The sequence below is a fragment of the Chiloscyllium punctatum genome, chromosome 20 (genome assembly GCF_047496795.1).
Source record: "Chiloscyllium punctatum isolate Juve2018m chromosome 20, sChiPun1.3, whole genome shotgun sequence".
NCBI classification, from domain to species: domain Eukaryota; kingdom Metazoa; phylum Chordata; class Chondrichthyes; order Orectolobiformes; family Hemiscylliidae; genus Chiloscyllium; species Chiloscyllium punctatum.
The window spans coordinates 36,277,113-36,349,201 of record NC_092758.1 but is presented as its reverse complement, the minus strand read 5'-3'; the positions used below and the strand labels follow the sequence as shown (position 1 = coordinate 36,349,201).

At 40.8% G+C, this 72,089-nt stretch overlaps 1 protein-coding gene and 1 long non-coding RNA gene across 3 annotated transcripts; one reads left to right on the top strand and one right to left on the bottom strand.

Moving 5' to 3' along the window:
• Positions 1-2,664: 2,664 nt before the first annotated feature.
• On the top strand, positions 2,665-4,380 carry neurog1 (neurogenin 1). Its single transcript, XM_072590691.1, has 2 exons — positions 2,665-2,804; positions 2,974-4,380. Coding segments are annotated over exons 1-2 (696 nt in total). The 5' UTR covers positions 2,665-2,802; the 3' UTR covers positions 3,668-4,380.
• A 16,846-nt stretch (positions 4,381-21,226) lies between these two features.
• On the bottom strand, positions 21,227-48,619 carry LOC140492039 (uncharacterized). 2 transcript variants are annotated; one of them, XR_011963476.1, is made up of 3 exons: positions 48,559-48,619; positions 25,109-25,262; positions 21,227-22,258 (listed from the first exon to the last, which is right to left on the bottom strand). It is a non-coding gene; the product is annotated as an uncharacterized lncRNA (long non-coding RNA). The 2 variants fall into 2 exon arrangements; XR_011963477.1 differs by lacking the exon at positions 48,559-48,619 and adding an exon at positions 48,399-48,452.
• Positions 48,620-72,089: the final 23,470 nt, after the last annotated feature.

Below are 72,089 nucleotides of genomic sequence, written 5' to 3'. Positions count from 1 at the left end.
AGTTCACTTCTATCTTAAATGGATAGGCAGTAGCAATTCTGCTTTCTGGGTCGGAAGGTTTTGAGCACACAGCATGCAATTTTCGCAGAGGTAAATTTTCGCACTTACAGTGCATCACTGAGAACATGCTGCACTGTCCAAGGTGCTGTCTTTCAAATACAATGTTAACCGGAGCCGTGGTTTGCCTTCTTATGTGAACATGAAGTATCCCATCATACTAAATTGAAGAGGAACAGAACTCTCCTACGTCCATGCCAATATTCATATATATGTTAACTGTCTGATCATTGTCATATTTTTCTGTTCGAGAAAGTACTGTGCACACATTGGTCGCAAATATTTGCGGGTGACCTGAAGTGTTGTATGGTAATTTATAAATTAAAATTTTATTAACTTTAAATCTCGATCTGGAGTACAGAACCCTGAATCTGATATTATCAGACCCAATAGCTGATCATAGACCCCAGGGTAACCTTTCCTAACTCAAACGCTGAAGTAATTGCTGGAAGGTAGCACTTAGTCCCCCTTCTTCTGCCGTACGACTTCTTTTTGGCGTTCCGGATCAACAAACCAACTCTTACGTTAAAAAATGTTTCCATATTGCAATTTAATTCACAGAGTGTCTCTAGCAACGTCGTAGACAGGTCTCTGTAAAGCTGCCGTCTTTGTGCTTGTCGATAGTGATCGGGCAGGGTTGTGGGAAAATAAACATTGAAGTCCCATTCACACGGCATGGTTATCCGACAGGTGCACTAGTTTATCCAGGCTGCATACACCATTTGAATTCATCATATGCAAATGCGTGACTGGCCAATGTGAAGTTGCAGGTTGAGACAATACTGCGCGTAACGTCAGATTTCTTCCCCCTCCTTATGTAATCCGGAGGCGTGCTCTCCCACCCTGAAAGAAAAATCGTCGCGTTTGACCATTTGGTTTGAAGTACCTGCCAGAAGTTGGAGTGGGGTTCTAAAAATTCTGTGTTGAAATTTTCTGATTGCTAGTAGGAATTTCTAAGCTTTGGTTTCAAATGCATTACAAGCGGGCCCTTCAGTACACGATGTTAAAATGTAGACCTACTGTTGCCTTCAAAAAAAAACAAAAGCGTGGTTCTATTCAGCGGACCAAAGTTTACCTTTCAGCTCAGCATCAGACTGCTGTGACTGAATAAATCACCGCTCATGTAGACCAAGGGCTGGTATGTTCAAGTCAGTCCAGTCAAACATTTCCGCGAACATATATTTGCTTTGTTTGATTTGATCCTTAATTGTGCAAGAAGCGGTTGGTTTTAAGCTTAACCGCTGACTACAGTTCTGCCACAACTGAAACCACTGAAAAGTTGCCCAAGAATCTCCTAGCCTATAAAAAAAATGCTACTATCGAACCGCGATCATTTATATTATCCTTCCTTAATAACTATCCACAAAACTGACCACTGTCTCCGGAATGGATGTCATTATCATCATGGTTGGGAGTAAGTCTCAATGAATCCCAAATCTTATGCTCGTCATGTTCTTCCCCTGAACTATTACAGGGGCAACGGGGCGAATCGCGCCAATATTACGGACGTACATCTTTTGAAAAATGTCTTTAGGAACAGTTATTGATCTAGACCATCTCACAAGATCACGAAATCTTGTTCGCGCTGCTCTTGAGTTTTATGAAGTAAGTTTGTTATAGGAAAGCTTCTAATCCACTTTATTTTTTTAAAGGGCATAGGCTATTAGAGTTGACGTGTCAGAAGCTTATAAGCATCTGGTGTAATCTATGTAATACACTGCATTTAAACGGGAAAGCACGCAAACATGAACATCCTGCCAACTGTTCCCAAGTAATGTAAGCAGCAGTGACAGAGCTCAGCTGCGGGAGTGAGTCGGACAGCTCACCTTTTGAACAATACATAATACCCTTGAAGTAAATCAACTCAAAACGGTCTAAAAGTGCGGAGATAACTCTCCCTTCCAATAAGTGTTTAACAATCAATATTGCTGCAGTGATGACAAACTCTGGAGCAGAATTAGATCTGAAGCAAATTGTTAAATGAAAGGTTCGGACGAGGGATGAATTTTCTTATTTACTGCGACTAACTTCGAGATTGAAGTGCACCCAGCGGTGAATATAATTGCAGCCGCGTGTCAATGGAAAATGCACACACTTTTTGTTGTTGTATTCTGTCAGGTTTGATAGCGCTGGAAGGTGGTGTGCTGCCTCTCTCTCTCTCTCTCTCTCACTCCCTCTGTGTGTGGTGGAGGTTGTAAGCCGAAGGAGCGTGCCTGACCTGCGGGGTTAATCAGGGCTCTCGGTGCCGGACTAATGAACCTCACCCGGGGAGCGTGGCGGCCGTGCAGCCGCTCATTCCTATTGGCCCATTTCGCGTGCCAGGGATCCCAATTGTTGCTGGCATTGGTCGGTGAGACGGTGGAATAATGAAAGACACGCTGCCGGAGACGCCGCCAGTGAGGGGGAGGGCGTGGGGTGGGGGGGGGGGGGGTGGATGTTGGGGATGGGTGACAAAGCCTGTGTTCATCAGAGGGAGTGTGGCACGGGCAGCTCTGATCAATTCATTCTTCCTCTCCCCCCACCCCCCAACCCCCAACCTCCCGAGGGACGGGGTGATTGTTTCAGAGCGTATATAAACCGTTTATTGAGTCGTGTGCCAAACTCGCTGCTCACACGAGCTTATTGCACCAAGATCAGTAGAAAACAACTGAAGTCGCGTGTCCTCGGGAGAAATCCCAACAGCAGGAGGAACCTCAGAAAATTCGCTGGATTTTACATCTTCACTTGCTGTCCGCTCTGCCTCTAATGTAAGCACTGCAGCATCTTTAATCGTGCTGCATTTTGTTCCCTTTCCCCCCCTATTTTTGTGTTGGGCTGTTGAGGTGTCAGTTAAAAGAACTGTAAAGCATTTTTTTAAAAAAAGCTGAAACTCGATTGCTCCTGGAACGTTTCATTTCTCTCTCTCTCTCCCATCAGGATGGATTGCACCTATTCTGACTGTGACCAGAGCGACCTCTCCTTCCCACTAACAGATGAAGAGGACAGACTGAGTTTCCTAACTGCGTCACCTCCATCTTCAGTTAGTACCCCATCTGGCGAGCTCCTCCTGCCTAATCCGTCTCCCCGCTCTAACCTGGAGAGGTCAGAGGACCCGCGAGACAAGAAGCGCAAACCCAGAGGCCGCTCGAAAGCAAAGCCCCAGAGCGGCCAGCACCTAGTAAAACGAAGCCGGAGGACCAAAGCCAACGACCGAGAGAGGAACAGGATGCACAACCTGAACTCCGCCCTGGATGACCTCCGCAGTGTCCTGCCAACCTTCCCCGACGATGCCAAGCTGACCAAGATAGAAACCCTGCGATTCGCCCATAATTACATCTGGGCTCTGTCTGAAACCCTCAGACTGGCCGATCAGTGTATGGACTGCAGCCGCAAGCCAGTGATGCTGCCCGGCTACCTGAAAAACATCGACCCACCCAGCCCAAGCAGCGATGAGGGATCCTGGGTGACCACAGCATCCCCATCATCTGCAACCACTTGCACTTCCAGTCCAGCCAGTCCCTCCACCTCCGACGACTATGCATATAAAAGACCTTCGGACAGCATCTTCTCATTCCGCACTATCCAAAAAGAGTTTCTCAATGAAGTGACCTGTTTCAATGAATACCATTGAGGGGAACGAAACCGAAACCCATAAGTGACTGTTCACATTTTTGCCTTAAGACTGCACGAACTTTTTTAAAAACCAGTTTTCAGTCAGTGATGGCCAGTAGAATATTCTTTTATACATATATATATATATAAATATATACTAGTAGTTCTTATAGTAGAAAATCAACGCAAAAAGAACATTTTGTCAATTTGCTGTTTCTTTCAAACGCTGGGGTTACAAGTGATAACGATTAGCAGCGCTCTAAAGAGTTGTCAGCTCTTTCAAACCGTCTTAAGCTTTTTCTCTCTGTGCACTTTTCTGATTTCCACAAAAGCTTTCTTTGTCTGTCATCACAGAATAGACATCAGCCTCTATTTAATGCGATTTAGGATTAAAAGAGAGAGAGAGATTTGCTTCTGCAGACGAGGTGAAAAGTCAGCTTTACAATTTGTAAAGTCCTAATGAAGAAAAATGAGCGTGGAAATTTAGTTTGAACGCCCTGACAATAGGATGAAAGAAACAGAGAAAGGAGACAAGAAGCGGGGTTCATGCATTATGGATCCCGACCTCCGGCGCTGTTCTTAGAGTCTCGGTCATTGGACATGGGTTTCAGACCAAGCTGGGCACAGTGCCCATGTGTTATTTATTCAAGGAGAAGCATTCATATGAAGATGTATTTTTTGTACATAAAGAGTTTATTCTAATATGTGTTCTTACCAGGTTAATGTTTTGGTTCTTTATACACTATGTAAATAAAAAAAATTTAACGTTTTTAAAAATGATTTCATGCCTGATTCTTTCAGAGGTGTTCCATCGAGAGTTATTCTGTGAGTTGAAATATTAAAATAAGATTTTCAGAATAAAATCTGCACAAATACTTCATTTTTCAAAATATCTTCATCTGAACATTAAGTAAACACTGGTACCTCCTTCTGTATTTGCGAACTGCATTATAGAATATTGATTGAACTATCAATGACCCTTGGGCAACAATGATTTTTTTTTAAAAGTTACTTTGAGATCCAAACCTAAAGTTGACCAAGATAGTTGAAAGGGGACCCGAATTGTGCGCGTGGATTTTCCTTCTCTGTTTTAAAACTTATAATCATTACAACTTCGTCATTGTCAATGGGAAAACACGGATGAGATCAGTCTTTCAAAAGGCATCAGGAAATGAAAAGAAACGCCCACTCCAAGCTGTCATCTAAAGAGAATGTATACAAATTTTGAGGCAGGCAATCACACGAGAGACCACTTGACTGTCAATGGCTGCTCAAGGGACCAGTGAAGAGTGGCATCGTTGTCTTGGTGGAAGGCAAGAGCTAAACACAAGAGCAGCAAACTTCACAAAAACAAAAGAAATAAAACCCGAGGGCAAATAGAAACATAAACTGGATGAAAAGATTTTTTTAAAAAATCTTTAGTTTTTGCAGCTGTCTTAGAACAGCGCACTGGACTTTATTTCCCTTAAGGCATTTTCTATACTAACGTTTTCTAGAATAATGAATATATTAAGCGCTGAAGCGGTGATTCCTTTCATAAGCTCGAGTTTATGTGATTAAGCCAATAGCCTGCATACACACTGCCGATGGCCCCCGGGGATGGGCTGCTATTCTCGGGGTGCCTCTTTTAGCTTATACTTAAGATCAAGCCAGGTGGTTCGGACAATCCTGTTGTATATGCACGTGTCTCGGATAGAACAGGGGCTTTAGCCGCCTCGGGAGGATAAAAAAAATCCTCCAATTCCAATAACACTGCATCATCCATCTCAATTGGGGAAGGGCTGACAGCACAACATCGCCAAGGGGGACAGGATAAATAAAACAACCACGTGGATGGATCCCTGCGAGTTAAATCCATATCACAGATCCAGAACAAAACAAATCCCACTGAGTCGGTAAACTGCACTTTTTAAAATCAAAAGCATCCCGCTTCGTGTAATAACATGAATGAATTTTGACTGGACAACCTGTAACCATTTCGTTTTAAGCTAGGTTTTTTCCCCCCCAGTGTGTGCATATGTTTGAATGCAACCGCAATAGTTACTTCGAACCGACGCGGAAGATGACATCCCAGAGTTTTTCGGTCAGAGATTAATATGTTCATTCGGGTGTATTTTAGCGTATGCAAACTAAGGAAGCCTGAATATTTGCATTTTTTGAAAGGGACTTAGATATTTGATTTATTGGCCGGCAGTATGATTCTATATTGATCTTATTCAGCTGGAGAGGTCAATTGAGCATTAGTTTGAACGAAACGCTTCATTTTCGATGTTCTTTGACCTTGCTGATGACAAGCAGCGTCGATGTGGTGCATGATGATGCGGCTCCTGGATTGATCTAAAACACGGTGTTTGGGACGTTCACAGATGTCTTTGTATCACTCAATTCGCGCACACAGTCTACTTGTCGGACATTGTTATGATGTAGGCAGATTCCATAGTTTGGTGAAGCAATTAATTCTTCACTGATTTGCGGTGAGACGCAGCTAAGCAGAAATTCAAAATAAACATGAATGCAAAAGAAAATTTGACAAAATAACATTTTAAATGTGTTTTTGAAAAGTCCAATATAAATATGAGAAGAGTTAATATAGGTGCTGGTACTTGAACAATGGGAACTAACCGAAACGGTTCAAGACCTCCTGAATTGCGCAGATATGTGGCCCAAAGTTCTGCTCCCAGGCCTTTGAACCAGCAGATATAGATTTTAACGATCGTTTTCGCACTCCAAACAAAGCATGATCTGAGGTCCACCTTTCTTCCAACGATATTGGAAATAGTGACTGACATCATCATTAGTTCATGGTCCTGATGGTTTTCATGTACCTCATCGAAGTGGTCAGTGCTCGTGTACGAAAGTGGACAATCCACATTTTTAAGATTTATTCACTTGGATGGGAAGGTGATGGGGGCAGACAACGGGTCAGAATATTCGTGACCTCACCGAGTTTCCAGCAGGGGTCACTGGATAGCAGTGGGAAGCCCGGCCAGAAGTCGATTCCTCTCTGAGTAACTTGGGGAGATACATGGCGCACTTGGAATTTACGGCTCAACAACCCAATCAGTCATGCGTGAGGAGGTAAGCATGTTTCATATTTCTCACCGTCCAGATACTTATTCACACAGGGAAACAAGGTTAATATATTGGTAATGGCAACTGTCTCTTATACTCACCACTTACTACATTTAGCTAACACTGAATGTACGTGCCATGAAATGCAATCTTAAGTTTTAAATATTGGAACAGAACCAGAAATTGCTGGAGACGGTCTGGCAGCATCTGTGGAGAGAAGAACAAAGTTTCCAAACCAGGACACTTCTTCTGAACCGTTTGAAACTTTCACTCTGTTTCTCTCTACAGATGCTGCCAGACCTACTGAGTTTCTGTTTCCGTTTCAGAATTTCAGCATCCGCAGTTCTTCATCTATGATTAAATATTGACGCTGCTGTAACTTTTGGCATATTCGTTGTTCTAACGGTTTCAATGGGTGTTTTAATGCACAATCTGAATATGTTAAAAAAAACAAAGTGGAAGACTAAGGTTCATTTGATCAAACGTTATAATTGAATGTTGCATGGAAAGGTATTTCATTGGTTTTCACATTCTTCATCAAAAATAACGATCAAAAAAGGTGCACACAGTCAACAAGTCATTCTGGACCTGAGTATTGAAGAATCCCCAGGGGGGAGGAATGTTGGTTTTGAAGAAAACACTGCGGTAGAATGAAATGCAATGCTGGACGTTGGAGAAATGCCCTACTTCATTGAGCAATGAACATTTCCGATCGAGTCCCTGCACCTGCCCGCCTGGACCTGATCTTTTGTCTCCGGCAGCCTCCAGGGTCTGAAATTAAAGTCCTGTCCTTCTAGGAGCAAGGTCAACTAAAGGCACAGGGATCCCCAGGGATAAGAGGGACCCGGCCTCTTCAAACCGTCAAAAACAAAAGCGTGAAAAAACTGAGGATCGCATCAAACACTCACCGAATTTTTTTTCAAATCGCAAAGTGGATTTTCTTGCTAACGATGATGTCCCGGGTTTATTATAAACAGACTACTTTTGTCTGTTAGTTCATTTGATTTAATTATAAAAGTATATATATTTCATTTTATGACATATACTACAAAAGTTGTGTTCTCTCTGCAGTTATCTGTAATGCATGTAAACTTCAACATTCAGGAGACCTAACTACGAGCAGATGTAAAGTCATAAATGCCGATGATAATCGCTGAGATGCAATATATTTCTTTAGCAAAGATTTCATGCATTAGACTTTTGATTAAATTACAAACTTTTATTATGTTCTCTGCTTCAAGGTACTTAAGTTCCTGCATTTTAAGACAACATATTTCAATTATCTATTCGGTGATTCAGTAAAATCAATAAAATGTATCGAACAAGTTGGAACTATTTGCTCCTGAATATTGGCTCTCATCTTTCTGTCCCCAGCGCTTTCTGTTTTTTTTTTAACCACGTGTATAAGATATACTTATGTGATTGTAGACACATTTAAATTAGAGATTATGAATATGTGTAGCACGGGTGTGACGATGAAACAAAGTCTCATGATGCCTGACTGGTAAATAATGAATGGTTGATATCAGTTGAGACAGAAGTGAGGACGTTAAAATTCATCTCAATATCCACTGACCAAACCGAGTGAAAAAGTCAGGAGTTCTGTTGGTGATTACTTCCTGTGTTGGAAAGTCAGTGGTTGCAGAATAGCAGGTGATAACAATGCAGGACCGAACTCAACGTATAAGGTAACACATTTATAAGTCCACAATTGTTCCCACTTGGATCTTCCCCATCCCACATTCGCACTGGCGAGCTGAAGGCAAAGTGGCATGGGAAATGTTGAATTAGAATACGTGCGTTCTTATCCCTTTTAAAACTTTTGTTTGTAATCCACGATTTACAAAGGAAAACAAAATCTAATTGGACCATCTGACCATTACGCTCTGCAAAGCTACTTGAACAGTCATTTTCCTTTGCAGCAAAGTGGGCTCATCCTCTGAACCCCACTGAAGACAGCTGCGCTTCACAACCCATCTCCTAGTTCAGAGAGGAAATCTTTCACCTCCAAATGTCTTTAGTTGCAGAAACACTTTTGCCCTCTAACCCCCTCACTAGTTCAGAGGGATTCTTCCTGATTGAAGCTCTCCTTATTGCTGGGTCTATAGTTTGAACCTGACAATGCAGCTATTGCTCTGGAAACAGATTTTTGCTGCAGGCGGGAATTCTTGATCGAGTGCATGACCAAAAAGCCATGAAAATGCTTCCAGAGCAAATCAACAATGTCAAGTATGAGTTGCAACTGAGACTAGCCGTGAAATGTCATTGAAAACTGGAGTTACCACAACTTGACAGCCAAATCTTTAGAGGCAGCACATCTCCGAAATCACCGATTTTCCATCCGATTGAAATAGAAATGTAGATATTTGCATATAGTGCTTCGCTTGACTACAATTCTGATAGGCTATGATTTCTGCTATCCTCCTTCCTCAAGGTAATATCGAGATATTACACTGCTTTATGCCTTAGCAATTACTTCGAAATAGTGTCTTGAAGCAAGAAAAGCACTTAATGGGAAAGCAAGTCTCTTTGGCAGCACCGTTCCATGCTACATTGAAGTTCCAAACCAGATCAGGGGTCTGCAACTCGGCTGACTGAGCGGCACACCGATCTTTTCCATCTTATTTAGCTCCCGTTTTAGGAATTTGCAACGGCGCGGTAACAAGGGTCCTGCTTCTTTCGAATTATTTCACAACCGCATACTGAAATAAAGAAAGACCAGCTTTGTAGAGGACTCGTCTGTATTTAGCCGTGTATGCAATTCAATGCACCGAGCAGCTGAATGATCTTTCTTTGTCGGTTCATTTCATCATTGCATTAATCAATACAAAATTTGGGTTAACTGTCATTCAGAAATATACATATTGCTCATATTCAGCGATCAACGAATCTGATTTTTCTTATATTTTAATGAATTTTAAAATCTGAATTTTGACACGTTCAATTAAAAGTAATTAATTTCAGGGACTTGACGAAGCTGAAATGCTTTGCTGAACAGAAAATGCAGAAGTGTTAAGAAAACAAACTCCATTATTCTTCAAGAAAAACGTGATAAACCCTAAGGCAAATTTAAGATTTGGGTACAGTTAAAAATCACACAACACCAGGTTATAGTCCGACAGATTTACTTGGAAGTACAAGCTTTTGGAGCGCTGCTCCTTCGTCAGGTAGCTAGTGGGGCAGAATTATAGGACACAGAATTTATAACAAAAGGTCATAGCCTCATATAACTGAGCGATATACTGAACAAACCTAGATTGCTGTTAAGTCTTTCATCTGTAGGCAGTCAATCCATGTGACATTTTATAAGTTCCTACTTTGGAAATAAAATCAGTTTAATTCTTACCTCACGACTTTAGTGCATTGCCTGAGATGAAATGTCACTTTTTTTTATAAAACCTTAAGTTATCTCGGGAATGTGACTTAAAATAAGTTCTGGGATTTACATATTAATGAATCAAAACCTGTAACCCAATTTAAAAGATGAAAGACCTAGCAGTAATCTAGGTTTGTTCAATATATCGCATCAGTTATATGACACTATTACCTTTTGCTATAAATTCTGTGCCCTATGATCCTGTTCTACGAGCTACCTGATAAAGGAGTCGCACTCCAAAAGCTTGTACTTCCAAATAAACCTGTTGAACTATAACCTGGTGTTGTGTGATTTTTAACTTTTCCCACCACAGTCCAACACCGGCATCTCCATATCAAGATTTGGGTAGCAATAGCTATTCCTGGGATGTAAATGCATGATGTTCCTTTGATTCTGGACACTCTGTTTTTTCTCTTAAAGTACACCTATGTTTTTACTCATATTAAATTTTCATTGTCTTTCATATTTAGAACAAAGAATAAGGAAAATTTACTGCCCAGGAACAGGTTCTTTGGCCCTTCAAACCTGACCTGATCCAAATCCACTGCCTAAACCCATCACCCAATTCCTAAGTATCTGTATCCCTCTGCTCTCCACTTATCATGCATCTGTCCAGACATATCTTAAATGGATCTACCATGCCTGCCTCTACTATCTCTGCTGGCAATGTGTTCCAGGCACCTACCACCCTCGGTGTAAAGTACTTGCCACGTGTATCGCCCTTAAACTTTTCACCTCTCACCTTGAACACTTCACCTCTCACTATTGAATCCCTCAGCCTGGGAAAAAGCTTATCACTATCTACTCTGTCTTTGCCCTTCATGATTTTGTAAACTTCAATCAGGTCCCCCCTCAATCTTCTTTTTTCTGATGAAAACAATCCTAACTTACTCAACCTCTCTTCATAGCTAACACCTTCCATACCAGGCAACATCCTCATAAACCTTCTCTGCACCCTCTCCAAAGTGTCCACATCCTTTTGGTAATGTGGCGACCAGAACTGTACATAGTATTCTAAATGCAGCCAAACCAAAGTCTTGTACAATTTTAACATGTTAGAAGGCTTTTTTTCTGCTTTTTTAAAAGGAGCCTCCTGATCCCTACTGTAGATATGTACTTAGATATTGGGAATGAGACATGAACCCATGATGTTTTGTTGTACAAATCAGAGTAAAGGACAATGCCTACAACTACGTTGAATCAGAGTATGTACTTTGGCATATAAATAATCTTTTCATCATTATATGATAACCATTTTTAGGTAAATGCTGGTTTCATCTACAAATGCTCTATTGCATGTTAATGTGAAGAATCTCCTGCTGTGATTTCAGACCTATTGTAGGTAAATATTTTCTGGCAACATTTTGTACCCAATCATGATACATTTTTAAATTTTAAAAAAACTTAGGTTGAAACATTTTCACAGTGCATCAAATTTCTTAATTAACTGTAGAAGGTGCAAAAATGGTCCATTTGGAACTTCTTTAATGGTCTAAGCCCTTACCATTCAGTCACAAGACTGAGTGGTACAAAACTGAGGTGGTTTTAAATTATTTCAGTGTAACTGATGCCAAATGCCTTGTTCTTCCACCATTGACAGAATGTGGAAGTAACAGTTTGTACTATGAAATGCCATTGAGGCCATTGATGCAAATGGGAATTCACTCAGTAATTGGCATTGACACACCTGTCAGTCCAACTCATTCATGCTGAATGCTGGAGCATGCTGGAGAATGAGGATGTCCCATGAATTCAAGGGCAGGTTCAATTTAATTTGAGCCAAGGAACACTTCTTGGTGTAATGTACAGACCATCAGTTTGTGGGAAGGATGTAAAGAAATAAATCTATGAGGAAAATACAGATAAGTGTGAACATCAAAGATTAGTTATAATGGAGGATTTAAATGACTCAAACATAGATTGCAATAGTGATAGTATAAAGGGCAGTGATGGGCAGGTGTAACTCAATTATGTTCAGCAGAATTTCCTATAGCAGTGTGTGGCCATTCCAAGACTTTGCTGGATCTAGTTCATGGGAATGAGGTGAGCCAAGTAGAACAAGTGTCAGTGGGAGAGTATTTAGGGGATAGGGTCAATGTATATGTTTTAGGATGTTGCTGGAAACTGACAATGAACAATCTAGATTAAAAATACCAACCTGTGGACAGCTGACTTCAGTGGAGTAAGAATGAAATGAGCCACATAAATTGGCATTAAAATTTGGCAGGAGAAACAGTAGCTGAGTAATGAACTACTGTCAAAACTACTGGATTGGAAACAGACAAGTATATTCCCTCAAAGGTTGGGCAAACAAATTCAGAGCTCCTGGGATGACAAAGGAAACAAGAAATTGTTAAAGGAGTCACTTATAACAGGTGTCAGGTAGAAAATACAATTGTGAACCAAACAGGTACAGAATGTTCAGAAGGGGGCGAAAAAGCAAATCAGAGAATCAAAGAGCGGTTATGAAAAAAAACTGTGTTATGGTAAATGGAAATCCCAATGTCATCTGTAGACACATGGGCAGTAAATTTATGGTAAAAGGGGGAGTTGAGCTGATTAAGGACAAAAAATAGGGTTTACAAACTTTCTGAGCTCATTCTAAGGAAATAGGTTCTCTTTGTACTACTGCTACATGAGTTAGTATCTATTTTTATTTTTACAATGCCCTTTTTTCTGTGGATTCCTTAGGCATTTCTACAACTGAAATAAATTTTCCATTCAACTTGCAGCAATTGTTTTTTGTATGAGCAGTGTTATTACAATGGAAGTATGCATTTTTTTATTTTATGATTTTGGCTCCTGCCTTTGTCCTTTCTTACTTTTGCATCCTTCTGCCTGCCTCTTCTAGCTTCAGATTTCCTATCCACCCAAGTTCCTTGTGGATTGCCATATGAGCATTTCACATCATGCAAGATATCTTAGGTTATGCCAGAACTGTCACCTCTCTGATCTTTGATATTTGACTCACATCTCAGTTGGGTAATACACTTGCAGGAATGCTATTTCTGAATCTTCAATAATCATAATTTGCCCCAATGTTCTCAAATTTTGTCTGTAATTTTAGTGAACAAAACTATTGATGTTTTCCTTTGCAAGTTCTATGAATGTTTGATAAGGTTTCTTCTCTTAATCCTAAGCCTTAATTGATAAGCTTCAGGGACACACCCATTAACATTGACAATTATGTTCTTACCGTTGTTCTTCTGACAAACTAATGTACAGTATACATTCATAGCTGTACCTGTCAAAACACTTTTTAACATGAAGGTCCAAACATCTTTTGACACTTTATCTATCCAGCTACTCTCTCAAATTAAATGAATTATCTTTCAGCTTTATCCTCAGTAAATTTAGGCACTGACCATAGATTCTTAGGTAAGCCTCTGAGTGGAATCAAAATTATCCTCCATGCTATTACTTCTTCTTTCCTTCTTTATTCTGAACCTTTCTATGGAAAACTAATGTTGTTTAATTTCCCTATTCCTTTGTAGTACAATCTTTTAAAATTTTATATGATTTTCTATTAGCCTCCTTTCCTTTCTTCACTTTTTATTTGTTTTTGCCTTAATCCTTTCTTTCTTTCTCTTTTGTTGTTACTCAAAATTTCTTGTTTCTAACTGTATCCAGCTAATTCCAGCTGTGACATCTCAATTTCAGATTTCTCTTCCAATTCCAAATACTGGATCATTACTCGAAGCAGCTCTTCCTTATTAGATCTTCCCTTTATTCCATTAATCTGTTTACATTCTCAGTTTATCCTTCATGAAAGCTTTCAAATAATCCACTAATGTATCTTCTATTCTTAGAAAACACTTGACAACATTCAAAAACATTTTTAAAATCTGTGCAACAAACTTCATCAAAACACAGCCACCTTCACTTATGCATTTCTTGAATTAAATGAATTCACATTCCAGATGAGCCCTCACTTGTTATGAGCCCAGCTGACATTATTATTGGACAGGTCAGGTCTTGATAGATCATATTTTTTAAAAACTTCCTCAGTCTACTATTGAAACATAAGCATATCAGGATGTAATTTGGTTTTAACAATGAAACAGAAGTTTATCACAGAAAAGAAATTTTAAGAAATCCAAACCATTCAACCAAACTATTCAAACATGATGCATGTTAAAATGTTTTAAAATACATTGTAAAACAAAGTCCCATTAAGTTCCAACACAATCACTTCAATGACAATCAAAATCCAGTGAAATGCATTCCATATGCTTTCCTTTATCAGTCAGAGTATTGAGTACAGGGGTTGGGAGGTCATGTTGGAATTTTGCATGCAATTCTGGTCTCCTTCCTATCAGAAAGACGTTGTGAAACTTGAAAGGGTTCAGAAAAGATCTCCAGGGATGTTGCTAGGGTTGGAGGATTTGAGCTATAAGGAGAGAATGAACAGGCTGGGGCTGTTTTCCCTGTAGCGTCGGAGGCTGAGGAGTGACCTTATCAAGGTTTACAAAATTATGAGGGGCATGGATAGGGTAAATAGGCAAAGTCTTTTCCCTGGAGTCGGGGAGTCCAGAACTAGAGGGCGTAGGTTTAGGGCAAGAGTGGAAAGCTATAAAAGAGACCTAAGGGGCAACTTTTTCACACAGAGGGTGGTATGTGTATGGAATGAGCTGCCAGAGGATGTGATGGAGGCTGGTACATTTAAGAGGATTTGGATGGGTTTATGAATAGGAAGGGTTTGGAGGGATATAGGCATGGTGCTGGCAGGTGGGACTAGATTGGATTGGTATATCTGGTCGGCATGAACGAGTTGGTCCGAAGGGTCTATTTCCATGCTGTATGTCTCTATGACTCTCTATCTAAAATGCAGGTTTGACTTTGCTGATTTCCATTCAGTTTTTGTCCTGTGAACTGTTAAGCCTTTTCAATGAAATATCACACAATAGAATCATGGGACACAGGAGCAGAGGAGGCCATTTAGCTGATCAAGTTAGCTCCACCATTCAATGAGATCATGGTTGATCTGATAATCCTTAACTCCATTTTCCTACCTTTCTCCTTTAATGATTAATTCCCTTACTATATAAAAACCTGTCAATCTCAGCCTTGAATTCAATTAACACCCAGTCTCAACAGCCTCTGCAGTAAAGAATTTCAGAGATTCACAACCCCCTGAGAGAAGAAATTCTTCTTTATCTCTGTCTTAAATGTGCAACCCCTTATTCTGAGATTATGTCATCTGGATCTAGACTCTCCGACAAAGAGAAATAATCTCCCTGCATCCAGGTTTTTCTGCTCCTTCTAGAATTTTACCCTTTATACTGCCCCAGTATTTGGTCAACTAAAATGACTCAGATCACAGTTTTCTACATGGAACAAATATGAGTTAATTTGAAAAAAGCCTGCACAGATTTGTTAAGGGAAAATGAACTACTAAAAGATGTCCAATTCAATCCCACAAATAAAATTGTGAGAAAAGATTTAACTCATGGAATAAATGGGACTGTAACAATATGGATACAAACTTAGTTGAGTATAGGAAACAGATTGTAGTGGCTAATGGGTATTTTTCAGGTGAGTAAATGTTTTGTAGTTGAGCTCCCCAGGTCTCAGTACTTGGATCCTTGGTTTTCATAATATATCTTGCTGCTGTTTCAAAGGAGACAGTTTCAAAGTTTGTTGCAGAAGATACAAAACTTGGAAGTGTTTAAATTGTGAGGAGTACAGTGTAGAACTTCAAAAGAGCATTGACAAGCTGGTGGAGAAGGAGGCTAGATGACAAGTGAAGCTCTACATAGAAACCTGTGATCTGATGCATTTCAGTTGAATGAACATTGACACTGTATAAAATAAAAGGTACTATTCTAGAAGATATGCAGGAGCAGAGAACCTGAATGTGTATGTGTATAAGTCATTAAACATTGCAGGACAAGTAGAGAGAGCTGCTAATAAAGCATACAATACTCTAGGATGGTTCTTGTGGTATAGTGGTAGAGTCTCTATCTCTGGTCCAGAACACCTGGATTCAAGTCCCATCTCATCTAAAGGTGTGCAGTAACATCTGAACAGAGTCAAAAAGTGTGGCACTGGAAAAGCACAGCAGGCCTGACAGCATCCAAGCAGCAGGAGAGTCGATGTTTCTGGCATAAGCCCTTCATCAGGAACATCTGAATAAGTTGATCAAAAATGTCTACAGAACATAGGTTAAGAGGACAAGAGCATGGAGGTTATGCTGAACTTATTTTGGATATTAGTTAGGCCTCAGCTAGAACATTTAGTGCAGATCTGGGTGTGACATTTTAAGAAGGATGTGAATGCATTGGAGACAGCATGGAAAGGAGGATGAGAAAAGATTGAAGAAGTTGGAACAATTTTCTACTGATAGGATGAGGTTAACAGGAGATCTGATAGATGTTTTCAAAATCATGAGGGATCTAGATAGGATAAATTTTGAGAAACTGTGCCAACTTGTAAGAGGATTGAGAACCAGGAGGCATAAATATAAATTTTTTTCCAAAAAGAAAAACAAATGTGAGGTGAGAAAAAGTTTACATGCAGTGAGTGGTTAGTTTCTGGACTGCACTGCCTGGAAGTATGATAGAGGAAGTCTTAGTCTAGAGGGTATTAGATCATTATTCAGTAAAACAAAATGTGTAAAGTTATGGGAATAAGGCATGAGACTGGCACAAAATTAAAATGCTCGGAGGGATGCTGCAGACATGATAGGCTGAATAGCCTTCTTCTGCATCAATTCTGTAATTCTGTAGGAAGCAAATTGAAATCAACATAGGTTAAGTATTAATTAACAAATAACTGATACAGTAAAGTAAAGTTGCATACGTACATAATATATACAGAAAACATAACCTTAAAGGAAATTAGCCCATGGGTATACACTCACTTTTTTTTATTTATTTGTTCCCAGCTGGTGGTCAGCATTGGCTCAGCCAGAATTTATGGCCCTACCCTTAAGAAGCTGGTGGTGGGCCACTCATGAACTGCTGCAGCCCATGGGTTGTAGGTAGAGCCACAGGGATAGTCAGAAAGGAATTCTGGAATTCCACTCAGTGCCAATGAAGGAACACCAATATATTTCCAAGAAAGGATGGCCTGTGTGGCGTGGAAGTGAATTTGCAAGTTTTGGCCTGAACGTCCATTTGATGCCCGTAACCTTTTTAGATGTTAGAAGTTGCAGTTTAAAATGCTGCTACAGAAGTCTTGGTGAATTCCTGCAGTGTATCTTGTACATGGTTCATAAAGCTGGCATTGTCTTTTGTTACTGAAGGGAATGAACATTGAAGGTGTCAGATCAGGTACTAATTAAACAAATTGTTTTGTCCTGTTGGACCTCAAGTGTCTTTAAAACTGTATCCATTCAGACAAATGGAGAGCATTCCATCATCCTGCTGACTTGTATCTCATAGATAGTTGATAGGCTCAGGGAGACAGAAGGTGAGTTACTCACATTGAAATTTCCACCTTCTGATTTGCTCTGTAGGCACAGTATTTATATGGCTCAACCAGTTCAGTTTCTGGTCATTTTTTCATATAAGATCTAAAGGGATCCCTGAGATCTAATAGAATAAGGGAACAAGTGAATATATTAGATTTAATTGGGTGTAAATTGGTTATCTAAGTATGGGGAGCTAGTACTCAGTGGAATGTGAGTGTGGTTAACTGAAATAAAGTTCTCATTAAAATGTGTACATGGACTTTGTTTAAATATGGTTATCTTATGTTCGATAACAATAGGAGCAACGGATGATTAAGTGAAAACGTAAAGTTTTGGTGTATGACTACCCAATTCTGTTTTCTGAAAATGAGCCTTATTACCAGTGGAAGAACAAAATTTCACTGTTGACTTTGGTCATTTCTTTACCAAAGAAGAAGAAACATATCATGGTCTTTGCATTCCAATCACTATATAAAGAAGAAGAAGAAGTAACTTTTATTTTTCAGAAGAGGAACTTGATAATTTCAACACAGATGAATGTTTGGACAGAATCTTTCATGGATACTTTCATGGATAAATTTTCTCAAAAAGATAACTTTTTGACTGCTTAGAACATAGAACATAGAACATTACAACGCAGTACAGGCTCTTTGGCCCTCGATGTTGTGCTGACCTGTGAAACCAATCTGAAGCCCATCTAACCTACACTATTCCATTATCATCCAATTGTTTATGCAATGACCATTTAAATGCCCTTAAAGTTGGCGAGTCTACTACTGTTACAGCAGGGTGTTCCACTCCCTTACTACTCACTGAGTAAAGTATCTGACCTATTATCTATCACCCTTCAATTTAAAGCGATGTCTCCCTGTGTTAGCCATCACCATCTGAGGAAAAAGGCTCTCGCTGTCCAACCTATCTAATCCTCTGATCATCTTGCTTATGAGGTCTGGTGAGATTTTGACAAATTTAGAAAGATTGAAGATAGTACCATGGAAGAGTACATATTGAAATTCTGTTGATTGTATGTAACACTACAAAAAAAATTTGGAAATTCTACAGTCTGAGATGACATTTAAGTGATTGGACTCTGCAAAAATATCAAGTGTGGTCAAACTTCTAGTGTTCAAATTTTGATTAGATTCCCTATGGTGTGAAAACAGGCCCTTCAGCCCAACAAGTCCACAGTGACCCTCCAAAGAGTAACCCACCCAGACTCATTTCCCCCTGTCTAATGTACCTAACACAATGGGCAATTTAGCATGGCCAATTCACCTGACCTGCACATCTTTTGGAATATGGGAGGAAACCGGAGCACCAGAAGGAAACCCATGCAGACATGGGGAGAATGTGCAAACTCCACACAGACAATAGCCCAAGGCAGGAACCAAAACCAGGTCCCTGGCACTATGAGGCAGCGGTCCTAACCACTGAGCCACTGTGCCATTCTTGACAGGAGTAAAATTTGTGAATAAACATACCGCTAGAACAAATGTGGAGAGCACTAAAAAAAGGAGAAAATTATTCCTATCCAGCAGCATTCATAACACAAAGAGGATAATCAGTGATACACAAGAAAATGGTTGGTACAATGTTAACAAATCAGCAATACCACCTAGATTCAGGTTAAAAGTGAGAATATAAATGGAGAATGGTAACTACTAGAAATGAGAACAAAGATGTCATAGATAATTTTGTGAAGTGAAAAGAATTTGGGATTTGTAATAAGAAAATAAACTCCATATGTGTTCAGGGAGTAGTCAATCAATATTTCAATTGCAATTCAAAGTACTATCATACCATGACTTGTCCCAAATGGTATATTAAAGTATTTTAACTCAAACATGAAATATAAAGTTCTGGGGAACAAGTAGAGATACAGATCAAAAAGACGGTATTTTGTTGGTCACAAGATGTTTCAACCCAGTGATGAATATACTGTGTTATGAAGATGTAGAAGTATACTGTACCTTTAAGAAAGTAAAGGACTTAGAGAGGCATACAGAGTGCTGGAGAAGTTATATTGTAACATTTGGTACAGCAGCTCAAGTAACTGGTTGCCTAGATGCAAAAACAAATTCAAATTTGGCCAATCAGTTTAAATTAAACCCCAAAGTGCCACCCCCCAATCAAGTTTGAATTGAGTATATTGACAATATTAAAAACCAATGAAACAATTCAATGCTTTGAGATATAAGACCAGGAAAAATTGAACAGTAGGAGGAGAACTGCCAAGCCACCGACAAATGCAGACTGCCCGGACAATAGTTCTCTTAAAGGTACCTTTATCGATCAGTGACCTGTGAAACATCATCCGTAAGAAGAAGAAAAGAAAACAGAGGAAGATCCAAACAGAAGATTCGACAGCTGGCTGGTTTTGAAATTTGAATTTTTGATAAATCTTAATCTGGCAGATCATTCCACACACACACCACCCTCTGCCTAAAAAGTTGCCTCTTAGGTCCCTTTTAAATCTTTCCTCTCTCACCCTAAACCTATGTCCTCTGTTCAAAACCTAGTTCTGGACTCCCCCACTCCAAGGAAAAAACCTTGACTATTGCCAGCATTTGGTCCCTATCTCTCTAAAACTTTCCAATGAAAACATTATTATAAATGGGCTTCAAGCAGAATTTGTAATTGGAAGTCAGGCTTCCGGGCTTTTAAGTACATTGCTTTGGAAATCAGGCAGAATAATTCAAGTATCACTTTGCATCAACAATCTTATTTTGAAAAAGTTAGCTCCATTGCTAAGTAGTTAAAACAGGGCCTCACAAAAAAAAAATGCAGTGGCATCTAAAACTAAAATGAAGGAATTATAAAATCTAATTCCACAAGTGAATTGGCTGGGGACCCAAACAAGTCCAGGTGCTAGTTTTGAAGTATTAGAACTGAGTGCAACTGTGAAAAATCCCAAGATAGAAGATATATGTGAGCACAATGTTGAAAAATTTTTAAAATATTTTTAAATTTTCTCTATCTGGGAGAAGCCAGGAAAATAAAACCTTTTATATTTAGCGATGGCTCTAATGGAAGTCCCTGTGATGGATTCTTGAATGCAGGATTATCTATAACTTTTAATCTGGGAAAGTGGGGTGGGTAGTGGCGGGCATGGTGGTAAATGCTCCCTTAGCTTGTGAAGCTGAAAAAAGTCAGAAGAGTTTTTTAAAAATTCTCTTGTGTAATTTGGACATCACTAGCTGCCCAGCATTTATTGCCTATTCCTAGTTGCCCTTGCAAAGGTGATGGTGAGCTGCCTTCTTGAACCACTGAAGTCTATGTGCTGTAGGTAGACACAGAATGCCACTTAGGAAGGGAATCGTAGGATTTTAATACAGCAATAATGAAGGAATGACAATATATTTTGAAGTCAGGAAGGTGAGTGAATTGGAGGAGAACTTGCAGGAGGTGATGTTCCCTTTACTGAAATAAGTTTTAAAAAACCTTTAATGACAGAAACTCTCACTTTGGGTGAGGTTGTAGATATCATGGTTTTTCTCTCAAATACACCAGAAGAAATTCTAAAACGTGATTTGGCAGTGATACCATAGAAGTACCATATCAACATTAAGTCACTAACATATACTCAATAACATACAATAACATACACTGATTGAGATGTGAGACTGAAAAAGAACTGAAGATTTATATTTCAGCTTTGAAATAGACACTGGAGAAAAGAAAGTCACCAAACTGTAATGGGTAGACAGCAGTAATCAGCTACGTGATTTGTTTTATTCAGGAAGGAACAAGTTCTAAGAAACTATTAGACATAGTGGATTAAAGATGCTTAGAACGTTAATGTGGAAAAAAACAAAACACAAGGATAGGATGTCAATTTGTAAAATTTGTTTTGCTTGTTTTTTTTTGTTTGTACAGGTGTATTTAAAAAAAGACAATAACTGAATCTTGGTGTGACTGCAATAAGCTGAGAGCCCATATAGGCCGAATCAATGATGAAAGGCTATTTATCATTGGCTTTGGAGAATTTCCATTACGTTTGGGATCATACCACAAAACATTACATGAAAGGATGAGAAAAATAAAGGCAGGTTAAATCCAAAGAATTCAGGAGTATATTTTATGTTTTGATTCCTAAATTGTGTGAGAAATAACAACTCATTTTTGTCTAGATCAAGCACCATGCATAATTAGTTGCACAATGTGTTGCTTCTGATCAGTTGAGTTGTTTGCTTTTTGCAAATGCTTGTTTTATTATGCTTCGCCTGTCAGTTGAGCTGTTTTGTTAGCCACTTATGTTTGTGTACTCTTCCACATTCTGGATTAGGCAAGTTCTCAAAGTTTGAAACATTCCCACTCAGATTATTACATTCTTTCCATTCCTGTTTCCTGATTAAGATTTTGGAACTTGTATTGTTTGAAAATGCGAAAAGATACCTAATGGCAATCAAAAACTATTAGTGATAATGATTTGTTGCATAAATAGGAGATTATATTTCTTCTGAACGAGTTAATTTGAGGTATTTCTTAAACATACCACTTGCGCCAAGTGCTGAACTATGTGGCAGATGTTAGTTAGATGTAATGGTTTTGTTGTTTTCATTGCTCTTCACTGCTATCATTACTGGATATTCAAGGATTAAACCAATCTGTTTTCCTATAAACATAAACACAATTCTGTCAGTCATCCTCAGTCCAAAACTTGAAGTTTCCAACATGTGATCCTGGTTTGTGTGAGTTAGTTGATCCATCCAGCATTATGGAAATGTACTGAAATTTGTCTCTGCGATCTAGAGTGTAGAGACAAAATAACAAGCAGGTTCATGTTACTGATCTGTATTCAATAATGTGAATTTAAAAGCATGCAGTTGACCATTAGGGAATGATAGGATGTGTCAAATACTTGTTCATAAATTCTAAACTGGATCTTTTTAGAAAAGCACAATGATATCTACAAGAGATTTTAATCTACATATTGACTAGAAAAGTTAGGTTGGTAAATGTGACCCAAATGAAGAGTTCATGGAATGTTTTCAGGATAGTTCTCAGAACAAGACGCTTTGGAGCCAGAGAGCAGGCACCTGACATTGTGCAATGAGATAAGATTAATTAAAGCTCTCATAGTGAATGCATTCCTGGGAGCAGGGACCATAACATGATTGGATTTTACTTCAGATTGAGATAGAGAAGATTGGGTGTGATACTTTTTCAAACTTGCACAGGTACATTAATGGGGGCCCTGTGAAAGACAGGTAAAGTGGAAGCTAAGTTAGATTAAAGGATAGGTCAATAGAGACACAGTAGCTGACATCATTAAACCCATTTAGTTGAGCAAAGACATGTGGCAGGGCAGAACATTGAACAGAAAATAATAAACAAAAAAAGAAATAAAAGGAGGAAAACATTAGAGTACAAAAGAAAATATAAACTGGTATAAGGCTTATTATGGGCATAATCTCATAGGGATCTGAGTGAAGTGGCCTATCACAAGATGTGTGACTGAACTGGACAAGTCCTGCAAAGCCCGTCTTGTAGTTGTGATCATTCCACTCCATCTTTTATCCGTTATAAAAACAAATGGCCATGTTGGGAACTGGTTGTGGTTAAACCTCAGTTCCGTCAAAGAGGGTAGGGATGGGAGGGTGGTCAGTCAGGGGTCCTATTACTATCAATCACAGGCATGGTCGGTACACAGTGCAGGGACTTTGCCATAATCAGCCATCAGTTTGGGACGCTTACAGTCAGGGAAACTGTCCAATTGCAGTCTGCAGAGTGGGCAGTGCTCAGTTCTGTAGGCCCAGCAGTCAGGAGAATCATGTACTATTAGTTGTGGAGCTGAACAGACAGTGGTCAGAGGTCAAGTCAAGTCATGTGGCAGCATTGTGATTCAGTGGTTAGCACTGCTGCCTCACAGCACCAGGGACCCGAGTTTGATTGCACCCTCAGATGAGTGGAGTTTGCATATTCTTCCCATGCCTACATGGGTTTCCTCTGGGTACTCTGATTTCCTCCCACAGTCCAAAGATGTACAGGTTAAGTGGATTGACCATGCTAAACTGTCTATTGTGTCAAGAGATGTATAGGTGTCACCATGAGAAATGTAGGGCTATGGGGATAGGGTTGGGAGAAAGTCTGGGTGGGATGCACTTTGGAGGGTTGGTGAAACTTAATGGGCTGAATGGCCTGCATCCTCATTGTAGGGATTCATAGAATCATTTAATCATAGAATCCCTACAGTATGGAAACAGGCCATTTGGCCCAACAAGTCTATACTGACCCTCCAAAGAGGATCCTAACCAGACCTATTGCCCTACAATATTACTCTATGTTTCCCCTCACTAATGCACCTAACTTAGACATCCCTGAACACTATGGGCAATTTAGCATGGCCAATTCACCTGACCTGCACATCTTTGGACTGTGGGAGAAAACAGGAGCACCCGAAGGAAACCCATGCAGACACAGGGAGAATGTGCAAACTCCACACAGATAGTCGCTTGAGGTTGGAATCAAACTCAGCTCTCTGGTGCTGTCAGGTAACAGTGCTAACCACAGAGCCACCATGCCGCCCATCTATGGCATCTAAAGAATGCTTTTTGAAGATGGTCAGAGATTGGGTCAACTATAATTCAGTCGATTGTTAAGTAGGTTTCAGAGGGGGCTTGTAGAGATAGCAGGGAGTTCACTGCTAGAATGGGTGAGGGAGTTAAGACTTGGTTTTGGAAAGTTCGGGTTAACACAGTGACAGAGGAATCTTGAGCTGAATGGGAGGCATGCAGAAGAGCATCGGAAGGTGTGGTGGGCTATGGAAGGGGGCCTTAGCGGCAATGATCGCCACCATGGTCTCTACAGGGGGAGAATAGGGGAACAGTGCAGGTGCTATTAAGGTGTAATACTAGGATTCAGGAGCAGGAGACAGTTGTATGTGAAGGGTCTTCATGGTGGAAGAATGGGTTGAAATGAGCTATCAAGGGAGTGCAACATAATAAGAGACAAGAGGCCTTTGGTCGTGGGTGGGGAGTGCCTGGTGACGAGATGGAGCCCAGTGCTGACAGTGAGCTGCCATCCCCACCATTACTTTAGATGCAAAGTGGTAACAATAGCAGGGACAACATCCCGGTTAGACAGAAAAAGAATCAGACTGGTATGTGAAAGCACAGGATTTACTTTTGTTTGCTGGACTCTGAGATATTGTAGCAAATGCATGAAAGTAAGATGTTGGTCAAAGGAAACTCGCTGTGTGCCATTGGTGATTGCAAATTTAAAGAGATCTCAATAATGTGGAAATTAGTTGCAATGATGTTCCAACAGGCCAACGCTAACTGAAGAGGAACAACAATTTGAAGAAAACTTCCAAATGTCCTGTGTGAGCCACTCAACTTCACCATCGTCTATCATGTGAATGTAACAATGGTCTGTCATTGAATGCAATGAGGTGTTGAGGAACAAGTGCATCCAAGCTAGCTGATGTGTTGGAATATGCAGGCAGATTACACCCACATCTTCATAACATCCCTTCTCAATGATATAGTGGTCTCTCAGCCAATACACCACTTTTACCAAGTTGCTGCACAGGCTGAGCCTGAAGATAGCTGGACAAAAAGAGACTTTCCCCATTATCTGGCTGTAGAATGTCTCACCTGATGGTGAAGTGTGCTCAGCCCTCATCTGCAGGGTTTGCCACTAAAGACTGTTCCAAGGTGTAAGAAACTCTTTTGCTCCTTCTGTTCCAAATTTCCACTTAGACCAATGGGCTCAGCTACTGGTGGCAAGTTGCTTTCTGTGTCTTGCTACCTAAAAGGTAAAGACAGATTCAAAAGAAGCAGGACTGGCAGCAGTGCTAGGAGCAGCATCCAGCAAGTTCAGGAGAATGAGGAGCATCCAGCCCAGGGAGCAGTCACAACTACAGGGCTCCTCAGGTTACATGGAGTGAGCAGGAGTACCAGACATTTTTGGCCTAGAGTCTATTTCTTGGAGATAAGAGAGGTGTAGTGCCAATGTAGGCTTTGTATGTTCCAGAATACTGTGATGGAGCTGTGTTAACTGTTGGAGCAAGGTTTGAGCTTTGTAGGAGTCAGGGATTGTTACCCGCTCCCCGTGACTGTGAAGTTCATTACCACTCTGAACATCTGTGTGTCTGGCTCAGTCCAGGAACTGACAGATGACCTCTGTTGGATCTCTCAGTTATATACACACACAAATACATCATGACAGGGACCAACACCATTTTTTGCAATGCTGTACAAGTTCATTTCACTCGCCAATGGCAAGGTCAGTGCTGCAGCCCAAATGTAGGATTTGTGAACCAAACTGGGTTACTCCAGGTGCAGGATGCTGTTGATCATATCCACATGGCACTAAAAGGATCCTATCAAAAATTGGTGGAACACATCAACAAGAGTGATTTCCACTTGATCAATGTGTAGGTTACCTGTGATCACTGTACCCACTATCTGGAAATGTGCACCTACAGCAGCTGCCACGACTCCTAATTTCTTGTGCACTCTTGCCTACTTAGTGATTTTGAAGGCATGGGTTACTTGTAATGCTGGTTCCAGGAGAATAAGGGATACACATGGTGCCCTTGCACAACTCCCTAACTGATACAAAGTTCCCATTTAATGCCATCCATGCTTCAAATCCTTTTTTGTTGCATTGTGTTGGTCACTCAGCTGGTACAGCACCTTCACCATGTTGGCACAGACACTGACTAAGGCCTGTGATGAAGCACCTAAATGGGATGGTGAAGATGTGGTTCTGCTGATTGGAGGGGCCTCCAGTTAGCCCAGACAGAGTACTTTGCAAACTCCCTGCTGCAGTGATTTCAGCACAATTGGCATGGGCAACAAGGTGATGTGCTAGATGCTGAGGAACTGGAGGCAAGGGAGCAGTCTTCTGAGGAGTAGAATACAGACATTAGGCAGGAGGAAGCTGCCATTCTCCATGATAGATCTTGGCTGGAGTGGGTGCTACATACCAAACAGAACCTCATTGACAGCCACTTCCAATAGATAAAAGCTGGGTGTAGCAGATCATCATGGATTGTAGAATGGTTATTGCTCATTATGTCAACCTGGCTTGAATTGTGGGAGTGAACTTTAGCCTCTATCAGCTTTTGCTTTGTGTAACAAAAAGCTCATGCTTGGATTTGTCAATTGATCGCCTATTTGTGGTGTTCCCTTGATTAGTCAATAACAAGATGTAGGTGTGGGATTTGGGGCAGGAAAGCATTGCCTTAGCGAGAGTTTAGATAGCTAAGGACAGGTAACCTGTGTGGCATCATTGTTAAACTGCAACAAGGATGAAAGAATGGGGTTGTGTGTGTGAAGGAGTGTCAGCTAGACCAGTTATGTGCTATGGGCAATATGGTTTTGTGGCTTCTGTACCATGATGTTACCAGTGAGGGGTAATACTGGAGTGCCAGTGCTTGGCCAAGTACACAGCAGCCTTTTGAAGATGGTTTTGGCATGAAGGATACTGATGTTTCAGAGGATAGTCATGAGGGGCCAGTTGTGTGAATGAAGTGTGGTAAAATGGGGCAGAAAATGGATGTGGGAGATGCTAAAAGAGACGGATAGGTGATTAATGGATGAATTTGGTAAGATACAGTGAACTCACTAGACCTTGTAGAGATAAACCTTCAAAACCTGAGTCAACTCGGTCTTGGCGAAAATTGTCAGATTCAATTCAAATATTTAAAAGGGTTAACTATACGAGTGTTGGTACTACAGAAAATGATTCTGGAGAATTGAAATGGAAAACAAAGATGGAAAGTGAATTGAACAGGTCTTTTTATCACTTTTAACTAAAAGATGCAAGTAACATCACAGAAATAGCTCGAGTTAAAGAAATGGAAGGGAGACAGGAACACAGGAAAATTACAATCACTAGCAAAAATGGTACTGAGTAAATTGGAGTTGACATCTGACAAGTCCCTGTGTGCTCCTGGATTTCATCCTCCTTTAAATAAATGTGACAGGCTGCATTTTGGAAAGACAAATCAGGACAGGACTTATACACTTAATTGTAAGGTCCAGGGTGTGTTGCTGAACAAAGAGACCTTGGGGTGCAGGTTCACAATTCCTTGAAAGTGGAATCTCAGGTAGATAGGATAGTGAAGAAGGCATTTAGTATACTTTCCATTATTATTCAGTACACTGGGTATAGGAGTTGGCAGATCATGTTGCGGCTGTACATAACACTGGTTAGGCCACTTTTGGAATATCATGTGCAATTCTGGTCTCCCTTCAAGAGGAAGGATGTTGTGAAACTTGAAAGGATTCAGAAAAGATTTACAAGAATGTTGCCAGGGTTGGAGGGTTTGAGCTGTAGGGAAAGGCTGAATAGGCTGGAGCTGTTTTCCCTGGAATGAGAGAGGCTGAGGAGTGACCTTATAGAGGTTCATAAAATCAGGAGGGGCATGGATAGGGTAAATAGACAAGGTCTTTTCCCAGGGTTGGAGGAGTCCAGAACTAGAGGGCATTGGTTTAGGGTGAGAGGGGAAAGATTTAAAAGGGATGTAAGGGTCAACCTTTTTATGCAGAGGGTGGTGGGTCCATAGAATGATTTGCCAGAGCATATGGTAGAGGTTAGTACAATTACAACATTTAAAAGGCATCTGGATGGGTATATGAATAGGAAGGGTTGAAAGGAAGTGCTGGGCCAAGTGCTGGAAAATGGGACTAGATTAATTTAGGATATCTGGTCAGCATGGATGAATTGGACTGAAGTGTTTGTTTCCATGCGGTACATCTCTATGACTCTATGACTCTAAATACTTGCATTGATTTTTCAAAATTTCCTAGATTCAGCAAAGATCTGATTAGATTGAAGATAGCAAAAGTAACTCATTTATTCAAAAAGGGAAGGAGACAGAAATACAAGGCAATTACTAATCATCTGTCATAGGGAAAGCATTAAAAGTTATTATTGACTTTATAGCAAGGCATTTTGATATGTTCAAGATAATTGGGCAAAGTCAATATGGTCTTATGAAAAGATAATCATTTTTAACCAACCTATTGGGAGCTCCTTGAGAAAGCAATATTTCCTAAGGATATAGAAGGAATTGGTGGAAAATAAAAGATCATGGTGTACGGAGTTACATATCGTCGTGAATAGAAGATTAGCTAGCAAATTGGAAGCTGAACAAATGCATAAATAGGTCATCAAGATGTGATGAATGGTGTGCTACAGGGATCAGTGTTGGAACCTCAACTGATTACAATTTATATCAAAGAAATTAATGAAGGACTGAAGGTATAGTTAATGAATCTGTTAATGGCACAAAGACAGAAAGGAAAACAAGTTTGAAGAGGTTAGGAAGCTATAGAAAGATCGAAGTTGTGAGTGGCCAAAATCTGGCAAGCAGAGTACAAAGTGGAAAAATGTGAAATTGTCCATTTTCTGCAGAATAAAACAATCATATTATCCAAAATTTGAGAAATTGCAGTGCTGTGAGGTGCAGAGGGATCTTAATGACCTAGTGCTTGAATTGCAAGGTTGAATATACAAATACAAAAAGTATTGCTTAAAAAAGACACATTTAGCTTTTCATCTTGCACTTATCAGAACTTTTCGTATAAATACATAAGCATTCAAAGGAAAATAAACATTTGCAATGCAGGGAGGACTGTGGCTGATTGGTTGGCAAGTGATCTTCAGCAGAAGCATTTCCTTGGAAAATGCACCCATTAATGCTGATTGGCAGTTAATAGCCAAGCTTTTATTTAATTATTAAGCTAGGTAGATTGACTCTGACTGGTCAGGACAATGCTTTGAGAAATGAAACAGCAAATAACTATCATCTATTTTGTTGAGTTGAACCAGGCACAGTAAGTGCATAATTTCTTTTTGTCTGTAAAGATCAGGGCCTTGTGTATTAATAAATGTAGTTCCCAGTTCATGCAGAGTCATCTTACTGTAAGCCAACCGACAATCCTAAAGTTGTTAGCATAGTTCCTCACACATTCAAGATTGTCCAGAAAATGTTGTCCAATGTAAGAATCAAATCTAACATTAAAAAGTGTTATTGTGTCAGGTTGGATACAGTCAGTACCTTGTTTATTGTGAACAAATGAAAGGTTATGCTATATGATCTGCCAGTTATTGTACATATGGCTTACACACCTGACATTATACTAGCATTGAAATTCATATCTAATATTTCTGTAACTATTTCCTTTTAAATCTCCCTGGATGCAGTTGATTTATTGGCCTATCGTCTTAATAGTTTCCCTTGTAGAGTTTTGTGATAGTTATCATCTTTCCTTTTGTCCCCACCTTTTTCCCCTTGATCATTTAGTATTGTAGAAAGTTATTAGCATCTTCTACCATAAACATTGATGCGAAGTACTTATTGAACTCCCATTCCTGGTTCGATCATTATTGCCCCGGTCTTATTCTTACAAGGCGAGTGTTGGCTTTGGTCTCTTTTTCTGTTCATATATTTAAAGACGCTCTTGCTCTTCTTTGCCATATTTCATGCTAGTTTACACTCAGCTTATTCTCCCTCTTTTAATTATGATCATTTTCTGTTGGTTTTCATACCTGCTTCACCTGGAGTCACACCCTTCTGTCCCTGATCACAGACCAAACTTAAGTTATCTAACTTGAGGCACATGACTACTTCCTGGAGCAAAATGTCCAGGTACTTCACCTTCCTTGATTGTGTGGAATGTCTGCAGCTGGGACTCCAGCTCCTAAAGTCTGATCTGAAGCTCCGCAAACTGCAAATGCTCATGACTAATGTGTTCACTCTGGATCAGCTTGGTGTCCAGCAGCTCCCATATGTTGCAGTAACAACACATTGTACATCCTACAATCATTGTTGTATTTTGTTTGTGAATTACTGTAATATCCCTGCTCTTTACACACAAAGAACCTTTTGCTCTTTATATTTTTTTAATATTAGTATCATTAAATTTAAATTATTTTTAAGAAACCAGGAGTGGAAAAAAAGACTAGCAACCAAGACACAAACTGATAACCTTATATTTTACTCTAAAACGAGAAATATTCACCAATCCTACTTACCAATCAGGTGCCTACACTGTGCACGTTTGTGAGATTACTCTGCCATGAATCTTTTCGCAGACATGTCTCTCAGTTCATGCCTTTTATCCTCTACCACGCTCATCTTACTCTGAAAACTTTACTTCTTTCAGCAAACCTTATTTAAAGCACCTCATTTGCCTGTCTGCTCTGAATGCCCACTTTAAGCCAAATTTCCAGACATACTCGTTCAGCCTTTGTCACGCTCAGATCAAGTCTCCGATGAACTATTACGAAATTAATATTTGTATACAACCATTGTTTGGAAAGCTAATAAAACTTTATTTATTGTGAGGGATATTAAATACAAAAGTAGAGAAATGTGCCTCAGTTTCACTGGTCACTAATGAGATCACATTTGGACTACCAAATACAGTGCTGGTCAACTTATTTCAGGAGGAATTTGATTGGAATCAGTTCAGAGTTTTACCAGAATAATACCTGGAATGGGCTGGTTGCCTTATCAGGATATAAATGCTATGGAAGCAGTTTAGGAAAGGTTTACCAGACTAATACTTGGAGTGGGCAGGTTGTCTTTGTAGAAGGATTGGACAGGTTAGGCTGGTATCCATTGTGTTTGGAAGAATAAGAGGTGACTTGATTTTATCATAAGATCCTGAGGGGTCTTCACAAGTTAGAAGTAGAGAGGATGATACCTCTTATGGAAGAATCCAGAGGGCACTGTTTAGCAAAGATAGGGATGCAGATTTAAAACAGATGAGGAGTTATTGTTCTCTGAGAGGACCATGGATTGTTTTTAGTTATTCTTGAAAAGACAGTAGAAGCAGCGTTCTGAATACTTTTCAAACAGGAGACTAGATTCTTGATAAGCAAGGGGATAGAAATTTATCAATGCAGGCAAAAATGTGGATTTGAGTTTACAGTCAGTTCAACCATGGTCTTAATAAATGGTGACTTAGGTTCAAGGAGCAAATGGTTTACTCCTGTTCATTGTCGAGAGTGTGATGCTGGAAAAGCACAGCAGTCAGGCAGCATCCAAGGAGCAGGAGAATCGACATTTCGGCCATAAGCCCTTTATCAGGAAGGGCTTCTACCCTATCAGCAGATCTCCAGCATCTGTAGTCCTCACTTTCTTCCACTCCTGCTCATTGTATGTTTGCAAGATCCAGATTAATGGATAAATGCTAAGAACTGTTTTTAATTGCACAAATGTTTACATACAAAATTATTCTCTGTGGGGTAATTGTAACCAAAACATATTTGGAATTTTAATTTGTTTCATCTTTCAGAAGACATATCCCTTCCATTCAGCCAAACATTGCACACTGATCACTTGCACTTGAGTACTATTAGTAATTAACTACTGACTATTGAATGGTTAGAAATTACCTAACATGAAACTGATTACAAGATGCAACATTACCTTTCATCCTCTGCCAATGTGGCAGTTCATGTTAAAAGAGGAGAGGATGTTTCATGGTCTGAATGTGTAACAGTGATGTATGCTGGGCACATGTAAACTATATTATTGCATGCTGTTGTCTGCTCTGTGCTGTTATCAACACTGTGACAGTATTGGGTGGGATAAAGGAGGATTGGAGGTGGGATTCCAGGGGCCTGTGAAAATGAAGGCCTGAGTGTAGAATGTTGGAACCCAAGTTTTGCCAAAGACAAAATAAACAACGCTTTGATAAAGTAAATAGCTTACGCTGCAAAGATTTAAATGTTGCAAATCTTTCCATAGTAAAGCTTTCAATTTATCTGTGTGAAAGGATCCAGCAGTTTGCATTCCATGGAAATTGGGGAAAGGCACTGTATTATTCATGAGCTGTGATGGTAGAGGAAGTTTTTATCTCTTGTGTACATTGATATCCATGGAACAGAAAATTGGGTGGGTGTAAACTGGATTGCTGATTTGTTCTTACTTTTTTGTCATACTGTTGTAAATCAATTTCAGACCCAAGGAGTGGACATGGTTTTGCTAGTCTGGCAGCAGCTGGAAGGAGTTCCAGCAGGTGGTATTTTATAGCGATAGCACAGCATGGAATCCAAGATGCAGAGCTTTCATTTCTCCGCTTCCACATTTATAAACTTGAATAACCATATTCACAAGTTAAAACCCTCCATAAGGCAAAGATACTTGTAATCTCTTTCACTAAAACTAAGACTATTTCTTCTGCTTCAGTATTCTTGTACTACAGCAGTTTAGTGCGAATAGTTCTGATATACGTATACTTCCCCTTCTGATCATATGCAATTGCAAAATGCCTTAGCATAGCACAATAACAACACCATTTTTTCTTATTACACTTTTTGTTTTTATTTCCATTTTTCTCCTATCCATCTAGAGATATACTTGATATTGGTTCTGTATTGAATTATGTTAATATTTCATTAAACAAAAATAACATGAAAAGTAAGAGGCAGAAAAAAATAAATTGGTACCTTAATTTTGGCAATCCACCCCAACAAAAATAAGGTATTGTTTCTACCTGTGCAATATTTACAATATATTACCATCTTAAGATTCCAATGTCTTGATAGCATTTTTTAAAGTACCTGAATTCCTTATATTTGTACTGTTCTTTATTTAATAATAATATCTAAAGTAATAATGTAGCCATAACTTGATAATGAACTCTAAGTTTATTTCTTAGAACTGTTGGTTATAACTATTTTCACAGCAATGATATTGTTAAGGATTTGGTTTACAATTGGAATTAGAATGAGCACATACTACTAAAGATATTTGAAATTCATTCATCCAGTGGATACGAAGCGTCATTGAATAAAATGAATGCCTTTGATCTACTTAAAATGGACTTGGACAATCAATTCAAATTACGTCTGGTACCAAAAGTAGATATCTCTGGGGTTAATTAACCCTAATCGACTACTTTGTAGTTGTCATGCATAAACACTTAAGGGTCTTTGGTGTAGTGGTAGTGTCACTACCTCTCGGTTAGAAGAATAGGCAATTGGGACAGGCTGATCCAAAATGGGATTGTTCAGGTCAAGTGATACCACATCAACTGTGGTACAAAGAAAACTCAGGAAACTAATTGCACATACCAGCCTATTAAATCAACACTGCTGATTGAAGTAACACAAAACACAAGCTAACTTTTCTTTTTATTCACTCATGAGTTATGGATGTTGCTGGCTCAGCAACATATATTGTCCATCCATAATTGCCCTTTATAAAGTGGTGGAAAGCTACTTTTTAAAATCGCTACAATCCATTTGGTGTAGATGAACCCACATGTCGTAAGGAAGGGAGTTGCAGGATTTTGACCCAGTGACATAGAAGGAACAGTGATATATTTCCAAGTCAGGATGGTGAATGGCTTCGAGAGAAACTTGCAGGTGGTACTGCTCCTATGTATCTGCTGCCCTTGCCCTTCTAGATGGCTTTCAAAGATAGATTGAAGATAGTGCAGGATAGGCATGTCTCTTTGAAAACAAAGGATAGGAAAAGCAAGATTCGTGGACCATGGATGACAGGAGAAATCATGCAACTAGCCAAGAGGAAAAGCTAAGTGTACATCAGGTCCAGGCAGCTAAGAACAGAATGGGCCTTGGAGGAATATCGTGAGAGTAGGACCAATCTTAAATGAAGAATCAAGCGGGCTAAAAGGGGTCATGAAATAACTTTAGTGAGTGGAGTTAAGGAGAATCCCAATCTTATTCATATATAAGAAGCAATTGGGTAACTAGAGAAAGGGTTGGTCCACTAAATGATAAGGAATGAAGGTTGTATGTTGAACTTGAGAAAATGGGTGAAATTCTCAATGATTACTTTGCCTCCGTGTTCACTGAGGAGAGGGACATGATGAATGTTGAGATTACAGACAGAAGTTTGTTTACTCTGGATCACGTTGACATAAGGAGGGAAGAGGTGTTGGGTAGGCTAAAGGATATTAAGGTGGACAAATCCCCAGTATCGGATGGGATCTATCCCAGGTTGCTGAGGGAGGCAAGAGAGGAAATAGCTGGGGCCCTGACAGATATCTTTGTAGCATCCTTAAACACAGGTGAGGTGCCGGTGCTCAGAAGGGTTGCTCATGTTGTCTCCCTGTACAAGAAAGGTAGTAGGGATGTTCCAGGTAACTACAGACCAGTGAATCTGACGTCAGTGGGGAAAGTTGCTGGAGAAGGTACTGAGGGATAAAATCTATTTATATTTGGAAAAGAATGGGCTTATCAGTGTTAGGCAACATGGTTTTGTGCAGGGGAAATCATGCCTTACCAACTTAATAGAGTTCTTTGAAGAAGTAACCAAGTTGATAGATGAAGGAAGGCCTATAGATGTCATGTACATAGACTTTAGTAAGGCTTTTGATAAGGTTCCCCATGGTGTGCAGGGTGTTCTAGCTAGGTGGATAAAGAACTGGTTGAGCAACAGGAGACAGAGAATAGTAGTTGAAGGGAGTTTCTCGAAATGGAGAAAGGTAATCAGTGGTGTTCCACAGGGATCAGTGCTGGGGCCACTGTTGTTTGGGGTACACAAAAATGATCTGGAAGAGGGCACTGTTGGTCTGATCAGTAAATTTGCAAATGACACAAAGGCTGGTGGAGTAGCAGAAAGCATAGGGGACTGTCAAAGAACACAGGAGAATATAGATAGACTGGAGAGTTGAGCAGAGAATGGCAGATGGAGTTCAATTCATGCAAATGTGAGGGGATGCATTTTGGGAAGTCTAATTCTAGAGCGAACTATACTGTAAACGGAAGAGCCTTGGGAAATATTAATGAGCAGAGAGACATGGGAGTTCAGGTCCATTGTACCCTGAAGATGGCTGCACAGGTGGATAGAATGGTCAAGAGGGCATATGATATGTTTGCTTTCATGGAATGGGGTATTGAGTATAAGAGCTGGCAGGTCATGTTAAAATTGTACAAGACTTTGGTTCGGCCGCATTTAAAATACTGTGTACAGTTCTGGTCGCCATATTACCAAGAGGATGTGGACATTTTGATGAGGGTGCAGCGAAGGTTTACGAGGATGTTGCCTGGTTTGGAAGGTGCTAGCTATGAAGAGAGGTTAAGTAGGTTAGGATTGTTTTCATTAGAAAAAAGGAGACTGAGGGGGGACCTGTTGAGGTCTACAAAATCATGAAGGGTATAGACAGGGTAGATAGAGATAATCTTTTTGCCAGGGTGAGGGATTCAATAATGAGAGGTCATGTGTTCAAAGTGAGAGGTGAAAAGTTTAAGGGGAATACATGTGGCAAGTACTTTACACAGAGGATGGTATGTGCCTGGAGGATGTTGCCAGCTGAAGTAGTAGAGGAGGGAACAGTAGATTCATTTAAGGTGCATCTGGACAGATGCATGAGTAGGTGGGGAGCAGAGGAATACAGATGCTTAGGAAATGGGTGATAGATTTAAGACAGTGAATTGGATCAGCTCAGGCTTGGAGGGCCAAAGGGCTTGTTCCTGGGCTGTAAATTTCTTTGTTCTTTGTTCTTTGATAGTGATCATGGGTTTGGAAGGTGCTGACTAATCAGCCTTGGTGCATTTCTGTTGGTACTGAGTGTCAGTGGTGCAGGGAGTGAATGTTTGTGGCTGTGGTCCAATCAAATAGGTGGCTTTGTCCTGGATGGTATCTAGTTTCTTGAGTGCTATTGCAGCTGCACTAATCCAAGAAAATTGGGCATATTCCATCACATTGCTGACTTGTGTTTTATAGATGATGGACAAGCTGGGGAGACAGGAAGTGAATGACTCACTTCAGGATCCCTAATCCTAGCTGTTGGAACCAAAGCATTTACATAGCTGATCCAGTTTAGTTTTTGATTAATGGTAACCCATAGAGCGCTGATAATCAGGGATTCTGTGATGTTAACACCATTGAATGTTGGGGTGATGGTTAAATTTTCTCCTTGGAGATGGTCATTGCCTGGATTTGAGTGGCACTTGTCAACCCCCAAACTTTTCTTCTCCAGGTCTTGCTGCATTTGGTTCAGTGTCTGGAGTAACAAATATTGCTGAATATTGCATAATCATCAGCAAACATCCCCACTCTGATCTTGTGATGGAGGGAAGGACATTGATGAAATATTGTTGGGCCTAGGACACTCCTGAGGGATTCATATAGATATATCCTGGAAGAAAGATGATTAATTTCCACAACCACCTTCCTTTGTGCTAATGTTATGGACCAGGCCAGCCCCCCTCAAAGCATTTCAAGAAAGGAGTCTGGACCCTATCTTTGCTAGTTGTTTTGAGCAGATATACAGTGGACATTCCAGGAGTGATGCAGCTGGCCCAAACACTTAGTTTTAAATAAAACAGAATTTATTTGCAAGATTGCCACATGAAACACAAACAAAAGAGAATAGAATATCAAATAACTTAACCATACCAAAAACCCAACAGACTATTCCAACTTAATGATGCTGTTCCAAATTCTCGCAACTATCCCCATAAAGACCCCTTGGCAAAAGAAAGTAAAGTCAAACACAGGCTCTTACAGGAGCGAGAGATAGCAGAGAGATTCAGCATGAACACCTTTTTCCATGTCGCTCTTTCTTGGAGCAGCAGCCTGAAAACTGATGCCTACATTCAGCAAATAGCCAGACTGCTAAAAGCTAAACCAAACCAGAGAAATGCTGAGCTGGGAGAACTGGCCTCTCATTTTTCATTGTACAAGTGGGGTTTTTAAACTTGAAAGCCTTTTTTCCTGAGGCAGTATCTGTTCGCTATTATCAAACTGGCCCTAAAACCCTTCAAACCTAGACTTTTTGGAATCATTGCTTTTATGACCTCTCTGAGAGAAAACAAACAAGGACAGCATGACCTTGTTAAAGGAGCAGCATCATCACACTAGGTATGACTGTCACCAGTGGAGAGCTTTCCCCTTGTTTCCCATTGACTCCAGTTTTGCCAGGGTTTCTTGATGTCAAAGGCATACACTCTTTTCTCACTTCTGGATTTCAGCTTTTATTACAGCCTTAGCTCATACATAGACATGAGATCAAGAGCTGAGTGGCACTGGTGGAACTGAGCATCTCTGAGTACTCAAGCACTCAGTTTTGCCTGACACGAGTGGAATGTGGAGCTTTTTACATTTGAGGTAGTTTCATCCCTAGCTCTAAATCAATTTCTTTAGGACCTCATCCCTGTGACATTAGTACCAAAATAGACTACAACTGGTGGCTATTCAACTTCCCAAATCACAGCTAGTTCAGTTGGCTGGATGGCTGGTTTCCGATACAGAGTGACACCAACAGCGTGAGTTCAATCGATGCACTGGCTGAAGTTACCATGAGTTTGTCAAACTCTCCCCTTGCTTGAGGCATGGTGACCATCAGGTTAAACCAACACCAGTTGTCTCTCTTTAATGTGAAAACAGTCCATAGTCTGGTAAGACTATGGCAATGTTACCTTGACCCCAAAAGTTCCTAACCTCTCAGATACACTGCTGCAAAAGTTACCCACCTCCTTTCGAAATTGTGCAGTAAAGCACTTGAGAATCTTGGGATGTACTGTCTTCCACTTTTTTTGTACCATGATTGACTCTTCTTCCTGCTCAGATCTCTTGCACAATTCCAGCACCTGCTCCAGTCCAAACGCACCTGTCTTTTAGGATGTGCAGACTGCCTTTAATAATGAAGACTTAAGTAATGAAACTAGTCTCAAACAATATTGGGAGCCCTGCTGAGGCGTGTAGCTGCTGAATAGCATGTTTGGCGCTGCCTGCACACACTTCATACAAATTAGCAGACAGCATGAAGTTGGCGTACTGCCTGCATCAGAAGCAATCATGTATTGTGATCCCCACATCTATTTTCAGGAGCAGTATAATTCCCAGATGCACACTATACATTTTGTCTAAAGCCCAGTGCAAAGGGCCACTTACCAATTTAAGCAATTTTTGATTGACCTTATGAACAAAATAATCAGTTAGCTGGACTAAGGATTTAAAATGAACTATTTTACTGAAGAGATGCACACTTGGAATAGAAACAATTACCATGATACGTTCCTAACCTCTGCAAGTAGCAGATAAATAACAATTTGACAGACCATAAACTTCAGGTTACAAAATACAGATAAGGCTGATTGAAAAATGAGTTTCATCAGAAGCTAAATAAAGCACTGCAGATTCATTAAATTCCTTGAGTGCCTAGGAATGCTTTAAACAATTTTAAAATAATTATTCTGAACTTTAATGAGTCTCATAACTCAGAATACGCACCTGCAAAGAATTTTTTTTGCCTTATGAAATGCTGCCATTTGTCCAAACCCTTTAAACTAATTAACAAAGCAAAGATTCACTTCAGAATTTTGATGTGGAACAGTTAGGAGAGAGAGAGAGAGAGACACTCATGGATAGATTTCAAGTCAAGGCCAAAGGCTTGATATTTGCAGTCAGAGTAAAGTAAGGGCCACAAGCTGCTAACCTAGAGTATGCAAACTCTTTCAATATCTCCCCCTTTCAACATGCAACAATGCTGCAGTTAATAGCATCTGTACAAGGGATTCCCACCAGGCATCTGTAGTGAAACCAAGTTGTCAACAAGCAGCCAATCATAAATCAATAAATTAAAATTGCTTTTAACTTTTACTTGTATGGAGTCAATTAACAGCAGAACATACACATGGTGTGAAAAAGTTAAAACATCATAATTTCTGTTAGGTCTTACATTCACTAAACCTTTAAGAGACTCATTCATGACATCACTACTGTATCAAAGGGTGTGATTGGAGAATATAAAGGTTTCAGATGCCATTTTAAATCAGGCCATTTGAAGCAAGACAGGTTGATAGAAGTATTTTTTTTAATAGCCCCATACAAGCACAAACATTTCTATGTTTGTGAATCTAACATCAGAATAAAACTGAGAGCTGCAATAAAAGCTTTTTTTAAAATTTGTTCATGTGAGGTGGGCATCACTGGCTTGACCAGCATTTATTTCCCATTCCTAATTGCCTTTGAGATTAGGGGGAGCTGCCTTTTTAGTTGTTGCAAATCTTCAGGTATAGGTACACCCACAGTGCTGTTATGTAAGAGGTTCTAGAGTTTTGATTAGCAGAGGAGTGATGAAATATTTCCAGGATAGTTTGATGTGTGGCTTGGAGGAGAACTTGAAAATGGCATTTCTGTGCATCTGCTGCACTTTCCTTGCAAGTTTATAAAATCATGGGTTGGAAAGGTGCTTTCAGAGGAGCTTGTTGGGTTCCTCCAGTTCATCTTGTATACTGTATATTCTACAGCCACTGTACAATTGGTAGTGAGGAGACTAAACATTGAAGGTGGTAGATGGGGTGTCAGTCAAGTGGGTTGCTGTGTGCTGAATGGTGTCAAGCTCCTTATGTGTTGTTGGAGCTGTACTCGTCCAGGCAAGTGGGCAGTATTCCATCACAATCCTGACTTGTGCCTTGCAGATGATGGACAGATTTTCGGGAGGTAGGAGGCAGGCTTCTCTCTGCAGAGTTCTTAATCCATGACCTGCTCTCATCGACACATTTATATGGCTGGCCCTGTTCAGTTTCTAGCAATGGTATCCACCAGGAAGTTGACAGTGGACAAATACAGTGATGGAAATAACATTGAGAGTCAAGGGGATGGTTAGATTCTCTCTTGTTGGAGATTGTCAATGTCTGACCCTTGTGTAATGTGAATGTTTTGGGGTGGCATGGTAGCTCAGTGGTTACCACTGATGCCTCACGGTCCCAGGGCTACGTGGGTTCGATTCCAACCTTGAGCAACTGTCTGAGTGGAGTTTGCACTTTGTTCCTGTGTCTATGTGGGCTTTCTCTGGTTTTCTCCCAAAGATTGGGTGAATTAGCCATGCTAAATTGCTATATTGTTCAGGGATGTGTAGGTTATATGCATTAGTCGGGGTAAATGTAGAGTAATAGGGTAGGAGAATATGTCTGGATGGTTACTCTTCAGAGGGTCAGTGTGGACTTGTTGGGCCGAAGGGTCTGTTTCCACACTGTAAGGAATCTGTACTTGTCAATTATCAGGCAAAACCTGAATGTTGCACAGGCCTCATTACAGATGAGCAAATGCTGTCATATTTAAGGAGTCGCAAATCGTGCTGGACATTTGATGATTGCACAATGAACATTCCCCACTTCTAATCTTTGTGGAAGGAAGGTTATTGAGAAAGCAGCTGAAGATGATTGGGCCTAATGCACTCCCCTGAGTACCTCCTGCAGTGATGTCCTGGGGCTGAGCTGATTAAACTCCACAACTGCAGCCTTCTCCCTTTGTGCCAGATATATCTTCCAACAGTGAAGAGATTTACCCTCGATTCCCATTGACTCCAGTTTTATTATGGATCCTTGATGCAACACTCAATCAAATGCAGCCTTGATGTCAAGGGCAATTACTTTTAACTCAGCTTGACAGTAGCTTTTTTGACAATGTTTAGACTAAGGTTGTAATGGAGGTCAAGAGTTAAATGGAACTGGTGGAACCCAAACTGAGTGTCAATGAGCACATTCTTGCTAAGCAAGCTCCAAGTATTGACAACACCTTCCATCACTTTGCTAATGAGAGTAAACTGTTGAGTTGCAATTTGCCAGTTTAGATTTGGCATGCTTCTATGCTTAAGACATTCCTTGGATATTTTCTACGTTGTTGGGCAAATATTAGTTGTATAGTTATGCTGGAATTGCTTGGCTTAAGGACATGGCTCGGTCTATCCCATCTAATATATGAATATGAAGATGGGATGAGTCTCTAAAAGGACTGTACAGTGGCCACTTCTACTGATGCTGTCATGGATGGACACATCTACAACAAGTGGATTAGTATGGATGAGATCAAGCAGATTTTTCCCTCTAGTTAGTTTCCTCGCTAACAACTACAGAGCCAATCTAACAGTTGTGTCCTTTACGATTTTAGCCAGCTCAGTCAGCGGTAGTGCTACTAATACACTCTTGATGACGAGCTTAGAAATCCCCTACCAAGAGTATGTTGTGTTTTTGCCTTCCTCACTGCTTCTTTCAAGTGGTGTTCAATATGAAGAAGTACTAATTTATCAACTAAGGATGTTGTGAGGCTGGGGGTATGAGATAAGTGATAATTAGCAGGAGCTTTCCTTGCCCTTGTTTGACCTGCTATTAGGCTTCATGGAGTCCAGAGTCAAAGTTGAAGGTTTCCGGGCAATCCCACTTGACAGTGTGCCACTGCACTGCTATATCTAGTCAGTCTGGTCTCTGGGTGAAACAGAACATATGTAGTGATGATTGTGTTGGGAACATAGAAATACTCATGGAATCTAGCCTTATAAACAGTGTCAGTCTGTTGCTTGACTCGCCTGTGGGACAGCTCTCCCAAATTTGGCACAGCCTCCAGACATTGGTAGGAGTGACCTATCAGGGTCACAAAGCTGTCTTTCCCATTGTCATTTTTGGTGCCTAGGTAGATGTCATATGGTCTGTCTGGTTTCATTACTTTCTTTAGACTTTGTAGTGGTTCTGTTAAATTATTCAATACCTTGTAACCCACATCTCATTCTTACATTATGGGAAATAATGAGTATTGATGTATTACACAAAAATACCCTGCTAGAGGCAAAACACCTCAAAACTTATTTTGGAAAAATCAGTTAAAATATTTAGCTTAAAGAAGGCACTGTTGCGCAGTGGTTAGCACTGCTGCCTCACAGCGCCAAGGTTTGGTTCCAGCCTCGAGCAACTGACTGTGCAAACTTCACACATTCTCCATGTGTCTGCGTGGGTTTCCTCTGGGTGCTCTGGTTTCTTCCCGTAATCCAAAGATGTGCAGGTTCGGTGAATTGGCCATGCTAAATTGCCCATAATGTTCCCGGATATGTAGGTTAGGTGCATTGGTCAGGGTAAATAGAGGATAATAGTGTAGGGGAATGGGTCTGGGTGGGTTATTCTTCAGAGGGTCAGTGTGGACTTGTTGGGCCAAAGGGCCTGTTTCTACACTGTAGGGATTCTTTGATTCTAAATAATGAATCATTTAACTGCACAAAGCTAATAACTGTGCTTATGACAATCGGGATAGTGTAGATTCACCAATGTTGCCTTTAAGTAACAGAAACAGCTTTGACACCTATTTGCAACTTTTAAAAAATTCTAGCCCTTATAGAGTCATACAGCAAGGAAACAGACACTTTGGTCCAACCAGTCCATGCCAAACATAATCTCAAACTATAAACTAGTCCCACCTGCCTGCTCCTTGCCCATATCCCACTAAGTCTTTCCTATTCATGTATCAATCCAAGTCTTTTTCAGACTGTTGCATTTCACTATTTTTTTTTCCAAGTATAGGTGGCTCTGTGCCCTTTTTTATATATTGTGTAGTTTCCCTAGATATTTACGCTTCCAATCACAATTTTAGTTTTAGTGTCCTCAGAAACTATAACTCTTCTTTTAGTTTCCCTTTCTAGTTAGGATTGTCTCAAAAGATAGAAGTGTTTCAACAGAGGAGGAAATATCAATATTATGGAATGGATCAAGTGGACTTGGTGCTGATGGGAAGTAGGGTATAAAACTTAGCTCAGGATCAAACAAATGTTGAGGTTGCATAAGGTGATGTGCAGCCAAAATAATCAGTGAATACGCATCAGAACCAAAACAGAAATTTTCATTATATCTTTGATTTCACCTTTAATTTGTTCACAGCCTTAATCCTCCCTGACTTTGCATTTTGTTTTATTCATTCATGAGATGTGGGCATTGCTGACTGGCTATCTTTTGTTTCCCATCCCCAGCTGCCCTTGAGAAGGCGGCAGTGAGCTGCCTTCTTGAACTGTTGCAGTCCACATGTTGTAGGTTGACTCACAATGCTTGGAGGAAGGGAATGCCAGGCAACAGTGAAGAAACAGTAATACATTTCCAAGTAGGGTTGGTGAATGACTTAAGGAACTTATAAGAGCTGGTATTCCCATTTATCTGGTCCCCTTGTCCTGTGAGATGGATGTTTGTGGGTTTGGAAGATGCTGTCTAAGGATCTTTGATGAATTTCTGCAATGAATCTTGTACATAGTAGACACTGCTGTTCCTGGTGGACAGTGTGGACCCTTGTGAATGTGGTGCCAATCAAGTGGGCTGTTTGTCTTGGATGGTGTCAAGCTTCTTGAGTGTTGTTGGAGCTGCAGGCAAGTGGGAAGTATTTCATCACATTCCTGGATTGTGACTTGTAGATGGTGGCCAGGTTTTGAGGAATCAGGAGGTGAATTACTTATCACAGTATTCCTAGCCTCTGACCTGCTATTGTAGCCATTGTGTTTATGTATCGAGTCCAGTTGAGTTTCTGGTCAATGGTAGCCCAAGGGTGTTGATAGTATATTCATTGATAGCAACACCATTGAATGACAAGGAGTGATAGTTAGATTGTCTGTCTCTTATTGGAGAAAGTGAGGACTGCAGATGCTGGGGATCAGAGCTTAAAAATGTGTTGCTGGAAAAGCGCAGCAGGTCAGGCAGCATCAAAGGAGAAGGAGAATCGACGTTTCGGGCATAAGCCCTTCTTCGGGGGTCCTTGATGCCACGCTCAGTCAAATGGAGTCTTGATGTCAAAGGCTGTTACTCTTACCTCATCTCTGGAATTAGCTCTTTTGTCATGCTTGAACCAACACTGTAATGAAGTTAGGACTGAGTGGTGCTGGCAGAACCCAAAGTGGGCTCCACTGAGCATGTTATAGCTGAGCAGGTGCTGCTCAATAGTACAGCCGGTCAGGCAGCATCTTCAGATAATGAAGCAGTTTATGTTCAAATTCAACAAGCTCTGGCCAATATCCAGGCTTCAGCTGATAAGTGGCAAGTAATATTCATGCAACATAAATGCCAGGCAATGACCATATCCAATAAGAGACAGACAATTCTTCCCCCTTCCCCCACCTTATCCCAGATCAAACATTCCAACTTGGCACCGCCCTCTTGAACTGCCCTACCTGTCCATCTTCCTTCTCACCTATCCACTCGACCCTCCTCTTCGACCTATCACCTTCACCCCCCACCTTCATCTACCTATCGCACTCCCAAACACCTTCCCCCCAGCCCTTCCCCCCTTCTATTTAACTCTCCGCCCCTTTGGGCACCCCACCCATTCCTGATGAAGAGCTCATGCTCAAAACGTCAACTCTCCTGCTCCTCGGATGTGCCCTGACTGGCTGTGCTTTTCCAGCACCACACTCTTTGATTTTGATCTCCAGAATTTGTAGTCCTCACTTTCTCCTAGGTGCTGCTTGATAACATTGTTGGTGACAAGTCCCATCACTTTACCAATGATCGAGAGTAGACCGATGGGGCAGTAGCTGGCTGAATTGGATTTGTCCTGCTTCTTGTGTGCAGAGCATACCTGGGCAATTTTCCACAGTGTCAGGTATATTCCAGTGTTGTAAATGTGCTGGAAGAGCTGGTATTGATTGAATGGAAGATCTGCCAGGCCATGAGCTTGCAAATCGGAATACAATTCTTCTTTGTTGATGGCCCACAGTACCTCAGTGGGTGCCCAATCTTGAGTTGCTAGATCTATTCAAAATCTGTCCAATTTAGCACTGTGTAAGGCCACACAACATGATGGAGTGTATTGTCAATGTCAAGGTGGAGTTTTGTCTCCACAAAGTAGTCACTCTTACCAATACTGTCATGGACAGGTGCACTGTTGCCAGCAGATTGGTAAGTATGAAGCCAAAAATGTTTTTCTCTTTTGTTGGTTCCCTCATCACCTGCTCCTATGTCTAAATGCTATGTCCTTTAGGATCCAACCTGCTCAATCAGTACTGCAGCTGCTGAGCTACTTTTGATGTTGGATATTGAAAAACACTGGCAGAAGCAGTGCATCTTGTAGGTAGTACACACTGCTGCTACTGAGTATCAATAGTGGAGGGAATGGATGTTTGTGGATAGAGCCAATCAAGTGAGATGCTTTGTCCTGGATGGTGTCAAGTTTCTTCAGTCATTTTTTGGAACCGCACTCATCCAGGCAAATGAGGACTGCTGACTTGTACATGCTTGAGAAGATTTGTGGAGGGGTGGCACGGTGACTCAGTGGTCTGCACTGCTGCCTCACAGCACTAGGGACCCAGGTTCAATTCCCGCCTCAGGCAACTGTCTGTGTGGAGTTTGCACATTCTCCCCGTGTCTGCGTGGGTTTCCTCCAGGTACTCCGGTTTCCTCCCACAGTCCAAAGATGTGCAGGTTAGGTGAATTGGCCATTGGTGGTGTTAGGTGGATTAGTCAGGGGTAAATATATGGGGGTTGGGTTTCACTTTGGAGGGTTGGTGTGGACTTGTTGGGCTGAAGGGCATGTTTCCACACTGTAGATAATCGAATCATCTAATCAAATCCCCACCCAGAGTATATTTAGTGCCCTAATCATGCTCAGTGTTTCCTCCAGTGTTGTTCAACATGGAGAAATACTGAGTCATCAGCCAAGGAAGGATAGAAACATTCCAGACATTTTTTTAAAAATTTAATTCAAATTTCACCATCTGTTATGGTGGGATTCAAACCCAAGTTTTTGGATTAATGGTCTAACGATAATGCCATAGGCTATCGCCTCCACATTAAATACAGTAGCTACAGGAATAGGTCAGAGGCTAGGAATACTGCAGCAATAACTCAGCTCCACAAATCTTCTCAAATATCTACAAGTCAGCAGTCCTCATTTGCCTGGATGAGCGTAGTTCTAAAAAAAGACTGAAGAAACTCGACACCATCAAGGACAAAGCATCTCACTTGATTGGCTCTATCCACAAACATCCATTCCCTCTAGTGTTGATACTCAGTAGCAGCAGTGTGTACTACCTACAAGCTGCACTGCTTCTGCCAGTGTTTTTCAATGTGGAGGAATACTGATTCATCAGCCTAGGAAAGACAGTATGTATAATCTGCAGGAGCTTTTCTTCCTCATTCTTAATCTGAAACCATAAAACTTCAAGGGATCCAGAGGAAATGTTGAGCACTCTCAGGGCAACTCCTTACCAACTGTATTCCACTGTACCTCCACCTCTGCTGGGTCTGTCCTACCAGTGAAACAGGACATATCCAAGGATGGCGATCATGATAAAATCTCCTTAGTCAGTATCTTCCCAAAGAACATAAGATACAGGAGAATAATTAGACCATTCAGCTCATTAAGTCTGCTCCTGCATTCAGGCATGGCTGATAGGTTCTCAACCCCATGGTCTTGTCTTCTTCCCATATCCCTTGTTCCCCTTACCAATAAAGAACACATCTGTCCCTGTCTTAAACACACTCAATACTTGGCTTTCACAGCTTTATGCAGCAATGCGTTCCAAAGATTCACCAACCTCTGACTGAAGAAATTTGGCATCTGAGTTCTAAAGGCTGTATCCTAGTCTGTCCTGTGAGTGGAAACATCTTCTCCATGTCCACTCTACCCAGGTCTCTCAATAGTCTACAAATTTCAATGAGACCTCCATTCATCATTCTGAACTCCATCAACTACCGTCTTGGAGTCCTCAATCACTCATCATATGACAAGTCCTTCATCCACATGATCATTCTTGTAAACCTCATCTAGACTCTCCAGTGCTAACACATTTTTCCTTCAACATAGGGCCCAAAACCACTCACAATATTCCAAATGCAATCTGACCATAGCGTTATATAGTATATTCTAAGCAGTACTTTTCCATTTTTGTATTCCAGCCCTCTTGGAATGAATATTTGGAATGAATTTCTTAAGTTAACCTTAAGAAATTCCTGTGACCCTTTATGCTTCAGCTTTTCAAAGTCTTTCCCCATTTGGAAAATAGTCTGTGCCTCAATTCTTCCTAACAAAGTGCATAACCTCACACTTTCCCACATTGTATTCCATCTGCCACTTTTCCCACAATTCCAGCCTATCCAAAGTCTTCTCCTGCCTCCCTGCTTCATCAACATTATCTGTCCCTCCATCTATCTTTGTGTCATCCGCAAACTTAGCAACAATATCCTCAGTTCCTTTGTCCACATTGTTAATGTATATGGTGAATAGTTGTGGTCCCAAAACAGAGCATTGCGGATCTCCACTCATCATTTACTGCCATCCTGAAAAAGACAGCTTTATCCCAACCTCTGCCTTCTGCCAATCAGCCAATCATATATTCATGCCAGTATCTTCCTTCTAATATCATAGGCTCTTACCTTTTTTAGCAGCCTCCTGTTCAGCACCTTGTCAAAGGTCTTCTGGAAATCCAAATGGATTACGTCCACTAGCTCTCCTTTGCCTAACTTGCGCCTTAACTCCAAACAGTGACCACTTCCATCTAGAAGCATCAGGGCAGCAGATACATGGGATCACCTGCAGATTCTCCTCCAAGCCACTCACCCACCTGACTTAGAAATATATCGCCGTTCTTTCACTGTCACTGGGTCCAAATCCTGGAATTCTCTCTCAAATGGCATTATGGGTCTACCTACAGCACATGGACTTTACTGGTTCAAAAAAACAGTTCGCCAACATGAAGAGAGGAAGAAAAAACTTTCTCTCTCATACACTGTGCTCCACACCAGGCCTCCTGTAAATTCTCCTTTCTTTGACAATGAAGGAGACAAGTTTTCCTTACTCTCTGGAACTCACTAACCACATCAATTTTGCCTGTCCACCCCTTTGTCATTTACTAAGCTCCTTGAAACCCATCTTAGTGCTAGCAATCTCAGCCAATACTAAAGTGAGCTGAGCAAGCATTCCTTTAAATATTTCTAACCAGCTTTGGAATGACCAGCTTTAGAATACCTTTGACAATAAAGATACACTCCTTTTGTTAGTGTGAGATTCATGAAGTCATCCATGTTAATATTCAGTTTCATGTGAGATAAATGTAATGATTGAAGGAATTTCTCTCCTTTAGTTCTTCAAATAGGAAACCCTTGTCAGGAGACCAATTAATTAAAGCCATTTCTCGATCTGAAGTAGTAATGCCTTTTCAGAATAGGAAAGCAGCTAATTGCCTGCTAATCCAGCCTACTCACCACTGTCACTCTCCTTCCCTTCTGTTTGGGAACATAGACATTAGGAGTTCTGAAAAATATAACGTTACTATAACATAACAATGTCCTCTTGATAAGTCAAGTGGTGGCTAATTAGACGTGAGTTGTTGCTGAGTGGCAAGACAAACAGGAGCTACATTACCTGAATTGATGTGGATCATCACCTGCGGCACTCTCCCTATCACATGGTAAATGGGCTGCACTTGTACAGATGCTTAGAGGCTCACAGAAGCGTATCGGATGCATCAAGCCAGGAAAGAAAAAAATGTCAATCAAAGAGAGAGCAGAGCAGCTGCTCAGGCACATAGACCAGTAGAAACAGTTTTTTTTCTCTGAAAGGATTGGGGGAGAACAGAGATAGAAGTCATGGAAACTCCAGACCAGTAGACAGAAGGAGACAAACAGATGTGTGCTTCACATTCACCTCTAACCTATGCACAGCTGCACCTGTTTTGCAACAACACTACTTTTGAAGGAATTTATCAGCACACACTCACATAGGGAAGCATGAACATCAGTAAAGACAGTTTCAGCATGGAAATTATGGTGATTTGTTTTAAGAATTATAGCAAACAAATGAATTACTCTGGATCTCCATTGTATTGTCAGGAGTTTTATTTGGGAATAAATAAATCAAATATTTAAGTGGGCCCACTGCACAGCTAACAAAAAAGATAATACAATAATGTAAAATAGTTAAAAGCTTATTAGACTGATTCAGAGCTGTGTGATTTCCACTTTGTTTCAGAACACCCCAAGCCTGTCCTTTCAAGCTATTGTGAAGGCAGCAATTCAAATCTTCTTTTGTCCATATGAATGGGCCCTCTTAAAGCTCTTTTATGCCAACATATTCCCCACAGGCATATGCCCTTTAGCTCCATTACTGACTTACCAAAGTATTCATCCCTTACCTTCTGCTTTCCTTTTTAAACTACCCCCTGCTCTTGACGACACAAATGCCATATTCCCCCTTGCTAGATGAGATGTGCAGGCTTACATGAGATAGTACTATATATCTTTCTGCTTTTTAGCACATAAAACTTGTCAAGCGATTGATTTTCTCCACTCTGTACTGCCTTCCATTTATTACCAGAGATGCCTGAACAAGGGTGACCTCACAGACAAAAAAGGCTTGTAGTCTTTAGAAATAGGAGTGAAAAAAATCCAAGTGGGCCTATTACCTCCACTTACACTAATTAGAGTTGCTTTGAAGGGCTATTCAGAGCCTCTGAAAGGCCAGACTGTGTCTGAATTGCATTGTGTAATGTTTGCTGAGACATTTGCATTTGTTTGTGTTTCTGAAAATAGCATGTGGGGCTTTAAGGAAAGTAAAAACATCTATTATTGTTTTATTAACTAAAAACCTTTACATGTGGATGTAATACCATACAGGCCTGCATGGATTCACAATTTACTGAAGAGATGTGTCATAGAAAAATTCACATATACATGGTCATGGTCTGTGATCAACTTATAGAATTTGTAGAAAGTTAACATTCTGTGTTATCATACATAGCAGGTGAACCAAAGCAATTTAACACATTGCAGAAAGGCATGAAATAAACTTTGAAGCAAGCTAACAGGATCAGAACTGCGTAATCCCAGTTAGAAAGAAAATGCGTGAAAAGAATGACCAGTAATGTATACCAATCTTTCAAAGGCTTTCATCACTTAGCCCACAGACCTATTACCTTCATTAGGGTTCGACTCTTTTTTTGGAAATTGGAAGAGAACCACTGAACCTACTGGGACCAGATTGTAGCATCCCTTGGCCTGTTCCAGCTGGTGCTCAGTATTATTTCATATACCCTCATTGGACGAAACACAGCCATTAGATTCTGCTGTCCATCCCCCATCAAATGGAAAATCTAATTGAGGTTTGGTGCATGCACCTAAATGCACAAACCATTTCTAACAATATATTTTGAAAAAATCAATCAACTATGATAAATATAGAGCTTCTAATTCGAATCCTTTAATTCTAGCCTCTTGAACATTCCTGATTTTAATTGTTTTATTATTAGTGATGGTTTCTTCAGCTGCCTGGACTCCATGCTTTGGAATTCTATGTCCGATTCTTTGTCTTTTTAGCACGGTTTCCTATTTTAAGACACCCTTGAAAAACTACCTTTTAAACCACGTTTTTTGGTCACCTGCCCAATGTCTGGCCCTGTGTCAAACTCTGCATAATAACACTCCTGCCAAACATTTTATTAAGTCAAAGGTTTTATATAAATACAACTTGTTGTTGAGAACATATATTTCCTAACTCCAAACAAAAAGTAGAAAACCAGTCACAACAAAAATTAATTTCCTTATCTTTTATCTCAGGTGCAACCAGCCTATAGGTGCTACAAACGTCTCATACATGGTGATAAATTTAGGCCTGAATGTTTCAATCACTAAAAGATCCATTTTCAGAAGTTACTGAAGTGAAAAATTAAGTAGCTGTAATGCCACCACAAAAATATTTCGAAATTTCCCACAAAATGGTAAGTCACCCTGGCCAGCAGCATGGCATCTGCTCTGTTGTACATAAATGGGAGCAAAAAGCAAAGCCAATGTTCCAGCATAATTTGCTTCACCTTGCAGTCCCAAACTAACTTCTCAAAGAATCATTAATTCTAAAATGAAGAGACTAACAACACTTGTATTCCTGGAGCTTGACGCCGCACAGAATGGGGCAGATTAGATTCCAGCTTTCAGCAATTTTGCCACTGTTCAGTTGAGTTTTTTTAGTTAGCTTTCATGATACTTAGAAATACAGAAAAAAGCCTCAAGTACCCAAGAAAGTGTATTGCAGAATTGTGGAGAGTTCCTACTGAGAAATCTTTTATTATCTTCCAGTTGAAAGAAGAATAAAAGGTTCCGAACGTGGATAGGCTGGTCTGGGTTTTTTATTATGAACATCACTAGGGAGATTTGTGTCTGAAAGCATCATTGCCTGCTCTGCAAGGTTGACAGATGTAGAATGTTTTAGTTAGATTTCTGTTCCCAGCAATACAGGGTGGTCTTATGGTGCAGTTGGTTGAATCCCTGCTTCTGAGCAAGTAACTCTAGGCTTTGTGTCCCACCCAGCCTATATGAAGTTATATTCATGATATGGCCAAACAGGTTGTGTGCTATGTGCAAATCCTTCCAACACACAATGGAAAATGGTGAGAATGGAAGAGATTCCTAATTATCTACATGCCAGATAGAAAATTAGAGCCTCCACCATCACTATCCCAGCTCTACACTACAACATGTAAAAGTGCATGTTGCCATAGCAACTTGGAGTCCAAGTGAACAATAATACACTCAGTGACGCTTCAGAAGGAAGCACTTTCATCTGAAACTATTGGTGGGGTGAGGAGTCTATATTAGCTGCCTTTTTTTCCCAATTTGCCATGAGTCCTTCCAACCAGCCTTTTTGTTTTGGAAGAGCTCTGTTAGATAGTAGTGAATGCACTATTATGTCAAGAGGTCAGAGATGCTGTTTTCATATAAAATGTTTATATAGAAACTGTGAAGCAAAGAATAGCCATCCAAAATGGTAAATCTGCAGGGCTTTCACAGTCTGAAAGTGCAATTGAATAAACATGAATGGCTTTAAAAGTCTCATAATTTCATTAACCAGAAAGCTTTTAGTCAGTAAATATTTGGCTCATGTGTGCTGTAATTTATTTTATCATGAAAATTAAAGCCTGCTACGTAGTCATGTTGGTTTTATCATACAATAGTTCACCATACAAGATTTGGTGCTCAGAGCCATATCAAGATTGTAGATCACCCTTCAGAAATAGGCCACTTCATATAGATGGAGAGAACAAGCAAAACATGACTTAATATATTACAGAAATTTGATTAGGATAAAATATCAGCAAGCTGATCTCACCTTAGATAAACTGGATAAATCTGCGATTGCAGAAAACAAGAGTCTAGAATTATAATAGCTCATTGTGTCTAACATAACATGCAGGAAGGGTTGATACTTCTTGAAGCTGAAAAGCAAGTTATTGATGACTTCTCATTCCCATATCAGATGGATGTGTAAGGATAAAGAGATGGCAAAACGTACCTAAGGACAATAACTTACAGTTGGATTGCTTTTGCTAAGTAAAAATTGAGCATGTAAATGAAATTCTAAAATTCCCCTTCCACTTGTATCTATCTCAAACCTGCAGTCCAAAGACAACTGTATCTTGCCTTCATTATACAGAAGTCGAGGGTGTGGTGCTGGAAAGTATAACAGGTCAGACGGCATCTGAGGAACAGGAGATTTGACGTTTCGGGCATAAGTCCTTCATCAGGAATTGTCAATTTTCCTGCTTCTTGGATGCTGGCTGACCTGTTGTGCTTTTCCAGCACCACACCCTCGACTCTGATCTCCAGCATCTGCAGTCCTCACTTTCTCCTCCTTCATTATACAGAAGTCAGAATTTCAATTGTCAAAATGGAAGTTTACAAAGGTCCAAAAATCCATAGAATTGAATGTATGCAGTCAGTGTATGCAGTCAAGCTTTGTTTTCCAGAACCAAATTCACTGAACATGTGCATATTCATAATCATATTTTTTGGAATCCTCAAAATTCACCTCCTCAGAGTTAGGTATGTTTTGTTTGGCATCTGTAGCATACTTTCATACTTGGGAAATACCTATACTGGGCACCATTTTGTTGAGGACATCAGACATTTGACAATACGCCCTTTGTGTATGAGAATAACCACACCATGATATTAAGTATTATGTATTGTAAATTGGAAGCCAGAGGTGCAATTTTGGAATTCAATCCATTTTTGATCTAAATCCATTTTTTAACTGTGTACAACTAAACGTGCACTCAACGACAGAAAACATCCACCACCGTTATTATTAAAGGGATCATCAACTCAATTCAAGTTAATTGCAGATTGATAATTGCTGGTTCTTGCTACGATTGAATTGAGTTGAATTGAATTGAATTGAATTTACAATATTCAAAGTTTCTACATTCTACAGTGAATGATGTGGCAGTGTTGAAGGACTTTGTCCAGTTTGCAAGAATTCTAAACAAACCACTTGTTTGAAACATGGGTGCAGTAGTTTATCTCTCCCTTAGATGATTGCATGGTGGGAATAATGAACAGAGGAAACAGTTGATTGTGGTAGGAGGAGTTGAATCGAGGTGATAAACAATGTTAGAATTCTTCACTTCACTGAAATTGTCATCTGCTCTAGTCACTACTATGATCTCAGAGCACCGTGAGTATGACATTCTCAGTTCTTCCAGGCTGGAGTAAGCAATGTTTGAACATTTTCCAGTTTCATCAAGGATAGAATTATTTCCATGCACGTGTAGCTGGCAGGACCCCTCCCCAAACTTTACAGATGGCAGCCAATTAATTGGATGCTGCCAGGGCTGCTGTCTTATTCAGGTTTGGAGCTCAACCAGAAGAACTGTCAGTCAAATCAAAAGGCAGGCAGCTGAGTGATAGCTACTTCTGAAGCAGCCTGGGTTCCTGCTGCCTCCAGCAGGTAGGAAAGAGCAATTTAGAACTTTAAGGGCTGAGTGTTAGACTGTGTAAATCAGTCAGACCATGGTCATTGCTTTAATTTAATAAAACTTATGCCCCTTGCTGGAACTGCTGCTGAGATGTTGTCACCCACGTAATCAGTGGCCTCCACTTATCTGGTGGCCTCCTATTGGGAAGATTCTACGATGGTGGGACATGATCAGGGAGGTGATATATCATAGCTCAGTACTCACAACTTTAATGGCATCCTGCCTCTCTCTTCTGGGGGTTGGTATATTTCAATATCTATGGTTTTATCCTCAGACTCTAATTTCCCAAATCTTAATGCATTATAGGGCACCTTATTAAAGTATGTTATACCACTCGTAAAGCATGATTCAGTCAATTATGCATTTTTGATGACTGTTGAGTTTTAGTGGTGCAGCGAATAAACAGTCAGATTTCATCCTATTGGACACATGTTTGAATCCCAATTATACTGATGGATGAAAATCTCTTGCTGTGAGCTGTATTTCTTCTACCTTATTAGATGAGTGCAACTCCAACAATGCTCAAAAAGCTTGACACCGCCTAGCATAAAACAGCCTCTATGTTTGCCATTCCATCCACCATTTTACACAGCAGTAACTCACTAGAATCCCTACAGTGTGGAAACAGGCCCTTCTGCCCAACAAGTCCACACTGACCCTCTGAAAAGTAACCCACCCAGACACATTCCCCTACTACTCGACATTCAGCCCAGACTAATACACTTAACCGACACACCCATGAACAATATGGGCAATTTAGCATGGCCAATTCATGCACACCTTCTAAGACTGCAAGGTCTAACACTTGGAAGAACAAGGACAAGAGTTATATGGAACTCAATTTTCTGCTAATTTCCATTTTAGATTTCCCCAAACTGAATTGAAAGTACACTAGCCTTCCATCATCCTAACAGGGTCAAAATCTTAAAATGTATACAAATTGTAGTAATTTAAGAACAAGGGTTATCAAAACATTTTCATTGGCAATTAGGGATGGACAATAAATGCTGGCCTAGGAAGTGACATGTTTCAAAAGGGGAACTTGCACCACTCAGGATGTCTTTTTGATGCCACAAAAGCCTTTGAATGCTTATGGAAGGCTTCAATATCTTTCCCAAACTTGTCTGCCCTCATGTTTATCATCCTCCTCCAGTTGCATGATAAAATGCAAGCTGCAATCCTTAATGGAACCATCACAAATCCAATTTCAGTGAAAACTGGGATCAAACGCAGCTCTGTCATTGAACCAACTTTCTTCTCCATTTTCCTCACTGCAATACTGCATCTCACCTCCAGTAAATTATCCACAGATTTGGAGATAATCTACAAAGATTGAAAACTGTTCAACCAATGCTTTTTACAATGCAGATAACACTTACATTTGCCCTTATTCAGAAATTGAAAGCTACATCAATGTTCATTCTTCTCCAAAACCTACCAGAAAATACACCTTTCCCTAAACTCTCAAAAACCTAAGGTCCTCTTCCAAACATAGCATAATTCCTCAAATTTAAGCAAGATCATGCAACTGTGGATTATTTTCATCAACTTGAGAACCTTCACTTGACAAAGCCATAAACAGTAAAATACATCATTGCTTGCAATGTTCCAACTCAGCCTTCTCTTGACTGAGGAGAAGAGTATTTGAGAATTATGATGCAACTCTGAGGCTAAGACAATGGTTTACAGGAACAGTGACCCCAAGCCCTTACATGTTTCAGAGACCTGAGCAAACCACAGTTAGGAACCTCAAAGCACTGGAGAGGTACTCCAACAGTGCCTTTGTGAGCTCCTCCAAATCTTATGGCAAGACAGAGTGTCCAACCATGTTTGTTCAAGCCGTCTTTCCAGACAATAATCTGTAAGCAGTCCATATATGGTGCAGTTTGTGGATCATATATTGGACATGTTAGCCATCTCAGAATCCATTGCATTACAGTGGAAATAGGTCACCCTTGATCCAGTGGGATTATCGGGATTTGAAGAAGAAACAAGGTCCTCTGCGTTTCATATGCTAGGAAGTACTTTTGAGGAAAAAGCTAATTATCTGAGTACATCAATATCGACTCCTACAATTTAATCAGTCAATCCGTCTGACCTCTTATGGTACTTCTTCCTGTTCTCGAGTTCTCTGTCTGATGGCAGGTCCAAGCCAAGGCACAGGTGTGGCAAGGAGGCATGTCCTAAACATAACCTAACCAGAATGGGAATTGAACATCTCAATGAAGCTCAAAGTCTGGCAATGAAAAGGAACTTGAACTGATTCAAGTTAAAAAATTGGAGCAGTCTAACTACTTCAAACTGCTGAACTAGAAGTCCAGCTTCTAGCAGTCACAGAATGAAACCAAGCCTAAAAAGGACTGAAAAATCACAGATCACAAAAGATTTCCAAAATCCAGTACAGATACAGCCCATGTTCGCATGCAGTTGACACAACAAAAAGATTCCTGATGAAGGGTTTATGCCCGAAACATGAATTCTCCTGCTCCTCAGATGCTGCCTGACCTGCTGTGCTTTTCCAGCACCACAGTCTCAACTCTGATCTCCATCTGCAGTCCTCACTTTCTCCACCACAAAGAGGTGTGTGGGAGGCACAAAAAAACCTTCCCTTACAGAAATAGTCTGAACTCCAAGAACATGATGCACAATTATCTGAGGAAAACTTTGTGGTAAAATGATGAAAAAGACACTCTTCAGGAGAAAACAAAAACCTTGGTTAAAATTTGCAAAAGAATGTCAAGGAACATAAGCCTTTGTCAATGAGATGAACTGAATGCAGAATGAAGGTGAGCTTTAGGAAAAAAAAAGTCTAATAATACACGGAGAAGTAAAATAATTTGCCACCTGGCCCATAGATCACAGTGTTACACAGGAATGTTTTATAGATTGATCCTGATATCTATTATCCCATCGATGAATGATGATATATTTCTATTTCCTGTTAGGATTCCTAAGTGGTCTGCAGAGGAACTGCTGTCCCACTCTCCACCCCTTCCATCACCTTCCCATAGAGTGATGACAGATCACCAACACCCCATACATCCTCCAAGAGAACTGAGAACTGTTTTAAAGATGAATGCCTCATGGGACAGAGGCTTGTGTATGTGGTGTTGGTTGTGAGGGTGAGCTGGAGGAAGTGAAATGAAGAATTAAATGTTCATGGTTGGGTGTTATCAAATTAATTATTGAAAGGACAATCGTAAAATAAGATGAATGGGAAGATGTGAATTGAAGGGTTAAAAACACGTTTATGCTTGGAATACCTACTGAGAATGTGCAAAAGGAACTATATAATAGTGGAGTCGGTTCACATTGTACTGGAGCATTAGTCTACAGTATTCTGGAAGATATCCTCTCGTGCAATCTTTTGTTTATAGTAGTGTTTAATAACGCCTGCTAATGTTCATTTACAAGAATGTGGATGCATCTTACTACATGTGTCATCAATCTGATCCACACCAGCAATCTAAGCAATGGAGACAACCAACCCCTCAAGAAGTCCAAGTTGCTGTGGCAACATACACTTTTATATGGATACAGGAGTCTGGAATTATGGTGGCAGGAACTCCACCGTTCTTTCCAGTTGAGTCTTCAATAGATTGTGGAGCGTTCAATATATCTGTTGGCAGTGGAGACAGTTTGAATCATGAGGTTAGAAGAATGCACAAGTGGAAAGAGTCTACTGCAACACATTGTTTGAAGTTTCCCATTATAGTCAGACATCTTAGATACATAATGACAGCACAGGAACTACCCACAGTAGTAAGATACCAGAAACAGCATTAAATGACATTAGTGGCTTCTCGTGTGACAACTAATCTTGTTTTATAGATTCCCTGGAAGTTAACCTGATTACCAAGTGAGCACAGGGTTTCCAAGAACTGGTTGACTAAGAAGTAGTGATGTTGCTTACAGTTGCAGATGATTTCTATGGGAATATCTTCTCCAATTCTTAGTCTACTATAGTACAAAAGCCCTATGTGCTCTTCTGTCCCCTTCTTGATAACTTCATTTGAAATTGGGAGCCACCAAATGGAATCTGTTAGTATTGAGCAAAGAACTTCATGGTGCAACTCATCAATCACCAACAAATTACTATCGGCAGGCTGTGTAAAATGAAGTAACATCTACCTTTGTGTGGGAGAAAGTGAGGACTGCAGATGCTGGAGATTAGAGCTAAAAAATGTGTTGCTGGAAAAGCGCAGCAGGTCAGGTAGCATCCAAGGAGGAGAATCGACGTTTCGAGCATAAGCCCTACCTTTGTGTAGGACAGCGTATATCTGTAATCATAGCCAAGAACACAAAATTACAATATAAATGAAAAAATAAATATAAGGGCTAAAAATAGTTGTTATAAACGAGGAATAATTAGTGTACAGTGGATTTGTGAGCAAATACATCTCGCTGACAGATCATTGCCTGGGATATGAGCAGATGCTGAGGTAATAAATTATCAACATTGGAAAGAAGGATTCTCTGTGTGAAGACAAGACTTTACCCCACAATAGCAGCTGCCAGCATCTTAATCATAGGCTGCATGTCACTCTTTTATATCCATAGGAACCATGTCGAACAGTGTCAAGAAAAATTATGTTGGCATTTGTTTGATGGAATATTGTTTGCAAGATTTGTGTTTCAGCATATTCACAAATACCTTTTTGTGCTTGTATTCAAGCAGTCTCTACGTATTTCCCGCTTGACACGTAGGCACATAGATGTGAATTTTAACTTAAAAGAAGTGCATGGATTTAGCAGTGACTCTTGGTGGGGGTGGATGTGTTAAAAGTGTGAAAATTGACAACATGTTGGGAAGTCTGGTCCAAGTTTCTGGCTTCACAGTTAACTGCAACAGGAAAGGCGGGTTGTCAGTTTCAGTATATCAGTCATTCAATTACAGCAATACGAATGTGGCTCTCGGAATTTAATCATGGATGCACAGGCTTCCTCGAGTTTACTGAAATTCACAAATGAAAGCCTGGCAAGAATGTGTTATTTTACTGTAACAATCATTAAGGCTGCCTGAAACATGACAGGGAAAGATATCGATTAGTACTGAAACCTACCAGCTGATTTCCTGCCTGATTGTGTTGGACTGAGTCATTCACACAAAGAGAAAATGCTGGAGACATTCAACCAGTCAGCACGGCATCTCTGGATGGAAGTTTACTAACCTGAAACGTTAACTCTGTTTCCCTCTCTATAGATGCTGCCAGACCGATTGAGCGTTTCGAGCATTTCCTGTTTCCAGTTTTGATTGTCAATATCCAGTATTTTGCTGAGAGGTTACCTTTAAAGTTTCAGAGATGGCTTTCCTAACTTTGAAGATTTGCATGTCTGACCACTTTGGATCAGCACAGATGCTCTCTGCCTTTGTTTGATTTTGGATGAGGACCAAAATGACCAGCAGTAGGAGAAGCACCACCAGGAATATAAGGTCTCCTGTTTCTCACAGAATTGCTGTACCCATTCAGAGTGGGGATGAACAGAAAGGGGCAGCCTACAGGAAGCCTTACCCATAGCAAAGGGTGTACAAGTCACCCAGAGGATAAACGTCCTGATTATGTTTAGTGTCAGTGTCTCAGGAGGAACTGAGTCTCCTGTCAGGTGGTTTCAGACATTTGTGGTGCACTGGAATATGCCAAGCTGCTAAATGGATCTGGTCGTCTCACTTTGATGTGGCTGTCAATATCACAATTATCGTTGTTTAGATTGAAATGTGATAATGTATAAATATTTGCCATAGTTATGTGAACCCTACCAAAGGCACACTCCCTGTGGAGAGGCATCTTGAGTTCAGTTCAGTAAATCCTTGTGTGAACATATTGCTATGTTGTACACTTGAAACATAGGGTTGAGTTTTCTGGTTTTTTTCACTGTTAGTCTTGTTGAGTTTCATGGAAAGATTTGCTCTGCGTAACCTGGTGATATTTGATTAGATCGAGATTAGATTACTTACAGTGTGGAAACAGGCCCTTCGGCCCAACAAGTCCAGACCGACCTTCCGAAGAGCGACCCAACCAGACCCATTCCCCTACATTTACCCCTTCACCTAACACTACGGGCAATTTAGCCTGGCCAATTCACCTAACCTGCACATTTTTGGAGTGTGGGAGGAAACCGGACCACCCGGAGGAAACCCATGCAGACACAGGAGAAGGTGCAAACTCCACACAGACAGTTGCCCGAGGTGGGAAATGAACCCGGGTCACTGGCGCTGTGAGGCAGCAGTGCTAACCACTGTGCCACCCTATCTTATCACACCTGTTTCATTAACTATTTACAACATCCCTAAGGCACCTTTCTCATCTGATTTTAGCCCCACCTACTGAAAATCTGCTGAAAAACGAGTATCCCTGGCCTTCATACCAAATTCAAAATGGAGACTGTGCATACAGAGCTGCAATGGCATTCTGAAGCTACCCCGCTTGCTGACAGACTGTCATTCTGAAGATGTCAGAGAATAGGGAAGTTACACCATTATTCTCCAACAGGCATCTGGAGATCCTTGTGGATCAGATGGTCCAGAGGAGACCTGTCCCCTTCCCAGAAAACTGGCAGAGAAGGCCATGCCAGCAGACGCTTGGAACCTGGTCTGAAATTGCCATCCAGTCATCTCCACATTTGGAAGAAGGACCTTCTCCACTCCACCAGAGTAAACACCACATTGTTCTTTGCTACCTCACAATTACGGTGTCTGCTATACCTCCCACTAAGGTTCAGTTTCTACCACGCTCACTATTGCCTGCAACATGTTCCCTTGCTCATTCCTTGATTGCCCCATATCACTAATCCTCCATGGCATCTCTGCTGCCTCATAGAACATAGAATGTAGAACATGGAACATAGAACATAGAACATAAAACAGTACAGCACAGTACAGGCCCTTTGGCCCACGATGTTGCGCCGATCATTTATCTTAATTTAAGATCAACCTAACCTACACACCCCTCATTTTACTGCCATCCATGTGCTTGTCCAGCAGCTGCTTCAATGTCCTAATGTCTCTACTAGCACTGCTGGCAGTGTATTCCACACACTCTCCACTCTCTGCATAAAGAACTTAACTTCTGACATCTCCTCTATACCTAACTCCAGTAACCTTAAAATTATGACACCTCATGACAGCCATTTCTGCCCTGGGGAAAAGTCTCTGGCTATCTACTCTGTCTATGCCTCTCATTACCTTGTACACCTCTATCAAGTCACCTCTCTTCCTTCTTCCCTCCAGTGTGAAAAGCTCTAGTCACTCAACCTCTCTTTATAAGACAAGCCCTCCAATCCAGACAGCATCCTGCTGAATCTCCTCTGCACCCTCTCTAAAGCAGCTGCATCCTTCCTATAATGAGGTGACCAGAACTCAACACAATATTCCAAGTGTGGTCTAACCAGGGTTTTATAGAATTGCAGCAAAACTTTGCAACTCTTGAACTGAATCCCCCTGTGAATGAAAGCCAAAACACCATACAGCTTCTTAACAATTCTATTAACTTGGGTGGCAACTTTGATGGCTCTATGTATGTGGACCTCAAGATCCTGCACACTGCCAAGACTCCTGTCTTTAACCCTGCATTTAGCATTCAAATTTGACCTTCCAAAGTGAATCACTTCGGATTTGTCCAGGTTGAACTCCATCTGCCACTTCTCGACCCAGCTCTGCATCTTGTTGTCACCTGCAACAGCCCTCAACACTATCTACAGCACCACCAACCTTTGTGTCATCAGCAAACTTTCTAACCCACCCTTCCACTCCTTCATCCAAGTCATTTATAAAAACTACAAAGAGCAGAGGCCCAAGAACAGAGCCCTCCGGGACACCACTGGTCACTGACCACCAGGTGGAATACTTTCCATCCACTACCACTCACTGCCTTCTTTCAGACAGCCAATTCTGTATCCAGACCCCAAATTTCCCTGTATCCAATACCTCCTTACTTTCTGAATGAGCCTAACGTGGGGAACCTTATGAAATGTCTTACTGAAATCCATATACACCACATCAACTGCTTGACCTTGGTCAACTTGTCTTGTCGTACCCTCAAATAATTCAATAAGGCTTGTGAGGCATGACCTGCCCCTCACAAAGCCATGCTTACTATCTTTAATCAAACTACGTTTTTCCAAATAGTCATAAATCCTATTTCTCAGAATCCTCTCCAGTAGCTTGCTTACTGCAGATGTACGACTGACCTGTAATTCCCAGGGATTTCCAAATTCCTTTTCTTGAACAGAGGAACAACATTTACCTCCCTCTAATCATCCGGTATTGCTCCCGTGGAGAGTGAGGCTGCAAAGATCATCGCCAGAGCTGTAGCAATCTCATTCCTCACTTCCAGTATGTATCTGGTCTGGCCTGGTGACTTATCTATCTTGATGCTTCCCAGAATTTTCAACACATCCACTTTCTTAATATCTATCTGTTCAAGTCTATTAACCTGATCCATGGTGTTCTCACTATCAACAAGGTCCCTCTCTCGAGTAAATACTGAAGTAAAAAACTCATTTAGGGCCTCCCCTTCCTCTTCAGACTCCAGGCACAATTTCCCTCCACTATCCCTGATCGGTCCTACCCTCTCTCTGATCATTCTCTTATATCACATAAGTGTAGAATGCCTTTGGGTTTTCCCTCATCCTTCCCACCAAGGTTTTTTCATGCCCCCTCCTAGCTCTCCTTAGTCCATTTTAGAGTTATTTCCTAGCTACCCTGTAATCCTCTAAAGCTGTGCCAGATCCTTGCTTCCTCAACTTTAAGTAAGCTTCCTTATCCTCTTGACGAGAAGCTCCTCTTCTCTTGTCATCCAAGGCTCCTTCACCTTACCATTCCTTGCCTGTCTCATTGGAGCAAAGTTTCGTAGTAAGTGCTCCTCACACAGCCTCCACATTTCTGTTGTGCATTTCCCATAGAACAATTGTTCCCAATTTATATTCCACATCTCCTGTTTAATAACATTATAATTTCCCCTCCCCCAATTAAATACCTTCCCATACCGTCTGTTCCTATCCCTTTCCATGGTTAAGATAAAGGTGAGGCAGTTGTGGTCCCTCTCACTGAAATGCTGTCCCACCGAGAGATCTGAAACCTGGCTCATTGCCTAGCATCAAATCCAATATGGTCTCCTCCGAGTTGGCCGATCTACATATTGACTCAGGAATCCTTCCTGGACACACCTGACAAAATCGGCTCCATCCAGACCGTCTGCACTAAGGAGGTTCCAATCAATATTGGGGAAGTTGAAATCACCCATAACAACAACTCTGTTACATCTGCACCTTTCCAAGATCTGTTGCCCAATCTGTTCTTCCATTGCTCTGCTGCTATAAAAAACACCCAATAAAGTGATTGCTCCTTTCCTGTTGCTGACTTCCACCCATACTGACTCAATAGACAAACTCTCCTCAAAAACCTCCTTTTCAGTAACTGTGATGCACTCACTAAAAAAACAATACTCCTTCCCCTCCTCTTTTACCCCCGTCCATGTTCTTTTTAAAAGATTTAAACCCGAGAGCATCTTGCAACCATTCCCGCCCCTGTGAAATCCATGTCTCTGTTATGGCCACAACATCATAGTTCCAAGTACTAAACCGTGCTTTAAGTTAATCACTCTTATTCCTGACACTCCTTGCATTGAAACAGACACACTTTAACACATCCCTTTGCCTATCAACTGTGTATCCTTCCTGGCAGACTTGCTGCATTCTACTTCTGCCCATTCAACAACTACCCGCTCCTCTGATCTATAGATCTAATTCTCATCCCTCTGCCAAATTAATTTAAACCCTCCCAAATGCTTGAGCAAATCTCCCCTCCAAGATATCTGTGCCTCTTCAGTTTTAGTGCAACCTATCCTTCATGTACAGGTCCCACCCTCCCCAGAAAGTACTCCAATGATCTATGTATCTGAAGCCCTCTCTCTGCACCAGCCCTGTAGCCGTGTGTTTAGCTGCACTCGCTCCCTGTTCCCTGCCTCACCAGCATGTGGCACTGGTAGTAATCCTAAGATTACTACTCTGCTTGTCCTACTTTATAGCTTTTTAGCTAAAGTCACCTTTTAGATCCTCATCACTTTTCCTAGCTATGTCATTGGTGCCAATGTGCACTACGACTTCTGGCTGCTCACCCTTCCCCTTCAGAATCTTATAGATGCAATCAGAGACATCCTAGACCCTGGCACCTGGGAGGCAACATACCTTCAGGGACTCCCAGTGGCAACCACAGAATATCCTGTCTGTTCTTCCAACTATTGAGTCTCCTACCACGAGTGCTTTTCTATTTACCCCTCCCCCAACTTCCCTTCTGAGCCACAGAGCCAGGCTCAGTGCCAGAGACCTGGCCACTATGGCTTTTCCCTGGTAGGTTGTCACCCCCAACTGTATCCAAAAAGGTATACTTATTATTGAGGGGAACGGCCACAGGGGATCCCTGCACTCTCTGCCTGTTCCCTTTCCATCCCCTGACTGTAGCCGATCTACCTTCTTCCTGTACCTGAGATGAGACTACCTCCCTGTAACTCTTCTTTACTACCCTCTCTGCCTCCTGAATGATCCAAAGTTCATTCAGCTCCAGGTCCAGTTCCTCAACATGGTTTCCAAGGAGCTGGACTTAGGTGCACTTTCTGTGGATGAAGCCGTTGGGGACACTCATGGTTACCCTTACCTCCCACATCCTATAGGAGGAGCATGCAACTGCCCTAACATCCATTCCCACTGTTCCAAATTCCCAAATTCTCAATCCCCCCCTTTCCTTCATTTCTGGATTAATTAACCTATAACAGGACAGAAAGAGGAAGGGTTAGGAGTGCCCAACATCAGGCTCCTCACCCTCTATGAGGAGAGAATCCTGTTCCTTGTGGAGGAAGACAGGAACCACTCTTGCAGGGATATTCATGCCCATCAACTGAGAATGTGCCACTTTTCATTCCACTGCAATTCTTGCATAAATCCTGCTGTTGGTAACATTGAGTGGGGTATACTCCTACACATTGGCTGCAATGCCTTCTCACTTTGTGTCTTGCATGTACCAGCAGAATGACAATGACCCCAACAGATGAACAGCCTGCTTCAACAGAAGTCACCACCTTGTCCTGTGAGGAAGAGAATTAGAGCCCCAACAGCATACACTGACAAGGCTAACCCCCTGTACCCTCACCCCCATCAGCTCAGAAATTGACCCCTCAATAGCAGCTGTTGCATTTAGAAATGTTGGGAGCACAAGCTGATGAACACTTCACTAAGATAGGTCTGCAGCTGACTGAGGAAGAAATATTCAGGACACTGACACTTAGAGGACTGTTGGAGACCAGGCACCTGCTGAACCCCAGGCAAGAGAACACCTCATGATGTTGGTAATCTGGGACTTCATACACACGCAGAGGGTGGAAAAGGCACATCACTCAGTTGTGTGGGACACAATGGCCTTCATAGTCCAGAAGCTGCAGGTCCTAAAGGACCCAACTGTCTCCATGAACAGGTCATATGTTGCCATGGACAGCTAGCTACAGCACTCAGGGTCTGCTGGATATGCACACAGACCTGCATGCCATCCCTTCAGACATCAGTCTTCATGACTGTAGGGAACAAGGTGGGGCAGGGGATGAAGAATACACCCTCTCGGAGGGCAGTGCCAGGATGCACCTAGCTGGAGCAGGAACCAAACACAGGTCCCTAAGAAGTCTACTCTCAGGACACAGTTGTGGCAGGGCCCTCCACCTCCACCATCCCTGTACCCTCTAGCCTTTGTAAGTTCGAGTTGAGGACAGTCCATTTGTCTCTGGCAAGACAACCCTCAGCATGTCTGCACCATCCTGAAACATATACCCCTGGGGTCACCTGACCGAATGTCCAAGGCCAATGGGCTTGACTGCCAAGCAGGCTCTCTCTAGCACAGTTGTGAAACCTGGGACAACACCAACAAAATGGGAGGGAAAGAAAGAAAGAAAAAACCTTGAGGCCACCTTAGTGGTATGGGTGACAAAGTATATATAAATTTTCTTGTTTGCATAAATGATGCTGGTTTTGCAATGCATCTGTTTGTTTCTCTGTGTAACCTGGGATGCAACTGAACCAGCATGATGCCTCACTTAAGTCCACTAGGCTGTACCATCGATTAAAGTCTGTGTTGAGAGTGTGGTGTAGCATGTGGAAGCAAGATAAATAAGGCATGTTTGGAGTAATGTTCCCCATGGTCAAACATTTCTATTCTTACCCTGACCTCTGAGCAAAAATGTGCAGACGTGGTCAGCAATGTGTGGGGCAGGGAGATGTAGAGAACACAGGGAGCCGATGTATTTGGATTGCCAGGGATGAGGTGGTCTGCAGGTCTGTGTCCTATAAAATGCATGAATCTGTGTGCAGTGTTGTTTCCCTTTAAAGACACTCATGTCAGTGTGTACTACAACCTCCTACCTTGCAGGTTGAGACATTTAGCCTTCTCACTCCAGGTGTGGTCACAGCCACGTTCTTTCCTATTGCATATTTTCGATTTCGAGCATGATGAAAGATGATAATTCACAGTCTGCAGTCAGCGCCTTCCAGTCTCCACTCTGTGCACTTGTGAGGTCTTGAATATCCTGATCCCCTTTCTGACAGCCCTCCCAAAAACCCCAAAGCTTTGCACCTCTGCATGTCCCCACCTATGCAATCTACATGAGCCTGCACTTGCCCATCTTTTTCATCCCCCAGCAGCTGGCAGAAGAGATGATCATGGCAAGTGTGGTCATACACTGTCTGCTGCTTGAAACCAGGGTAATCCCGACCATTATGATAATCCCTGTTATTACCCTGTTCCCATCATGCTTTCTTGTACTCACCCCTACAAATACAGTTGCTTCCCTTCACAATTGTCATCACATCACCTCATACCCGAGTTTGCAACTACTAAAACCCATGAATAGGCTTCTGAGTCTCCTTCCAACCCCTCTTCCCCTTAGTTTCTCTGGATGGAACTGATAATTGATGGTGTCTCATTCCATGGAACAACCTAATCAGAGGTCCTGGATAAGAAATGCTCAACTTCTTTATTGATGACTGCACTTCACCCCCAGTACGTTTGCCCAACCTCACAAACTGGCCACAATGGAGCTACAGGAGTTACTACAACCCACTTCCTGGACTGAATGACAGATGCCTTGACTGAGGTATCCTTGACTGGACACCTGACCATGTCTAATTGCCTGGACTAATATGGGAGGATGCTGTTGAATTACTGTGCCTGGATCCCCTGACTTGTGTGTGCATTCTTGACTTTCATTGAGGACCACTCCCTTAAGACATTGTGCATGCAGTACGCTTGCCACTTAGCTTGCTGGCACATGTTGGAGGAGTGACACTGACATACAACAAAGTGTGTGCCCCCATTGGTGGATGATTGCTGAGTTCTGTGCATCCTATTTCTTACACTGAATTTTTAAAAAACGGTTTTATTCTAAATTAATATCTTTATCTAAATCTTCGCTTGAAAGAGAAATTTAAAAAATTTACTTCATTTAGTTCCATTGTGAATTCTTCCATGGCACTGTTTAGAATTAAATTATGTTAATACTGTTCCAGGATCAACGCTTGTATTAGCATAATTGGATTCTTTGTTCGGTTCTCACTTTACAAAATAGGGTAACTTTCCTCTTTCAAGAAAGTCATCCTCAAGGCATGAATTAGAAACATTTTCCCACATATCCTTATTTTCAACTGCAGTTGCTTATTTTGTCACATCTTTTTCGCTAATGTCTACATCCTCAGATTAGGTTAATCTACCCAAATGCTTCAAGTCACTGATCGGTATTTATATTAAACAGTACTTCACAAGAAAGTCTATTGTTTTGAACCATCACATCAGACTGAAAGTCTGTTTTCAGAGACACACTTCCAAACTGTTATTCTGAGTTATGTATGTCCATTGTATATGAAACAACAACATTTAGACATCCTGACCTTTTTTGCTTTATCCGAATCTATCAAATCATGTTGCTTATCAAACTGAATATCAGTTCAACAACTAGTGCAGAAATTTGACTCTTGTGTGCTTCAGTTTTCATTCTATGTTTCATCATTCTTACTGAACATTAATTTCCTGCACTTCAAATTCAACACGTTTCCTACTTTCTCTGTCTAAACATTTGCTCCCCTTTTGTTAAGGACAGCCACCAAGGAATTTTCTCCACTTCAAAGCCGATCAGAAATATTCATACTTCCAGCTTAAAGCTTAAGACCATAAGAAGTAGGAACAGGATTAGGCCATTCAGCTCCTTGATCCTGCTCGACCATTCAATAGGCTCATGGCTGATCTGGCATTCTTCATGCCTACTTTCCTGCATTTTCTCTGTATCCCTTGATTCCCCAGCTGATCAAGAATCTATTTAATCTCAACCTTAACTATACAAAAAGCATCTTCCCCCTCAACTGTCTGTGGCAAGGAGTTCCAAACACTCTCAAGGCTTTGAGAGAATAACTTCTCTCATCTCAGTTCTAAATTCTGAGACCATGCTCTCTGGTCCTCGACTCTCCTATAAGGGAAACATCCACTCAGCATTTACCCTCTCAAGCCTCTTATGAATCCTATTTGTTTCAATGATATCATCTTTCATTCTTCAACTCTCCAAAGAGCAGAGTCCCAACTTGTTCACAAAACAATCCGTCCATACTGGTGATCTTCCTAATGAACCTTCTCTGAACTGCCCCCAGTGAAATAACATCTTTCCTTTAAATAAGGGATCAAAACTGTTCACTGTACTCCGAATGTGGTCTCAACAGCATCTTGCCCAGTTGCAGTAAGACATCACTATTCTTATCCTCCAACCACCTTGAAATGAGTGTCAACATTAGCTTTCCTAATTTACTGCTGCATCAGTCTGCCAGCCTTCTGTGCTTTGTGCACAAGTACCCTCAAGTCCTTTGTTGTTACTTCTGCAGAGTTTTTATCTATTTACATAAGTCTGTTCTTTTGTTCTCCCTTACAAATTGAATAACTTCACATTAAACTCCATTTGCCAACTTCTTGTCCAGTTACATAACCTATTAATATTTCTCTGTAAGCTATCTGTATCCACCTTGCAATTTGCCTTTCCACCTACTTTTGTGTCAGATGTAAATTTGACTACAGTACATTTGTTTCCTTCCCCCAAGATTAACATTGGAATCTAGAGAAGAATTTATAGGGTGAAAGGGGGAGCTCAACAGCCACTATGCATTTACTAAATTGTACAAAGGTTATCAGCAATCCGTAGTCTCCCCTTCACTTGGTTATGTTGTCATTTCCAGAGCACAATATATGTTATCTCTCACATGATGTTACTGTGGGAACTGTAAAAGGAGAGTTTATGATATTATGTTCATTGAATTGTCCAGAATTTGACTGTATTTCTTTGCTCTCCCGCATGTTAAACAAAGTTATTACTTTGTAAGCACCACAATCAAAATTTAAATTTGATGGTATTGGTGAATCTGCCAGAGAACACTGAAAAGTTCTTCCATTCATTAAACTGAACAAACTTTTGTTGATCATTTTTTTACAGCAGAATTATGCGGCCATCGTTCTTGATTATGACATCAGCTTCAATCCTTCTGACCCTTGTCATTACTGAATTCATGTTACAATCTTTCTTGGATAAAGATGAAATTCCTTCTAGGGTCAACTTTTGCGATTCTGGGTCGTGGTATCCATAACTGTAATGATATAGCGGTGTCCCACTTTTATTTTGGGTAATGTGCCTACACAATCTATTAATAGTAGACTGAATGGTACTTTGTGTACTGGCGTAGGTGTTAGAGATGCCAGTTAAATTCCATATTGAGGTTTCCCTACCACCTGATATGTATATGGCATGTTTAACAGAACCATACAACCTTTTCATGAAATTTTAATGCGCAACATATACGTTTATTGATGTTTGAGTTTTTCATATTCCGACATGTTCTGCCATAGGAATTTCATGCATTACTTGTAATATCTCCTTACAATATCTGGTGGTACCACAATCTAATGAATGACTGTCCATTAAAAATTTGTAGGTTTTCACTACCTCCTAATCAGAATTCCAATATTCATAGAGTAGTGTTCTGGAGCTTCTTCAGCCTCAGCTTCCACAAGTTGTCTGTGCTAACCTATTTAATTCCAGATCAACTTTGAGCCTTAGTTAAGATTATATTAGATTCCCTACAGTGTGGAAACAGGCCCTTTGGCCCAACAAGTCCACACCGACCCTCTGAAGAGTAATTCACCCAGTCCCACTTCCCTCTGAATGATGCAACTAACACTACGGGCAATTTAGCATGGCCAATTCACCTGGCCTGCACATCTTTGTAATGTGGGAGGAAACCCACAAAGAGACAGGGAGAATGTGCAAACTCTACACAGACAGTTGCCGGAGCTGGAATTGAACCTGGAACCCTAGTGGTGAAAGGCAGCAGTGCTAACCACTGAGCCACCATGCCACAACATGCTAAACATTTCTCTGAACTATCCCCATTTTTAAACAATATACCCGCTGCTGTCATCTGCTTGTGGAATGACTTTGACCTCTGCTGAAAGACTTTGTCTAGTCATTGTTCTGGTCACAACATAAGGAAAAAATACTTAGAACTTGTCTCTATAACTGTTCCATCTCTTTAACATCATTCAGACTTTCCTTGAACATGGACAGCGATAACTTTGATTCTAGCCAAATTATTATCCAGGAATATGTCAACTTTGTCCATGGACAATATCTTAACCCCTATTACTACGAGTCCAGACAACAAGTCACAGTTCAATTTGTACAGTGGGACTGAGCTCAGACTCCACTTATCCTACTTGCTAACACTTTTGCTTTCATTACGTTCTCTCAAGGGAAGAATAGATCCTTCTCTATTAAAAGAATTTGAGTAGCTAGTTAACTGTATCATTTGAAGATAAATTATTTTTACCTTTTGATAAGAACCCTTCATATCGCTCATCTGCGTTGTTCACATCATAGCAGTATTTAGCACTGGTTTTCTGGTTGTTGTTAAAGCTCTAATTTAAACTGTGGATTTTCCTTTTGAGTTTCCTTTTCAGATTTGTACAAATTCAATATTTCCCATGATCCTCCCTCAACTTCCAGCATGCTGAATGAAGATGTCCCCCATTATTATAATAGAAACACTTGTGCTTTGATTTTCATCTCCAACCTCACCACCTTCCTCCTTCTCCGAGAAGGAGATTTCCAGGCATTCCCAGCTAACTATCTTTACCCTGGTTATTTGTCTTCCTTTCGCTCTTCCACCATCTATCCTTCTCCAATTTATGTCAGTAATTGAAAAAGTTTTCATTTTATGGATCAGCTCATAATTGTCAGCCGTTACTGCTGCCTTTGGTTTCCGACACGGGTTCTTATTCCAAAAGGTAGTAAGTTTTTATGTTATTTTCAGAAAAAATCTCAGAACTTTGTATAGTTTCAACCTTGAAGACTCATATTCACTTGTCAAAATTACTTTGCTTACCCCTTTCAAATTAAGACTGTTTCCTTAAATTTCAAGATTTTTGCTTCATAAACAAACTGATATGCACCCAGAATAACCCGCTTAACAGCATCATAATCCACAGAAATCTACTCTGTTAGTGAAGCATGAATTGCTGGTACTTGCCAGATAGGCAGCACAGTAGCTCAGTGGTTAGCACTGCTGCCTCACAATGCCAGGGACCCGGGTATTATTCCAGTCTCAAGCAATGTCAAAGTGGAGTTTGCACATTCTCTCTGTATCTGCATAGGTTTCCTCTGGGTGCTCCAGTTTCCTCTCACAGTCCAAAGATATACAGGTTAGGTGGATTGATTGTGCTAAATTGCCCATAGTGTACAGGGATATACAGGCTTGGTGGATTAGCCATGGGAAATCCAGGGTTATAGGGATAAGGTGGGGGTGGGTCTGGATGTGATCATCATTGGATTGGTGGTGTGGACCCAATGGCTGAGAGGCCTACTCCCACACTGTAGGGACTCTGTGATTTTCTGTCAACTTTCTCTGATTGAGCAAGATCCGGTTTTCTTATGGTCATTTCTCAAATGACATTGAGAATGTCTCCATATCCTTTTCCTCAAATTTTAGTAAGGTCTGCATGAGCCTAAACATTTCCCTACAGGACTTTAGATTATAATTGAATGTTTTCTTCTCAGGAACAGAACAGGACAGGTCCTTAGTAATTTGA